The 70,842-nt window shown below is 43.1% G+C and overlaps 5 protein-coding genes across 9 annotated transcripts in view; 3 read left to right on the top strand and 2 right to left on the bottom strand.

Moving 5' to 3' along the window:
* Positions 1-5,190, top strand: part of LOC106564737 (collagen alpha-1(IX) chain) — a 13,609-nt gene extending 8,419 nt beyond the window's left edge. Inside the window, exons 24-32 of the mRNA XM_014131047.2 lie at positions 1,387-1,458; positions 1,546-1,581; positions 1,834-1,878; positions 1,964-1,996; positions 2,394-2,540; positions 3,224-3,278; positions 3,415-3,603; positions 3,833-3,910; positions 4,100-5,190. Coding sequence (XP_013986522.1) covers positions 1,387-1,458; positions 1,546-1,581; positions 1,834-1,878; positions 1,964-1,996; positions 2,394-2,540; positions 3,224-3,278; positions 3,415-3,603; positions 3,833-3,910; positions 4,100-4,305 — 861 coding nt within the window. The 3' untranslated portion in view covers positions 4,306-5,190. The remainder of the gene's footprint in view (positions 1-1,386; positions 1,459-1,545; positions 1,582-1,833; positions 1,879-1,963; positions 1,997-2,393; positions 2,541-3,223; positions 3,279-3,414; positions 3,604-3,832; positions 3,911-4,099) is intronic.
* An 808-nt stretch (positions 5,191-5,998) lies between these two features.
* Positions 5,999-10,049, bottom strand: tp4a1 (tyrosine phosphatase type IVA 1). Its single transcript, NM_001165365.1, is given in 6 exon segments — positions 5,999-7,090; positions 7,377-7,451; positions 7,706-7,836; positions 7,929-8,021; positions 8,234-8,828; positions 9,939-10,049. Coding segments are annotated over 5 exon segments (522 nt in total). The 5' UTR covers positions 8,339-8,828; positions 9,939-10,049; the 3' UTR covers positions 5,999-6,972.
* Positions 10,050-24,091: 14,042 nt separating this feature from the next.
* lgsn (lengsin, lens protein with glutamine synthetase domain) lies at positions 24,092-27,148 on the top strand. Of its 3 annotated transcripts, none has more exons than XM_014131043.2 (4): positions 24,092-24,176; positions 24,692-25,356; positions 25,498-25,664; positions 25,828-27,148. In XM_014131043.2, the coding sequence occupies exons 2-4, from the start codon at positions 25,257-25,259 to the stop codon at positions 27,040-27,042; spliced, it is 1,482 nt and encodes a 493-aa protein (XP_013986518.2). In that variant the 5' UTR covers positions 24,092-24,176; positions 24,692-25,256; the 3' UTR covers positions 27,043-27,148. The 3 variants fall into 3 exon arrangements, with proteins under 3 accessions (XP_013986518.2, XP_013986519.2, XP_013986521.2); XM_014131044.2 differs by having other exon boundaries at positions 24,099-24,333; XM_014131046.2 differs by having other exon boundaries at positions 24,107-24,171.
* A 12,950-nt stretch (positions 27,149-40,098) lies between these two features.
* LOC100194684 (myomesin-2) lies at positions 40,099-63,784 on the bottom strand. 3 transcript variants are annotated; one of them, XM_014131031.1, is made up of 37 exons: positions 63,681-63,784; positions 62,300-62,426; positions 60,941-61,036; positions 60,174-60,309; positions 59,791-59,945; positions 58,553-58,645; positions 57,267-57,355; positions 57,012-57,056; positions 56,346-56,510; positions 55,409-55,570; positions 54,616-54,757; positions 54,022-54,221; positions 53,828-53,881; positions 51,293-51,420; positions 50,858-51,041; positions 49,747-49,921; positions 47,874-47,995; positions 47,110-47,297; positions 46,726-46,852; positions 46,385-46,560; positions 46,029-46,143; positions 45,602-45,761; positions 45,412-45,518; positions 45,268-45,312; positions 45,008-45,144; positions 44,535-44,679; positions 44,141-44,200; positions 43,675-43,742; positions 43,284-43,397; positions 42,963-43,050; positions 42,800-42,838; positions 42,338-42,443; positions 41,919-42,082; positions 41,722-41,758; positions 41,493-41,515; positions 41,355-41,410; positions 40,099-41,145 (listed from the first exon to the last, which is right to left on the bottom strand). In XM_014131031.1, the coding sequence occupies exons 2-37, from the start codon at positions 62,401-62,403 to the stop codon at positions 40,642-40,644; spliced, it is 4,509 nt and encodes a 1,502-aa protein (XP_013986506.1). In that variant the 5' UTR covers positions 62,404-62,426; positions 63,681-63,784; the 3' UTR covers positions 40,099-40,641. The 3 variants fall into 3 exon arrangements, with proteins under 3 accessions (XP_013986506.1, XP_013986508.1, XP_045547178.1); XM_014131033.1 differs by lacking the exons at positions 50,858-51,041; positions 51,293-51,420; XM_045691222.1 differs by lacking the exons at positions 60,174-60,309; positions 63,681-63,784.
* A 3,293-nt stretch (positions 63,785-67,077) lies between these two features.
* LOC106564735 (uncharacterized) lies at positions 67,078-70,402 on the top strand. The gene is made up of 3 exons (XM_014131041.2): positions 67,078-68,415; positions 68,595-68,708; positions 68,853-70,402. The coding sequence occupies exons 1-3, from the start codon at positions 67,820-67,822 to the stop codon at positions 69,706-69,708; spliced, it is 1,566 nt and encodes a 521-aa protein (XP_013986516.2). The 5' UTR covers positions 67,078-67,819; the 3' UTR covers positions 69,709-70,402.
* The last annotated feature ends 440 nt before the right edge of the window (positions 70,403-70,842 follow it).

Raw genomic sequence — 70,842 nt, 5'->3', positions numbered from 1 at the left:
TGACCAATGAACTTGAAACATACACATGAAGTAGGCTAAGATGCTGGTGAAATCTGTAACCTGGGTAGTAAATAGGTGGAAGACTAGAGGGAGTTGAGCATCTTCAAGCACAGAACCCTGTGGTGCTCCAGTCATCAGACTTTGTTGTGAGAAAATGCAAGGATTGGTAAGGTAAGATGCAGACAAGGAAATATCGGAGTGACACCAGTTCAATTCGGAATACAGAACAGGATTTTGTGGTTTGCAATGTGATGGATTATGATGCTACTGTGATGGGGAAAGAAGAGGAAGACAAGAACATGATGAAGATGGTGTGAAAGAGGAGGAAGAAGAAAACAAAGAGTATGAAATAAATGACCTTTTTAGGATCATGTGCTGTGTGGCAAGAACAAAGTCGATGCTGGTCTCTCAACATTTACTAGGGTGGCCATTAAAATGATGTTGATATAATTGTATATGTAATTATTTATGCTTACTTTCCTCATATGTTATTTTCATTACAATGCCTTTCCTGCCCTACCTTTCCTGGAACTACGACACCTCAGAGTGCAAATAACACAAGCCGCCCCCATCCATACCAACAGTCTTTTGCTATTTATATATGACATAACATCAGTATAAACAATGCACTGAGTGTACAAAACATTAGAAACACCTGCTCTTTCCATGACATAGACTGACCAGGTGAATCCAGGTGGAAGCTATGATCCCTTGATGTTCTTTGTTAAATTCACTTAAGGCAAAACAGGGGGTGCAACTCAATAGTAGGAAGGTGTTCTTAATGTTTTGTACACTCAGTGTATATTGCTATTATCTGGTATCATTCCATACATATACAATTTAACATTGGCGTCATTACCATAGTAACCATTCAGCTCAACCAAGCTGAATACCAGTGACTAAGAGCAAACCCACTCCAAGCAAGTGGAGCCGTATGCTCTCTCATATTGAGAGTGGCAGCCCTTTTTAAGCCTCCAGACTGCAGTAATACTGTAATCCGCTGATGAGGGGGCATGAATGGAGTCCTGTTACACTGGTCCATGGGCCCAGGGGTATTTCTTCAGAGAGGAGGATTCAGGCCAGGAAAATAAGCTGAAAAGGCCTGAAAGAACCCTCTGTTTCCCAGGAATTCCTTAAACCAGTCGGCCGAGGGTATGCCACAATCAGTACCCACACCTCCAAAACATCTCATGGAGTGTGTCCCCAATAACCTTTCCAGCTCACCCCCGTTTAGACATGTTTTTTTTCCAGCTAAAAATATTTTTGGGTGCAAATGTAGTCAGCTGAAGGCAAGGGGGGAGGTTGGGTGCGTTGCACAGGCAATCCACTGTGTTTGAGTTTAAGTGTGTGTGTGTGTATGTATATATATTTATTTCCTTTTTACAGGGAGGTAAAGGGGATCTCGGGCTTCCTGGTTTGCCTGGCCCTGCCGGCCTGGTTGGACAGAATGGAGACAGGGTAAGGAATATAAAAGGTACCACTAAAGCAGAAGCAGAAATACATGTGTAAAAGCAAAATATAATGTTCATTTTCCTATCTCTCCAGGGTGGAGTCGGTTTGACCGGTGCTCAAGGAGAACAAGTAAGTTCTATCAATACCATCTCAACTGACCGAATAGTACATTCCTCCATAAGGGAGGTGACCATATTCTATGTAGCCATCAAATTATGGAAGAAGATGAATGGAGTGAATTCAAATGAGTAACATCAAGCACTAGGAGCTACCAGAATAGTACAGAAGGCCCCACCAAGGCCTACTTGGGATGGATACATGTTAATGATCCTGTAAGACATGTGTTTTCTCTAACAAAGACATTTCTACTCGTTGATTTAGGGAGAAGCAGGTTCAGAGGGCACAGCGGGAGACAGAGGGGACTTTGTGAGTAAATACATAAAGAAAAAACGTTGCTGTGCCCAACATTTGTTTTTTAAAGTAAAAGAGTACTGATTCTGTTTTATTATAGGGTGACGAAGGGGAGCCAGGAGAGAAAGGATCGGTGAGTCCAGTTTATAGCACTGCTTACTGCTACAGCTCTCTGTTGACATGGACTAGGCCAATTATGTCCAGTACACATAATGTGATACCTGTTCGTCCCAAAATCATGGAGGACTCATCATGATTAGATCCCACAACTTTATACCGCTGTCTAATGCTAGAGGTCACGTACAAGTGAGCGTCATCATTTCTCATTACTGAATCACTTCACAGTGTTTGTGCCATGTCAAAAGAAAGCCTTGCACACTGTAGGACTACATGCCTGAAACACATGATCCTAGACCTAGACAGACAGCATTGTCTATCCTCCCAATGGTGCAGTCTGTGTAATTCAATTTTACCTTTTGTTTTGAATGAATGCTGAATGCCATTGTGTCGCGCTCTGTCGCTGTTTTCAGACGGGCAGACCAGGAGAGACTGGAAACAAAGGGCCGGAGGGCGGCCGGGGCATACCAGGCCCAGAGGGCAAGCCGGGCCAACCTGGACCACGTGGTATGCAGGGAGACAGAGGGGTGCCAGGACTGCCAGGGACACAGGGGCCAGCGGTAGGCCCTTTAACAATTAACCAGATCTGAGGGCCTGAAACAGAGCAGGAGTCAAAAAGAAATGTTTCTTAGTACTGCACTCATATGGAGTAGACTGGAGGAGACAGCAGAATTCACATGATGACTTTGCCCTGTGTTAAAGACACGCTCCCGAACTTTGACGTCTACTAAGTATTTTTGGGGCTGTATGTGTTTTGGGCTGTATGTGTCAATGTGTAGTTTATACATGCATAATCTATGAGAATGACTGTCTTACCTCAATTAGTCACGAAATCCCTCGTTTGAAAGCGACTGTTTTTCTGGAAGCTGTGCTGCGCCATTTTCCCTACATATTCCCCCATGTGGGCCAGCCCCCTAGCAATTTGAGTTCTAGCCAATGAGCTTCAGCCCCTCTCCATTTGAGTGACAGCTAGTAAGAGGCACACACAGCAGAGCGAGAGAGAGATCATTGACGTGTTGCACATATCTGCACATATGTGACACAATAGGCAATTTTCGTGGACCACTTTTGGCCCATGAGCGCTACATTCAGAACTACTGGCTAAAGAGTTTACCAGTGAATCTCTTTAAGTATGTCCATGGGTTAAGACATTTCATGAAAAAAAAGCCTGTGTAGCTAGCTATGAATAGCATTAGTTACCGGTTAACACCACAATTCTCTCAACAACCACCTGTTTTCCCAGGGGAAAAAACCAAGCGATACACACATCACACAAGTTTGCATGAGGGTAATGCAAGGTAAGTCATGATCATTTTCATATCAAACTCTTATCCATTTGATATTGACCATTACTGAACCCATCACATTTGATAAGGCAGGTCCATAGGTTTCATTGAACTGACCCCCCCATCCTTTTCCCTTCCTGTGCCACAGAGCAGCTAGCCCAGCTAGCAGCCAGCCTGAGGAGGCCTGAGGCAGGAATCTCTGGACTGCCAGGTCCCCCTGGCCCCCCTGGTCCTGCAGGCCCCTCCGGAGAGAACGGCTACCCAGGACTGGACGGGGCCAGAGGACTGCCAGGTCTCAAAGGACCTCCAGGGCTACTGGGTCGCAAAGGGCCCAAAGGTGAGGTCCTGGGTCTCTGAAGATGGTGGAAATATATCCTAAATGTAATATTATGGCCTAGTTTGTTAAGACAATGACAAGTTGGTTGAAGCAGGCTGGTAGCAGTAGTATAAGTGATCTCCATTTGAATAATTAGGATTGTTTGTGCAATCACAAGTGAAGTTCACTACAGCCATCCTGCATCACTAAACGTTACTTTAATTGATGATAATGTATACGTTCTGCGTAGGTGACACGGGCGACAGAGGAGACAGAGGACCCACAGCGAGAGGGGATAAAGGAGCACCTGGAGCACCCGGTCTACCAGGTAAAGATATCAGTCACAAGAGTATTATAAGGCTACATGCCCATACCATAATAATGAAGGCTATAGCCATAAACACTGTGCTAACCCAATATGCGCCAAGTCTCTATATGCTCAGCTATAACATGGTTCGCTAGCTATTTAGTAGTTCCACATTCATGTACAAATCTCAACTGACCACTCTATCCACAGGTGATCACGGTAGAGCCGCCTATGGCACAGACGGCCGCGATGGCGAGAGAGGGCCACGCGGCGTTCCCGGTATTCCCGGCGTTCCAGGGCCTCCTGGTCGTCCTGGCCTCAATGGCTACTGCGAGTCGTCACAGTGCATCCTTCCTATGGTGGCGTCACCGATATCGGCAAAAGATTCCAGCATGAAAGGGCCAAATGAGGAATAAGATGTGAGTCGGAGACCCAACGGGTCCCTGAACTTAGGGGCCACAGGGGCCAAACTATTGAGAGACTAATGGAGGAACTAACTAACGCGCCACGGAAGATCAGGGTTGGGGTCAATTCCATTTCATTTCCGTCAATTCAGGAAGTAAACTGAAATTCTAATTCAAAAATGTTTCCATTGAAAAGCAGGAAATGGAATTGAACTGGAATTTCAGTTAATTTCCTGATTTGAATGAATTCAAATTGAAATTAGATGAAAATGTACCCCCAACCCTGTGGAAGAAACATGACTTTGTTTGATGTGTTTTGACTGTTTGTTTGTATTTTGTTTTATTGTTTCAGTACTCCTTAGCTCTTGGAACACCCCTATCCCTTTTTTTTTTACCTCAGCTCTAGCTTTTGCCATCTTTGCACTGTGATATAAAAAGACCATTACATTTTTTGGGCAAACTAATTGTGATTTTATTGGGTACTGTAGGCTTGGTGTTTTGTTAAATATGAACCAAGTTAAAACCAAAACAGACCAGACTAACTGTGCTTTAAGCGACAATGTACCAACCTTTTTTAATTCACAGAATTCTGTATGTTTATGTATTTGTGTCAATACCGAACTTTCATACAAATTACCGGTATACTGTTGGTTCAATGACTTTCATTTGTTTGCAAGTATCTTTGTTGCATATTCACTCACCATCCCCTATGCTTTCTCTTCCTGATGTAGGATTTTCTTTGTCATGATGACTGTTTTTGTGATGGGAGAACTAGGACGGCAGTGTTGTTTGAAGACATATGTAGAAATTGTATATGCCATTCTTATTTATTATAAAGGTCGGAGGAGGTGACATCAAAGGTTGTACAAAAGAGAAAATAAACACATTTTGATAAAGTCTTGCATGTTTTGTATGAACGACTACAACGAAAATCCAGCAACATGTTTTTCAGCTAATTTCACACATCTCCAGTAGGCCTTAAAGAGACATTTTCTGAGGCATGCTGAGTTCTACAGACTGGATGGCCTGTGGGTACAACTATAGCCACAAGGTGACACTAACAACCTTGACTGTCACCAGATCCAGGGTGTAACCAACAGCCATTTAACAAAATATCTCCACAAATGGATTTGATTCATTTGCTGAAAATGCTGTTTGTCTTTGTGCATTAGACTGTAGTTTCCCTACGCAGAAGAAGATTCTTGTTATTAAGTATGCCTTGAGGGACATGTAACAGGGTAGGGGAGGGTTGAATCAGTAAATTACTCACCTGTAATTGAGCCCACGCTTCTCATTTAAACCAAATGCAGTTATGTATACCTTAATTATAGCATGTGTCACTAAATGTATTAAACTTACATTATCAGTTTCAAGCCGTTTCCTGTGGGAAAACCTCTCCCATGACTCTGCACGGCTTGTTTTTTTGGGATATTCTGGCATAATTATTTCATTAGCTGAATTGGTTTCTCATGATCTTCTATGAAACAGTATGTAAACTTCCTCTTTCTCTGCCACAGTTCCAATCAGCAGTCCCATAGACAGATCTGACTCTTTGTTAGTGCCAATGCTGGTACTACAGGCAGAACAAGCTCACTGGGACAATCCATTAAACCAAACAAGGCCAATGTATTATAGGCATTATAGGCCTTCACTAATGGGAGTTCAATAGGATATCAAAGTGCATTAAATGCCATTCAAAACCAAGTTCAGTGTATCATTTTAATGTACTCTCACAAGTTGGTGAACAGTTACAATTTGTCGCTCACGGTACTAAAACACACATCCATTGATAGTATAAATAGCCAACCTAACAATACACATTTTCAAATACATAAATCATCAAGTATCCAAGTATTAAGTTACGCACATCAAAATAAAAAGGCATACAAAATATCGCAGACATTGAAGTCCAGTTTCAAAGCGAAAAACACAAATCACATTTCAGACATGGCAGTAATTAATCAACAAGGTTTGATAAGAGAAAATAAAAAAATAAAAAGGTCCCAGACTTTCAATAAACAAATATTGCAACAATTAAGCATTTCATATTAAAAATAGTTACTGAAAGGACTTAAGTGTGTAGACGTCCTGCACAAGACAAAGGCAACATTCTTTTGTTCCAAGTAAAAAAATGAGACCTTTTCTAATGTAGTGGATGACAAACCCACTCGATTGCCTTTTTGTTCCATTTTAATTGTAAGGCATTTCAAGTTTTAACCATGTGGAGGAAGGCATACATCTTTCTATTCAGTATTGAACTGAATCATAAAATTTTAAGGGATACCTAACTACTCATGTTAAATCATCGTTACAGTACTTTTTAAAATATATTTTTAAAGTAATAAGCACCCTTGCCAATTAAAACCTTGGGATGTGTTCAACATGTATAAACCAACATCTGGAGGTTCACAAAATTACTTCACTGGCTGTGCTCCTTTCCAATTCTAAGGACACACATAGAGAACACTCACTCACTGTCACTTGTTCACAAACTAACCTCTTTATTGACACTTTTTAATTGAGAAGGGAAAACTTTAATTATTTGAGAATGAATTTCCAATGGAAATACTTCAACACAATGGATTTACTAAGAAAAAAACAAGCCTGCCAGGTAGATAAGATAAAGAAATGAATGTATTTTATAGGGGCATTGTTGGCATGGACTAGGAGTTAGTTTTACTACTGGATGCAGCAGTTGTTGCGGTGGCCGTTGGAGTCTTTGAAGCGCAGGCGCATCTTTGGACGATACTTCTCCAGGTAGAAAAGCTGCTTGCTGTTGAACGCTCCACGACGCTTCCTGTTACGAGAGAAAATACATTGTCATTTCACATTATCTAAATTGCAGGTCAGTGATATTAATTTAAAACAGTGGGTTTTATAGACTAGCCTCCCTTTTTGAATGAAATTACCCACTGTTACAATGTACTTACACTGTACTAAGGGTTAAGGTACATAATGCAATTTCAACTTCTCAATTGCAGCTCAGTCCAATTCTTTCAAAACAATGCGTTTTAGCCTCCATTTTAAAATGCTGCAGCTACAGTATATAGAGATCTACATAAGTGTATTTGCATCAGACTTACTGCCGGATGAACTGGACAGCATCTTCATACTTCATCCCACATTCAATCAAAGCCAGGGCAACCATGACAGGGGCTCTAGGAGTATAACATAACAAAAACTTTGGAAATACTCAGAAGAAAAGTTGACAAAAGGCAGTTAGGGTTAGGGTACTATGGGACTTTTTAATACTGTGTATCATGGCTAATTGTTTTTTGGCATTCTTACCAAAGAACTAGCATCATCAATCTAACACAATTCTGAATATAAATACTTATTACATGTTTAAAAATCCTTGTTACAGGATTATAAGTGTTTCTATACTAAGAGGGAAATAAGAACACTAGTTTACCTCCCCAGGCCAGCTACACAGTGGACAGCAATGCAGCAACCAGGCTCCTCCCTAAACTTCGTCTTCAGGAGGTTCAACCAATCATCAACAATCTGGTTAGAGGGGGGAGCTCCATCATCAAACGCCCAATCCTATTGGTGGAGGAGGGGGAAATTAGTTCATCTGCCCTCTTTCTCAGAAACCAAAACAAAGATGGTAGTAAATAAGTGATGTTGAAGCTTACCAGAACCTGTATTCCCTCTTTCCCCACCAAGGTGGAATCATAGGTGGCCTCACATACTCTCACAACGGTGGTCACTCCATACTTCTTCAGTTCCTGTAGAAGAATGTACTTTTATTTTCATATGATCTGCAACATATTCCATTGTACATTTGACATACTACACAGGGAAAACATGTATATTTTCTAAACAGACCCTTTATACTATGGAAGAGAGGGACTACCTATGAGAATCCAGAACATTCATTACGTTTTATAACAAAATTAATTTCTGATATCGTCACGGTGTTAATGATGTGAGGGCTCACCTCAATGAATTTATTCAAGGTGGCATTGGTTGGATTGTGGGTAATGAGGAACCTCATGTTTTTGTAGGTGATCTCCACAGGGGCAGGTCGGTTCATACGCGCCATGGTGACAGACGAAAAAACGAGATCTCCCACAAAACAATCTAACAAAAACACTTATTTAGAGGGAATATCAACAAAATGTCAAACTATATTCCCGCAATAAAAATACACCGTGACCAGTGGGCTAAAGAAGGCTATGGAGCGAAAGGAGGTCGGATTTGGCAGAAAAAAGGGTGTGGACAACCAAAATCAAACCCCTTCTCCTTTGGGAAACAAGACAGGTTCCCCCTTGATTCTGACCAGGCGGAAGCCAACGAGGGCAGTGTGCAGCAGGTAGAGTTACCCCATCCAGGCTCGTTCTGCTGGTAGGTTAGGAGGTGTCCTGATCCTGCCAACGTTTCAGATCCTCCTCCTGTGGGTCCAATGTGTTCGGAGAGGAGGTGAGTTCTGCTGTTCACTCGTCTGCATAGGCAGCTGCGTGCTGTGCCTGGCAGTAGTCCCCACTGCCCTTCAGAAACTCCATAAATGTGTGACCCAGAACACCACAGAACTGCTGCAAGAGAAAAGAGGGGGAGGGAGTAAGATATAAGGCCTCTAAACTCAAGGGGGAAATGGCTAAAACAATTGAAAAAGAAAAGGTTATGGAAACACATAACTGCTGCTCTCTTTCAGCCCAGATCTAGTCTAACCATAGGTCTAACACGACTGCCAATGTGTGAAGGATGGATGTAGCTTACTAAGGCCTACAGTAGGTCGCTGTTCAACTCTACATATTCTTTAGAAATGCATACAAAAAGCAGTAATATCTACATATTAGGCCTACTATATGCCTCGTTGACAGAAGGAAAGATTTTAGAATTTCAGCAAAGCTATTTTTGACACAAGCCATGTATAACTCCCTTAGCCCTAAGCATTGTATATGTTTTTCTCTGGCTGGTGCTCCAAATACTGTCTAAGAAGCTTGAAATATGGATAGTTAATCCGATTTTTTTCCGTCTGGAAAATAATGTTTTGTTCTGAACATTAAAGCCAAATTGGACCTTGAATTAAGAGACAATACAATGACGTCAAACCTAGACGTCTGTCCAACGACAAAACCCAAACAAACCGAAATTTACATAAGTATGATAAAAGAGGATTTCTATAAAACTGTCCTTTGTGAGGGCAGACTCGGCGCCATCACCGGTATAGAGGCCTCATAGCCGAGCACTTGTAAAATGTCCATTGAGATACAGAAACACATTTTTTAATAGTGAGATATTTAGCGCCTCGTTTAAGTAAACTACAGTTAATTACGGTAAGAATGATTATAGAAACTGTCAATGATATTGCTGACAAGTTCATAAGAAAAATGCGTAAATTTTATACGACGGTAATAGCTACGTCAAATGCTTCTCAAAGGCGCTCCAAAGGCAACCCACCACCTCGTTTTACTCGAATAAAATGTAAATCTAACGGCAAAGCCCATTTAATTTCGCATACACCTTTGACATACCGTTAATCACAGGAAAAACTCACATGTATCAATTTCACAAAGACAACATAGCATTTGTCGAAGAGGCCCGATATTTAACATTTGAAAAATTTAAGACCAGTTGATACAGAATTACAACACGAGTCGCTACAATGTAACAAAAATATAGTTATGAAAATTTACACTTACTGGGATATGCTTACTCATTGAAGATTGTAGCTTAATCATACAGCCGGTCCCTAAAAATAAGTAAATATATTAAATGGTTTTGCACCATGCAGTCTAGGCAATTCCTCCGTGCGGAGTCGGCGTCTACTCGAATAGTACGACGCAAGGCAAACGGGCAATCACTATTCAGAGCTCGAGCTCTCTCGAAACCCCACCCTAGAAAGCCTACAAACTGGGCATGTTCTCTGGGATCAAATTGTAGTCCTGCGCAAAAGAAGCCAACTCTTTATTCAGGTTTATTCACCTCTGTTTGAATACTTAAGGATGGCTGATTATTGATTACCTATATAGTGCTAATCATTTAGGGCTTCCACTAGCGTTCACTGCCACAAAGTCCAAATAAGATTTTTTTTTGTTGCTTTTTGGTCTCAGTTTAAGGATTTGAGGGATAAGGTAAGGTCCCAAACAGTCATTCTGAAAAGTACTTTTTATCTCAAGGCTAACAACTTGACTTGACAGCTGCGTCAGAGTTTTGAACAACCCTTACCCCTTTTGTTCTATGCTGACTGAAGACCTAGCTAGCCAATAACTAGCTAACACCAGACACAGATGAAAGGGGAAACATATACCAAAGAAAAATATAAACGCAACATGTAAAGTGTTGGTCCCATGTTTCATGAGCTGGAATAAAAGATCCCAGAAATGTTCCATATGCACAAAAAGCTTATTTCTCTCCAATTTTCTGCACAAATTTGTTTGCGTTTCTCCTTTGCCAAGATAATCCATCCACCTGACAGTGTGGCATATCAACAAACTGATTAAACAGCATGATCATTGGATTGACTGGGCCTGGCTCCCAAGTGGGTGGGCCTATGCCCTCCAAGGCCCACCAATGGCTGCACCCCTGCCCAGTCATGTGAAATCCATAGATTAAGGCCTTACAAATTTATCTCAATTGACTGATTTCCTCATATGAATTGTAGTTCAGTAAAATTGTTGAAATTGTTGCATGTTGTGTTTATATTTTTGTTCAGTATATAAGTATCGGTGCCATAGATGAATAGGGTAAACTTTTAATTATATTTGCTGAAACCCTACAGTCATACTTTGGCACCAGTAGAGTAGCTAACTAGCTATATAAACCATGCTCCTCTGCAAACACGCCTTCTCCATCGTTGGTTACAAGGCAGTACTTATTTTAATTAGGTAAGAGAATATCATGTTACCATTGGTGTACTAAAATGACAGTTAAGGTGATGTCACCATTTCTTCTTAATAATGAATACAAGTGTTTGACATGGGGGGAGGGGACCAGTAACTTTATGATCAAACTTTATCAGTGTAGCAGCAAAAGTCATTGGTCATCATACTTTAATCTGGTTTCTTTCAAATATCATCCAATTGAATGAAAAACATGATTTTGACTGTTCATGACCTATAAAGCAGAGAAATTGTATAAAATTGTTTATGACTTTGTGGTTATAGAAGCCAATAGTGTGCAACTGTAGCCCACAATTTGGGGCGTTCCTTCATGTGAACATTTTTTTGGGGGGGGCACACGGGTAGTTTGGGAAATAATGTAAAATTAACATGTGTACAGAGACTCATGTGAAGGCCAAATTACAGAGGAGGAACTTCTTGATGCAATTAAAGCCTTTAAGGCTGGGAAAACTCCAGGGCTGGATGGCATACCAGTGGAAGTATACAAAACTTTTTTTGGTATACTCAGAGGACCATTATTAGCATGTTTTAACCACTCCTCTATAAATGGTAGATTATCAGACACAGAACAAGAAGGTCTGATATCATTATTACTGAAACAGGACCCAAGTAGTGTGTGTGTATATATATATATATATATATATATATATATATATATGATCCAGTCCATTTAAAAAAATGGAGACCTCTTACACTTCAGTGTTGTGACGCAAAAATCCTAGCAAAATACTTGGCGCATAGAATTAAAGTATTGTCAGATATTATTCATCCTAATCAGACAGGTTTTTTATACATGGACGATACATTGGAGATAATATAAGACAAGTACTGGAAACAATAGAATACTCTGAAATATCTGTCACGACTTCCACCGAAGTTGGTGCCTCTCGTTGTTCAGCGGTCATTGTCGCCGGCTTTCTAGCTGCCACCGATCCACGTTTCTTTTTTCCATTTGTTATGTCTTGATTGTTCACACCTGGTTCCATTACGTTATTATTTCCCTATTTAACCATCTGGATCTCATTATGTTTTGTGCGTGATTGTTTCCTGGTTTGTTATTCTTTTGTTAGGGTTTGTTATCCCTGCGTGGATTTATTGGCTGATTATTGTTCTGAGTAAAGTACGTTATTTTACTCAGTTCTGTGTCCTGCGCCTGACTCTGTCCTCACCTCTGCACAACTGACACTTGACAGAATCATGCACCATTTTTATGGAGTCAGCAGGTGCACCCAGTCCTCCGGTACCAGTGGAGGAACACGTCCAGCAGCACGCGATGATGCTCCAACATCTTGGCACAGGCATGGATCGCGTGCTGCTCACCATGGAGCAATGGGGGGGAAAGGTTTTTTCCCACAACCCCATCAACTTCACTCCAACCAACACCACAACCCATACCGCTGTCCACCCCTGGGTCACCTGGACCCAGTGGGATTCGGCTCTCGCTGCCGTGCGCTGATTATGGGACGGGTGCCAGGGGTTCCTGCTCCAGTTGGAGCTCTACCTGGCGACCGTCCATCCGGCTCTCTCGGGAGACAAGAGCGTGACCGCCCTCATTTCCTGTCTGTCGGAAGGCGCTTGAGTGGGCCAAAGCGGAATGGGGAAGTATAGACGCAACGTTGGTCCGCTATGAGGATTTCACCCGACACTTCCGGGCGGTCTTCGATCATCCACCTGAGGGGAGAGCGGTGAGGGAACGCTTGTTCCATCTCAGACAGGGGATGAGGAGCGCACAGGAATTCGCACTGGACTTCAGGGCCCTGGCTGCCAGCACGGGATGGAATAAGAGGGCCCTGATCGACCATTACCGCTGTAGTCTACGTGAGGACGTTCATCGAGAGCTGGCCTGCAGGGACACCACCCTTACCCTCGACCAGCTGGTGGATTTATCCATCCGGCTGGATAACCTGTTGGCCACCCGCGGACGTTCGGATCAGGGTCCGTCCATTCCATCCCCCAGCACCTATGGTGCTACTCTAAGGGTAACCGGAGGGGGGGCTGTTCCCTGCACTACCTGTGGCCGCAGAGGACACACTGCTGGTCGGTGCTGGAGAGGTTCCCCAGGAAGTCGAGGCAGCAGGCAGGGCACTGGTGGATCATCCCAGGTGAGTATGCACCCAACTCACCCAGAGCTTCCTGTTGTGCACGTGTGTGTGTGTGTGTGTGTGTGTGTGTGTGTGTATATATCTATAGAATTTCCTGAGTTTTCCCCGCATTCCCAACATAAGGCGCTAGTAGATTCAGGCGCAGCTGGGAACTTTATAGACCGTTCGTTTGCTCGTAGATTAGGGATCCCTATTATTCCTGTTGATGTGCCCTTCACTGTACATGCCTTAGTCATCCTTTAGGGTCAGGTCTGATACTGGAGGTCACAGCTCCACTATGTGTGATAATGCAGGAGGGTCATGAGGAGAGAATTAGTCTCTTCCTGATAGATTTTCCTGTGGTGTTGGGGTTTCCCTGGTTGGCCCATCATGACCCCACTAGTTCGTGGCAACAGAGGGCTCTCAAGGGATGGTCACGTCAGTTTTCAGGGAGGTGTATAGGTGTTTCCATAGGTGCAACTACAGTGGAGAGTCCAAACCAGGTCTCCATGCACATCCCCTCTGAATATGCCGATTTGGCTCAGAAGGCGACTCAACTACCACCCCATTGACGGGGGGATTGTGCGATAAATCTCCTGGTAGACGCAGCACTTCCCAGGAGTCATGTGTATCCTCTGTCACAGGAGGAGATGGCGGCTATGGAAACATATGTCACCGACTCTCTGGGACAGGGATGCATTCAGCCTTCCACTTCACCTGCCTCTGAGTTTCTTTTTTGTGATGGAGGTTCAAATCAGATCACGGTGAAGTAAAGTTACCCTCTGCCTCTCATAGCCAGTGTGACCAAGTCATTGCATGGGGTGCGCTTCTTCACCAAATTGGATCTCAGGAGTGCTTACAACCTGGTGCGTATCCGGGAGGGGGATGAGTGGAAGACGGCATTTAGTACCACCTCTGGGCATTATGAGTACCTCGTCATGACGTACGGGTTGATGAATGCTCCATCCGTCTTCCAATCCTTTGTAAACAAGATTTTCAGGGACCTGCACGGGCAGGGTGTAGTTCTGTGTGTGTGTGTGTGTATATATAGATGACATTATAATATACTCCACTACACGCGCCGAGCATGTCTTTGGTGCACTAGGTGCTTGGTCGACTGTTGGAGCATGACCTGTATATTAAGGCTGAGAAATGTCTGTTCTTCCAACAGTCCGTCTCCTTCCTAGGGTATCGCCTGTCCGCGTCAGGGGTGGAGATGGAGAATGGCCGACTCCAACCACGGTAAAGGAGGTGCAGCGGTTCTTAGGGTTTGCCAACTACTACCGGAGGTTTATCCGGGGCTTTGGTCAGGTAGCGGCTCCCATTACCTCACTGCTGAAGGGGGGACCAGTGCGACTGCAGTGGTCAGCTGGGGCGGACAGGGCTTTTGATCACCTGAAGGCTCTGTTTACCTCGGCTCCTGTGTTGGCTCATCCTGATCCCTCCTTAGCGTTCATAGTAGAGGTGGACGCATCTAAGGCTGGGATAGGAGCTATGCTGTCTCAGTGCTCGGATACGCCACCTAAACTCCGCCCCTGCGCGTTCTTTTCGAAGAAGCTCAGCCCGGCGGTGTGACGCTATGATGTGGGGGACCGGGAGCTGTTGGCTGTTGTCGGGGCTCTGCAAGCGTGGAGGCACTGGCTTGAGGGGGCGAGACACCCTTTTCTCATTTGGACTGACCACCGCAATCTGGAGTACATCCAGGTGGCGAGGAGAATGAATCCTCGCCAGGCAAGGTGGGCCATGTTTTCCACCCGTTTTGTGTTCACTCTATCCTACAGACCAGGTTCCCAGCACGCTAAGGCAGACGCACTGTCTCGGATGTATGACACAGAGGTGCGGTCCATGGATCCCACTCCCATTATTCCGGCTTCTTGCCTGGTGGCACCGGTGGTATGGGAGGTTGACATCGAGCGGGCGTTGCATGCGGAGCCCACTCCCACCCAGTGTCCAGTTGAACGTAAGTACGTTCCGTCTGATGTTCGTGATCTGTTGGGCTCATACATCACCTTCCTCTGGTCATCCTGGCATCGGTCGGACAGTGCGCTGTCTTAGTGGGAAGTACTGGTGGCCCACTTTAGCTAAGGACATGAGGGTGTATGTTTCTTCTTGCTCGGTGTGCGCCCAGTGCAAGGCACCTAGACACCTGCCCAGAGGGAAATTACAACCCCTACCTGTTCCACAACGGCCGTGGTCACACCTATCGGTGGATTTCGTGACGGATCTCCCTCCGTCACAAGGAAACACCACGATTCTTGTTGTTGTGGATCAGTTTTCTAAGTCCTGCCATCTCATTCCTTTTCCCGGTCTCCCTACAGACTGCGGAGGCCCTGTTTACACACGTCTTCCGGCACTACGGGGTGCTTGAGGATATAGTCTCTGATCAGGGTCCCCAGTTCACATCAAGGGTCTGGAGGGCGTTCATGGAACGTCTGGGGGTCTCGGCCAGCCTGACCTCAGGGTTTCACCCCAAAAGTAATGGGCAGGTGGAGAGTTAACTAGGATGTGGATAGGTTTCTGCAGTCTTATTGCCAGGACCGGCCGGGGGAGTGGTCGGCTTTCATCCCCTGGGCAGAGATGGCCCAAAACTCCCTCCGCCACTCCTCCACTAACCTGTCCTTGTTTCAGTGTGTACTAGGTTATCAGCTGTGGCATCAGAGCCAGATCAAGGCACCTGCAGTGGATGAATGGTTTCGGCGCTTGGAGGAAACGTGGGACGCTGCCCATGTACGCCTGCAACGGGCCATCAGGCGACAGAAGGTGAGCATCGACCGCCACCGTAGTGAGGCCCCGGTATATGCACCGGGAGACCAGGTCTGGCTCTCGACCCGAAACCTGCCCTGCCGGAAGCTGGGTCCGTGGTTTGTGGGGCCATTTAAAGACCTGAGGAGACTGAACGAGGTATGTTATAGGTTACAGCTTCCCCCTGATAATCGTATTAACCCCTTGTTCCATGTGTCTCTCCTCAGGCCGGTGGTGGCTGGTCCGCTCCAGCAGTCTGAGGTGCGGGAGGTTCCTCCGCCCCCTCTGGACATCGAGGGGGCCCTGGCGTATACTGTGCAAGCCATCATGGACTCAAGGCGTCGGGCGAGGGGCCTTCAGTACCTCGGAGGGGTACGGTCTGGAGGAGAGGTGCTGGTGGACATACTGGACCCGTCTTTACTGCAGGAATTTCACCACCCAGATCGCCCTGCGCCTCGTCCTCCTGGTCATCCCCGAGGCCGGTGTCGGCACGCTGCTGGAGCCGCGCGTCGGGGGGAGGGGGTACTGTCACACGACTTCCGCCGAAGTTGGTACCTCTCCTTGTTTGGGCGGCGTTCGGTCGTCACCGGCTTTCTAGCTGCCACCGATCCACATTTCTTTTTCCATTTGTTATGTCTCGATTGTTCACACCTGGTTCCCATTCCATTATTTCCATATTTAACCCTCTGGCTCTTATGTTTTGTGCGTGATTGTTTCCTGGTTTTTGTGTTAGGGTTTGTTATCCCTCCGTGGATTTATTGGCTGATTATTGTTCTGAGTAAAGTACATTATTTTACTCAGTTCTGTGTCCTGCGCCTGACTCCGTCCTCACCTCTGCACAACTGACACTTGACAATATCGGGGACACCAGGCCTGGTTTTCATAGCTGATTTTGAAAAGGCTTTTGATAAAGTATGACTGGAGTTTATATATAAATGCCTAGAATATTTCAATTTTGGGGAATCTCTTATAAAAATGGGTTAAAGTTATGTATAGAAACCCTAGGTGTCATATAGTTTAACTTGAGATGTAGCCATTATTTACTATCTAGAGGAGTAAAACAAGGTTGTCCACTATCGGCATATCTATTTATTGCCATTGAAATGTTAGTTGTTAAAATTAGATCAAACAATAATATTAAGGGATTCGAAATCCATGGCTTAAAAACTAAGGTGTCATTGTACGCTGATTCATGTTTTCTTTTAAAATCACAATTAGATCTCTCCACGGCCTCATAGAGGATCTAGATACTTTTGCTATCCTCTCTGGATTAAAACCAAATTATAAGTATACTATTACGTATTGGATCACTAAAAGAATGCACATTTTACATTACCGTGTAGTTTACCAATTAAATGGTCTGACCGAGATGTGGACATACTCGGTATACAAATCCCGACAGAAATGATCTCACGCCAATACATTTTTATTATAGAAAGTTAGCAAAAATAAGATCTTGCTACCATGGAAAGGAAAATACCTGTCTATTTGTGGAAGAATCACCCTGATTAACTCTTTAGTCATATCACAGTTTACCTATTTGCTATGGTTTTGCCTACACCCAGTGACCTGCTTTTTAAATTATATGAACAAAAGATTCAATTTTATTTGGAACGGCAAGCCAGACAAAATTAAAAGGGCCTATTTATATAACGAATATGAATTCGGAGGGCAGAAATTATTAAATATTAAAGCATTAGAGCTCTCATCAGGCATCAGTTATACTTAAATCCAAACTGGTTCTCTAGTAAATTGGTAGGAATGTCTCATCCTATGTTCAAGAATGGCCTTTATTCAGATTACACCTGCTCACTTTCGGGTTGTTTGAAAAGGAAATCTCCAAAATATTGCTATTTTTTTTAAACAAGCCTTAGAAAGTTAGTTGCAATTTCAGTTTAATCCACCTGAAAAGACAGCACAAATATTGTGGTTAAACTCAAATATACTAATTGATAAACAAAAATGAAATTAAAAAGTATACTTTTAGTGAATGATATCATAAATAGGACTGGTGGAGTTGTGTCACACATGCAGCTAACGCAAACATATGGAAATATCTGCTCTACCCAAAATTACAACCAATTAATTGCAGCATTACCCCAAAAATGGAAGAGGCAAGTAGAAGGAGAAAAAAGTAAAGAACTTGTATGTCGGCCCTGTATTAAAGAACATAAATGGTTAAAGAAAAGTGTGATCAATAAAAACATTTACCAATTTCATTTAAGGACCAAAAAACTGACAGCTGTGCCATTGCAAAATAGTTGGAAAGAGATTTTCGATGTACCCATTCCATGGCACATGGTTTATGAATTGATACGCAAAACAACACCGGGATTCAAAACTTCTAATTTTTCAATTGAAATTACTAAACATTCTATTGGTTGCAATAATTTTGTAATCTATATATATATAGGGATACAATCTTCCCAGCTCTGCAGATTTTGCTGTGAGGAGGCAGAGTCATTAGATCATTTATTTTGGTACTGTCCATATGTAGCTTGTTTTTGGTCACAGGTCCAGGAATGGCTGAAGAATTGCAACATTTGCCTAGAACTAACGTTGCAGATCACTGGGTGACTTGAAAAGCAATAGTCAATCAATCAATAATATAATAATTATTTTAGCAAAAATGTTTATTTTTAATTTACAATCTGTAGAAGCTATGAGAATAGAAAGGTTCAATACTTTTGTGAAGCATCACTGCACAGTTGAAAAATATATGGCAAATAGAAATCCAAAATGGATGATGTTGAGGGGTTGAATGGAGCTGAAGGGTGGGACTAATAGGATAACCAATGTAAAACATACGGGGTCTGTAAAATGTATATAGGTTCAGAAATGTTGTGAAATAGCACAGTTACAAATAGAAATCAAACTGGATGGACATCAGAAATGGAGGAAGGACTAAAAACAAACAAAATATAACTATTTTAAAATAGAGTGTGTCTGTAAAAAAATGTAAAATGTGTATAAGATGTATAAACTGAAGGTAGAAGCCTAAGTGTTTATTAGTTTACTACAATTCGGGGAAGGGTGGTAGGGTTTGCGGGGAATAATAATAAAGGTATATTCTTAAAAAAGTATGTCTATATAGGTATGTGTATGTGTATATGTATGCATACGTGTATGTGTATGGATTGTCACGTCCTGACCAGTAAAGGGGTTATTTGTTCTTGTAGTTTGATCAGGACGTGGCAGGGGTATTTGTTTTATGTGGTTTAGGGTGTGTTTGTGTATGTGTTCATGTAGAGGGGTATTTGATTTATGTATTCCGGGGTTTTTGGATTATCGTTCTATGTTAGTTTATTTCTACGTTATGTCTAGGTGTTTGTATTTCTATGTTTTGGTAATGGGGATTGGGGCCTTCAATTGGAGGCAGCTGTCTATTGTTGCCTCTGATTGAAGGTCCTATATTTAGGAGTGTGTTTGTCATGGGATTTTGTGGGAGATTGTTTCTGTGTATAGCTTCATGCCTTACAGGACTGTTAATCGTCGTTGTGTTTTTGTATACGTTTTGGTTTTCCTTTGTCCTAAATAAAAGAAGATGAGTATACATTTTCCCGCTGCGTTTTGGTCTACACCCTACGACACCCGTGACATGGATATATACTGCTCAAAAAAATAAAGGGAACACTTAAACAACACAATGTAACTCCAAGTCAATCACACTTCTGTGAAATCAAACTGTCCACTTAGGAAGCAACACTGATTGACAATAAATTTCACATGCTGTTGTGCAAATGGAATAGACAACAAGTGGAAATTATAGGCAATTAGCAAGACACCCCCAATAAAGGAGTGGTTCTGCAGGTGGTAACCACAGACCACTTCTCAGTTCCTATGCTTCCTGGCTGATGTTTTGGTCACTTTTGAATGCTGGCGGTGCTTTCACTCTAGTGGTAGCATGAGACGGAGTCTACAACCCACACAAGTGGCTCAGGTAGTGCAGCTCATCCAGGATGGCACATCAATGCGAGCTGTGGCAAGAAAGTTTGCTGTGTCTGTCAGCGTAGTGTCCAGAGCATAGAGGCGCTACCAGGAGACAGGCCAGTACATCAGGAGACGTGGAGGAGGCCGTAGGAGGGCAACAACCCAGCAGCAGGACCGCTACCTCCGCCTTTGTGCAAGGAGGAGCAGGAGGAGCACTGCCAGAGCCCTGCAAAATGACCTCCAGCAGGCCACAAATGTGCATGTGTCTGCTTAAACGGTCAGAAACAGACTCCATGAGGGTGGTATGAGGGCCCGACATCCACAGGTGGGGGTTGTGCTTACAGCCCAACACCGTGCAGGACGTTTGGCATTTGCCAGAGAACACCAAGATTGGCAAATTCGCCACTGGCGCCCTGTGCTCTTCACAGATGAAAGCAGGTTCACACTGAGCACATGTGACAGACGTGACAGAGTCTGGTGATGCCGTGGAGAACGTTCTGCTGCCTGCAACATCCTCCAGCATGACCGGTTTGGCGGTGGGTCAGTCATGGTGTGGGATGGCATTTCTTTGGGGGGCCGCACAGCCCTCCATGTGCTCGCCAGAGGTAGCCTGACTGCCATTAAGCACCGAGATGAGATCCTCAGACCCCTTGTGAGACCATATGCTGGTACGGTTGGCCCTGGGTTCCTCCTAATGCAAGACAATGCTAGACCTCATGTGGCTGGAGTGTGTCAGCAGTTCCTGCAAGAGGAAGGCATTGATGCTATGGACTGGCCCGCCCGTTCCCCAGACCTGAATCCAATTGAGCACATCTGGGACATCATGTCTCGCTCCATCCACCAACGCCACGTTGCACCACAGACTGTCCAGGAATTGGCGGATGCTTTAGTCCAGGTCTGGGAGGAGATCCCTCAGGAGACCATCCGCCACCTCATCAGGAGCATGCCCAGGCATTGTAGGAGGTTATACAGGCACGTGGAGGCCACACACACTACTGAGCCTCATTTTGACTTGTTTTAAGGACATTACATCAAAGTTGGATCAGCCTGTAGTGTGGTTTTCCACTTTAATTTTGAGTGTGACTCCAAATCCAGACCTCCATGGGTTGATAAAATGGATTTCCATTGATTACTTTTGTGTGATTTTGTTGTCAGCACATTCAACTATATAAAGAAAAAAGTATTTAATAAGATTATTTCATTCATTCAGATCTAGGATGTGTTATTTTAGTGTTCCCTTTATTTTTTTTGAGCAGTGTATATTTACCCCAAAAATATATGGGGGATTGGAAATGATGCAGACAATTACATTGATGGAAGCAACAATCTTTTCGCAATATTAAGCTGATCCACCCCTTAAAAAAAAAAAAAAAAACAGTGCCCAACAGGCGGGTTAAAGACACTGTCTACCGGTCGCCCCCGCCTCCTGCCTGCTGTGTTCTGGAGAAACCTGTGCCCCACAAGTGGGGGCGAAGGACACTATCTACCGTAGCTACAACCTGGCCTCAGAGCATTTCTTATTACTCTGAACATGAATCCGGGACACTCCCTTTAGTATGAAATGTTACATTTCGTATGGTATGTATTAATTTGTGGATGTCCATCATCCATTTAGTATGATATGTTCCGAATTACAATTCGTATGATATGTTACGAAGACACCCCCCCCCCAAAAAAAACTAGAATCGTCCTAACTAAGCAAAATGACGTTGAAAAGACGTGTAAAATATGTATTTTCCAGACGTTTGTAACGGTCGTCGTAAGGAGTGGACCAAACTGCAGCGGGTATATTGAACATCTTCTTTACTTTTATTGAAGAAAAAAAACACTTGAACAAAACAAATGACGAAAACAGCCCAGTAAGGTGCACAGACTATACTAGGAACAACCACCCAACAAACACAAGTGAAAACAAACACACTTAAATATGGCCTCCAATCAGAGATAACAACAAACAGCTGCCTCTGATTGGAGGTCATTGACAAAACTAACATAGACATAGAAAACCTAGAAAAACCACATAGAAATAGAAAACATAGAACAAAAACCAAAAACCCCGAAACACACTAAACAAACACCCCTGCCACACCCTGACCAAACTACAATAACAAATAACCCCTTTTACTAGTCAGGACGTGACAACGTTAAGGTTTGGTTTAATTTAGGTTCTTAATGAGAGGTGTAAATACATATTTTCTGTACATTTAAAATACATATTTTCCAGGACATTGAAAGTCATCTTTTGCGGACATTGAAAAAAATACTTATTTTCAGTTCTGAATGAAAGTTGACAATACACATTTTCCAGATGTTGAAAATACTTATTTTCCAGACATTGAAAATATGTATTTTCCAGATGTTGAAATCAGCCTCAATTTTGGTTTTGAATGAAAGTTGAAAATATTTAGTTCATATTTTATTTAACCTTTATTTAACTAGGCAAGTCCGTTAAGAAAAATTCTTATTTACAATGACAGCCTACACCGGCCAAACCTGGACAAAGCTGGGCCATTTGTGCGCTGCCCTATGGGACTCCCAATCACGGTCAGTTGTGATACAGCCTGGATTCGAACCAGGGTGTCCGTAGTGACGCCTCAAGCACTGAGATGTAGTGCCTTAGACCGCTGTGCCACTCGGCGCTTGGGCTGGCCTAGACTGGACAAAATCTGAAGCAAACATAGACGTCTATGATTGGTTCAGAATCGGTCCAGACCGGACCAAAAACCAATGTCCGTGGATGTGGAAATCAAGGCCGGTCCGGACTGCACCAAAAAAAACTTCCAAAAGGCATCGGCATCAGTCCGAGCTTACTGAGGTGTAGCCTACAGTGTTGCCAGAAATCCCATTTTATGTACGCTCATCTATGTGGTAAGCCTACCGTTTGTAAAACACCAAAAAAAGAACATCCGGTCCGGACAATTTACGGATACAAACTTGAAACCTCTGATCATGACAATGGGGTGAAACTCCTGGATGATAGTTGTGATTATCCATTCCATATTGTCCATTTTACTTTGACATGTCCTGTTTTTGGGATATGTTGCTTGTTAACATGACAGTGCATTTTTGGGGAGGGATGTTGCCTCTTTTACAATGGGGGTCAATAGGAAATAATGTTGGTTTTCCCCAATTTGTGGGCGTGGTCGAGGGGAATTCCTTATTATTACTTGAATGCCGACTGAGACAAAAGCTTAAAAATTAACGAATTGAAGTATAAAGAGGGTTTCCTGCAGATGCAGGAATGCCTACATGCAGGAACACCCCGATTTGCGGGCTGGAATAGCACCCTTCTCACGGCAGGGTAGCCTAGTGGTTAGAGTGTTGGGCTAATAACCGAAAGGTTGCAAGTTCAAATCCCCGAGCTGACAATGTACAAATCTGTCGTTCTGCCCCTGAACAAGGCAGTTAACCCACTGTTCCTAGGCCGTCATTCAAAATAAGAATTTGTTCTTAACTGACTTTCCTAGTTAAATAAAGGTAAATAAATAGAAGCTAGTGACAAACATCATTTAGGGCCTATGTGGCAACAAATAGGCTATTCTTTCCAAAGTTGAGTGACCGGAATTCTACACATCATGATGCACACATCTTAGCAGGTAAAATGCACAATTTTGTAGGTATTTATAAGTAGGCTATAGCTAGGCTATGCTGTATTGCAGTCTATATTACAAAAATGTTTATCTTATTAGGTATTTCAGTGAAAAGTATTTTATGATATAATATAGTATAGTTGTTCTTAATAATATTGTAATAAAGTTGTTATCTAGTTGTTACAGTGTCCTGGATGAGCACTAAATTCATTCTAGGTCCTATGCCAATGTTGCACAAGTTAATCTAAATATAAACTAATCTCACGATAGAAAAAAAAATATTATTATAGAAAAGAGAGCATATTTGGTCCAGTCTTGATATAAAGGTTTTGTGAAGCCATATCAAATCTAGTTTTATTTCATACAGACAGTAGCCTAGTTCTTTACCATAAAATAGTTTATATCAGCAAAAAGTTAGAGTTACAACATCTATTGTAGATGCCTGATAAATATGTTAATGTTTCTCAGTACTTTTGAACTAAATGCATCTTTCTAGAAACTGCCTGAATGTCATGATTGGAGGCACAAACAAAATAGCTGAGCTGTGTGTTTTTGTCTCCACCTCCCTTTGCATTGACACAAAGGGGGATATTGAATCGTGGATGTTAATAGCCAGTGGGGTGAAAGCAGAAGTGTTTCAGTCTCTACCAGTTGTCAGTGGATACCAGTGTACAACCGGAGTGCCCATGGGTGCGGTGAGAGAATTTTCCAATCCATCACCATTGTGCCAATTGTCCATAAAATAAATGTGCGAGCATAGCTCTGGTTTCAAATGAAGGCACTCAAATCTCAGGTCAAAACTCACAAATGAGTATGAAAGGAATGCATGACTCAGAGGATCTCGTTCTCGAGGTAACATCTCTAGCTCTTTTATATTTTTTAGACCTGTAAATCCCAGTATGGAGTTTTGGATTTGGACACAATGTTGTTTCTTTTTACCCATGAATGGTAACTGAATTGAAGAAATGTAAAAGACATCACTAATCTGAAAAAGAAAATGGTAAAAAACAAAAGATGTTCCTTTTCCATTCCTTTTGTTTTAATATGGTGTAACAATTGCATTGTTAATTTAACTGTAATCTATTTGTTGTAGGTATTAAAATGTATATATATATTAATAAATATATATGTTTATTAATAACTATATAATAAATATATGAAAAGTACATACAAATACTGTATATTTTTGGTGGTTGGGTGGTGTTTCCAGGAGGGCTCAAGTAGGCTCAGAGACCAGGTAGATGGCAGTGGAATGAGCCAGGGCAAGAAGAAGGGGGTGAAGGTGAGTGGGAAACACGTGGCCCCAGTGGACTGGGACAGAGGGGGGCCGTCCATAGTCCACCACTCCGACTACGTGAGCAGCCCCAGACCCTCAGAAAGCAACCCCACCATCATCTCTATCGGCCCCTCTCCCCACTCCCACAAGCCCTCTGTGTCTCCAGAGAGGGATCGGCCCAGGCAGGATGAGGGCCCCCCCTCCAGGGTGGAGTGGTCCAGAGAGGGTTGCACCTACAGCCCAAAGGGCGAGGTGGGGGTCTCCAGACAGACCATGGATGAGTTGAAGAGTATCCTGAAGGATAGTTCCATGCTTGGTGCCCGGGGGAAGGAGGAGGGGGGGTGTCCCAGCGCCTTACACCTACCTGCATGGGACCAACAGGGGAGATGGACGGCCGGAGTCCCAGTCCTCCTTCACCACTTTCAAGCCCCACTCTGATGCTCCCAGGAGGGTGTCCACCAGGTCCAGGGACAGCAGCTCCCTCCAGCTTGGCTCCGGTATGGACTCGTCAACCTCATACAGGTCAGATGTGACTGGAGCAAACAGGCAATCCGAAGTACGGTCGTCCACGTTTGAGAGCAGCAGTGCCAACTGTGGAGGTTAGTCTGGTTTTGGATTAGATTTATCAAAAAGTTTATATTCTTATTTTGTAGAAACTTGTAGCTAATAAAGTAGTTCCATCACAAGCGACTATCTTTTTTTACAGACATGATAGTTGCTTTTGGCTCTTTTTCTCATAGATAACAGTAAAGACAACATGGATAAGTCTGGGACTCAGAGCTTTGTCTCAGCCATGGAGCACATCAAGCAGCAGATTGCCCGGGAGAATATCAACTTTGTCCGCTTCGAGGCCACAGATCTCCATGGGGTGTCCAGGTCTAAGACAGTGCCAGTCCGCTTCTTTCATGTAATCATCTCACACACAGTACACAAACATCCTGAAATGTACTAGCTATAGTGTATCGAGAAAACCCACAATGTTTTAATGCTATTTGTTTAAATGGTTGCTCAGTGGTTATGCTTGCCTATAGGAAAAGTCCCATGATGTAAACCTTTTTTTATCTTTACAGGAGAAAGCAGTATATGGGGTGCCGATGCCAAGAAGCTACCTAGAGCTGACCCTGAGCCCTAAGAGCTGTGAGGTGGACCACGCCAACAACCCTGCCAACTTCAGTAGCGATGTGCTGCTTATCCCAGACCTGTCGACCTTCAGGGTGCTGCCGTGGGCAGAGCAGACGGCCCGGGTCATCTGTGACCCCTGCATGATAACCGGTAGCCCCCTGCGTACCGCACCCCGTCTCATCGCCAAGCAGCTGATGGGGCAGCTCCAGAGCATGGGTTTCTCCCTGTACTCCTCCTTCACCTACGAGTGCTGTGTCCTGGGCTCGCCCGACAGGGTGGGCCCCAAGACCATGCTGTTCCCTGCCACCACCCTGGCCAGCAACCACGACCTGCCCTTCTTCCAGCAGCTGGTGAATGGGATGTACTGCATGGGGGCCGACGTGGACAGTTTGGCCTCAGCCATGGTGCCCGGTCAGATGGAGATCAACTTGAGGCCGGAGTTTGGCATCGCGGCCGCCGACACCGCCTTCACGTTTCGTACCGGCATCAAAGAGATGGCGAGGAAATACAGCTACATCGCCAGCTTCTTCACCGACGACAGCCTGTACAACGCCGGGGTGCTTTCCCACTCTCTCTGGGACACCAACGGACAACGTAGTCTCTTCCACACCGGGGACCACGGCGCAGGGGAGCTGTCGGAGATTGGCAGGAAGTGGCTTGCGGGGCTCTTGAGCCACTCGGCCGCCCTGAGCTGCCTGCTCTCCCCTGGGCTGGGCTGCCGCAGCCACATTGCCAAGAAGGTTAAAGACCCCAAGCACAACGTGCTTTACGCCACCTATGGCTACAACGACAACAGCAGCGCCTTCAATGTAAAATGCCATGGCGGGCGGGAGACGCATATCGACAACAAGCTGGGCTCGGCCATGGCTAACCCATACGTGGTGCTGGCGGCCACCATAGCGGCAGGACTGGATGGTATCAAACGGAACCTGGCGGCTGAGACAGGTCTGACCAGGGCCTCCACCCACACCCAGCTGGGGAAACAGCAGTTTGCCATCCCTGTGAAGCTGGAGGACGCTCTGGTGGCTTTGAGCGAAGACCATGTGATTCGCGGAGCGCTGGGAGAACCATTTGTGCAGTATTTTATTGCTCTGAAGCAATTTGAGATTGAGACTGAAGAATTGGACGCAGAGAGAAACAAATGTCTGGAATATTTCATATAGAAGTACTCAATATTGTACAGTCAGATTCCTGTTAAACAAATGGATTGATTGAATTCACACAATGCTTTCTTTCAATATATATATATTTTTTATTCCATATTTGACAGAAAACAATAAAAACATGATTGAAATATCAACATCTGTGTGCAGGGCCCAAACGAATTGAAAATGAATTATCACATTTAAAAGAGAGTAGGAATATCAGGGGTTTGGGTCTTGAATTATGATGCCTTTCAGTTGATAGCTGTCAGCATGGTACACAAACATAAATAACATTCTCAACCTATTACAGTGCTATGGGAAAATGTATGAAAGGAAACTGGCCACTTTACACTAAATACTGACATTGAAACTTATTTTACATGTATAGCTGAACACAGAACACAGGGTACCTTATATTGAAGCAAATGTTGTCCTATGCATGTATGCACTTTTTAAAACAAAATCTCTACAATGAACTCAAAACAAAGGACAGTAATATACTCACGTTTGGGGTATTCGATTGACAACTAAGGGACAATCTAAATTACTATTTCACAAATAACGAATAACAATTATATTGCTTTATTAGAATCCGCACACTTGCCATATTAGAACATTCCAATATATACATTTTTTTCCCCAATAAAATATATCCCATAACCAGTGCAAAAAATACAAGCAAATTCCCTAAAGACTTACAGTCTAATTTACAATACAAACCCTGTCATAGAACAGTGCTGTTATTGCCTTGATCATAGACAACATTTACACATTCACTTCTTGCTGATGAGATTCCCCACCTGTTGTATGAATCGGCCAAGCTTATTTTCATTAGGCGTAGTTCCAGTCTGATAGCTGTGTATGAAACTAACAGAGGGATGTATCACAAACAAACTCCTGTGTTTGTCTGAGTTATATCCGTTTGCAGTGGTTGTTGTCGGTTTATCAGAAGGCTTGTTGTCAAATGAAACAAAACTCTCAAACCGGCTATATGCTCGTTTCCACCTGGTGTCTGAATGAATTGATGCTTGACTCTCCACAGTGTTTGTGGAGCTCAGGGGGTTCTTGTCCACTTCACATTTCTTTCTAACCCAGCTAGTAGTTAACCCAGGAGATGATGATTTACCTGCTGGGCTGGGAGAATTATGTTGTTGTTCCTTTTCGGTTTCAGTGCCAGCCGCATTGTGTGATGACCTGGAAGGGCTTGGAGAATGACCCTTGGGTGATGTAGTAAGTCCCACAGCTGACGGTTTTCCAGGAGGATCTGAGATGGTTCTCTGCTCTGCTGAAATGTCAGCCTGCACTAAATGCTTTGATCTCACTGAACCTATCCTTTGAAGTGTGTATCTGAATGAATTCTGCCTTTGGAGTTCTGCTCCTTCTACCTTGTGTGGCGTTTTCTCCACCATTTTCTCCACTGAAACATCGGCATGCACTATATTCTTTATTGATGTCACAGAATTTCTGGGTTTCAATGGATTCACACTTTGGCGTGTTTTCTCTTTGTCTGCGGAGAGCACCAAGTCGGAGCGGTTGGCCAGCTGGTCAGTGGATTCCTGACTCTTTCTGGTGGGGCCCTCCTTCTCCTCTGGTATTCAAATCAAAGATGTTAGCCCTTTAGAGCTCTCCACATTAAGTCCAGTTGGTCTGAAGTTGGAGGGCTTGAGCAAAGGTTCCTTTAGTTGTATTCCCAGTTGGGCTGCCGACATCGTCCTGGAGAGAGGCTCTTGCCAGTCATCAAGAGGATTCCTCTGTCTTGGTCATGATATCGTATTGTGAGACAGACCTTTGTGCATCACTGAAGTTGGTTAGTTTATATTTTTGTTCTTCAACTCTGTTTCCCTCTTCCTGTTGACCTCCTGGGGTGAGTTCCTCTCTGTGGCTGGATGGTCCCTGATTAGAACTGTGTTAGGAGCTGCCTGCTAGCTCTGTGCCTTTTATGCAGGCCTCTCTCTGATGACCTTCCTTTAGCTCTTTCGAGAGTAGAGAAAATAGACAGCCTGAGAGAATCCTGGCTCTGCCCTGGCCTTAAGTTGCTGACAGGTTCCTCATACTCATGTAAACTGAGCCTTTTCCGTCTGATCTCTTCCAATCTCGTCTGACTCTCCCTCAATCTAGCAAGGGTTAGTTGGGGTCAGATGTTGCTTAGGCCACCTAGACTGCCCTGTGGAGATGTCCCTCCTAGACTGCCCTGTGGAGATAGCATCCATAGACTGCCTTGTTGAGATGTCACAGTTAGGAGTTTCAGACTGCTCTGCCAGACGGCTGCTGAAGAGGACTGATGTTCTCATACGGGATGATGTGGTTGGGTTCTGCGTACTGTCAGGCAGATGCAGATTCTCAGCTGGCTCCCCTAGGGTCGCATCACTGTTATTGAGGTACGAGTCGATCTTCCACCTGCTAAGAGAGTTCTCACTGCTGAAGGGAGTAGATGCTGTTGGTCAATGCCATACTTCTTCTTCTGCCTTCTGCATGTAATGATTAATCCTGCCTGGTAACAGTGTGTCCTCGATGCGTCTGCCTCTCTCAGGGGCACCGTGAGCACCGCCAGCGTCATCTCTTACATTCGTCAAGGGAGTTGTGGAATTCCCTCTCTGCGGCAGCTCTCCGGCGTAGCTGTGTCCCCTCACAAGTTTCCCCATATCGGTGCAGTGAGATTGATTCAGTCTGTCCTGAAAACTCAGTCTTCTTGTGACCATCTGTCTGTTGTTATATCGATCATCCTTCTGTCGACCAGTAGAACTCATCAAGCCAAGCTGTCTCCCACGGGATCTCATGTGAATCTGGTCGAGAGACAGTCTGCTCTCTAAGAGAAGACCGGAATAAGGGTTGTACGTGGCTGTTGCCGGCTCTTTCCGGAAGTCTCTCTCCTGAGAGCGAGTGACAGGCAGAGTGGATCGGGCAAACAGACGTCTGAACTCCTCGTCGTAGGAGCCCACCAGCTGCCCTGTGACCACCAGGACCATGCTGAGGTTGATCTTCTCAAAGGACCACATGAAGCTGGAGAAAAGGGAGACCAAAAGAAAGGTGTTATAATAAATACATGCAGTCATCCGGTTACTTATATATGAAACTCCATGAAGACTTTAGAAAATGTTAGTATGCTATATAATGTATAATATTATATTTAATATACTGTATTTAAGAAGTATAAGGAAGATTTTGGGAACATATTTATGTTTTAAATGCAATAGAGGGGACATTGTTGGTTAGACATACCTGTATGCACCGTACAACACTGTTTTGCAGTCCACCAATAGAAACCTCTGCTCCAAAGATCCAGGGAACTTTGCTCCAGATCGACACATGTACTGCTGTCCTTTCACTGTCCGAACTCACAAGTTCTGAACAAGACAGAAGAACTGAGCTAAAATCTCTCACCATTTATTTTTTGCACACACACACACACACACACACACACACACACACACACACACACACACACACACACACACACACACACACACACACACACACACACACACACACACACACACACACACACACACACACACACACTCTAACCTTATCAAACTTGACAACCATCCCCAAAACCATTGACAGGAGGCCAACCAGAAAATTGGTTTGGAATGATTAAGAATTACAGCAAGACAACAAAAACATTTCACCTTTCATTGGCAAACTTTGTTTTTGCTCAAAAACAAGTTATTGATCTATCCAATTGAGACAAAGGGTAAAGACACTTTGTAACAGGAACAAGCCTGGCACTGTGCTATAAACCTCATGAAATAAACCCGCTGATGACATCCAGCATGTTACAGTTTTTCTCAATTGTTTACACACAAATACTGGTACTTGAGACACAATGACCACAACGTGTAACTCATGCACCAACCCCCTGAACTAATTCTGCTAAACTACAAGCACAATTCCTGCTTTACACTCAAATTGCAGTTCTAAAACATACTTTTTTCAAAACACTACACACAATTCTTTGCATTTGGCACAATTTTCATGCATAAAATCTCTTGTTTTCACAATGAACACACTGCCATTCAAATATGCACACTGACTCATCACATGGGCAAACACCCGTCACACAGTTTTACAATTAGAAATCAGAGCTTTAGCATAAAAGGGCAACAGGTGAGCTCTTCTGTTTTGGAGCAATGGATGCCAACATTGGAAACAGAGGCAGAGCCAGAGGAGTGAGAGTAAGAGGAGGACGAGGACGAGGACGAGGACCGTAATCTCTGATGAGATCCGAGCCACTTTGGTTGATCATGTGGTCAACCACGGTCTAACAATGAGGGAGGCTGGGCAAAGAGTACAGCCAAATTTGAGCAGGTACACTGTAGCATCCATCATCCGGACATTCCGAAATGAGAATAGGTAAGAAATCTACTCTCACTAGAAAATTGCAGTACTGCATATCAATACAGTACTCAATGAGTACAGTAGTACAGTATTTCCTGTGGACTGTTCTGTAGGACTGTAAAAATAAAGTATGTTTCAAGTATTTGGGAAATGTATTCCTACTTTGTATTTACAGTATTTTCCTATTTGTTTGGCAGAACTGAAAGATTACCAACACAAGGTGGTCGGGAACGTGTTCTGTCTCCTGAACAGGAAACTGAAATCATGAACATGGTCCTAGAAAATAACGCCATAACATTACAGCAAATACAAAGAAAAATAATAGAAAACAATGAGATATTTCAAAATATTGATAGGGTAAGCTTATCAACACTGGACCGTGTCTTGCGCAGAAATAATCTCAGGATGAAGCAGGTCTACAGGGTGCCATTTGAACGCAATTCAGAAAGAGTCAAAGAATTGCGATATAACTATGTGCAAGTGAGTCCTATACAATCCACAATTGATGCATACTCTCAACACTGTATAAATTATACATATTTCAGTATTGTAATCATAATGATTGTGCTTCACAATAGTGACCACTCCATGTCTATTTCTGATATTGTCATGTGTGTTTCAGAGAGTCCTTGAGATAGAGGTGGCTGCAGTGGAGCACCAGTTAATCTTCATTGATGAGGTTGGATTCAACCTCACAAAAAGACGAAAGAGGGGAAGGAATATCATCGGCCAGCGTGCCATTGTTCAAGTCCCTGGCCAGCGCGGAGGGAACATCACAATGTGTGCAGCGATTACCCACCACGGCGTCATCCATCACCATGCTACCCTTGGCCCCTACAACACCGCCCATCTGATCATATTACTGGACAACCTACACAACACACTCATTCCACCAGATCAGGTAGATGGCCCAGAGCAGCTCAGGCACGTTGTCATTTGGGACAATGTAAGTTTCCACAGGGCTGCTCTGGTTCGGAACTGGTTCACTGCCCACCCACGCTTTTTAGTTGTGTATCTCCCTCCATATTCTCCATTCCTCAATCCTATTGAGGATTTTTTTTCTGCCTGGAGATGGAAAGTGTATGACCGAAATCCACAAACGCGTATACCTCTTCTCCAAGCTATGGAAGACGCATGTGGAGACATAGCAGCTGATGCTTTTCATGGCTGGAATCGCCATGCTAGGCGATATTTCCCCCGCTGCTTGGCCAGGGAAAACATTGCTTGTGATGTGGATGAGGTGCTGTGGCCAGACCGCAACAGAAGAGAGGATGCAGCATATTTTATAATTTTTTTAATTTTTTTTTACTGTAACTGTATACATTAAATTATTCTGTTTTGTATGTAGACCACTGTATGTGCAATTTTGTGTTGGTTGGGAATGGGATGTACACTGTGTACATTGTTTTTGTGGGAAAAATAAAATATATTTGTTACCGTGTATTTGTGTGTTCTGAGTATAAAAACAATATTGTCAAATATTTTACAACACACTTATGTATGTACTCTCTGTAGTAATGGCAACACTGAACCAAAAAAATGCCTAAGTCATTATGATGAATGGAGAAGAAGTGTTTTCCATTCATCACAGTGTTTTACATTGAGCACATCAGTGTTCAACTGGTTCTTATAAATGTCTATTCATATGATGCTTTGTGTGTGTCATTTGAAAACAAAATACCATTTTGATAAGAAATAACATTGTTTTGAATGTAAAGTTTCATTTTGCTGGAGAATTGAGGGGTTTTTCCCATTGTGTGTGTGTTTTTTGATTTGTGTGTAGAGTTCTGAGAATATGAGGCATGCTTTCAGAAAATGTATGTAAACAATAGAGAAAAACTGTAATACACTGATGATGCTTCAGGGGAAATAGACACACCGGTAAATGACTACTGCATTTCCATCAAGGGTGTGGAGCAAATGTCATTGCTAATCCGCGAAGACTCCTGCCAATAGTTAAAAGGTCATGCCTGACAAACTCCTGCTATGCATTTAAAAGAGACCTTGGTCTCAGTATGACGCCCTGATAAAATAAAGGTTAAATAAATAAAATAAATACAATTTAATAAGGACTTTAAGCTCATACAGTTCATTTGTGAATATACACTGAGTGTACAAAACATTAGGAACACCTTCCCTTTCCATGACATAGACTGACAAGGTGAATCTAAGTTAAAGCTATGATCTCTTATTGATGCCGCTTGTTAAATCCACTTCAATCAGTGTAGATGAAGGGGAGGAGACGGGTTAAAGGATTTTTAAGCTTTGGGACAATTGAGACATTGATTGTGTATGTGTGACATTCAGAGGATGAATGGGTAAGACAAACAATTTAAGTGCCTTTGAAATGGTATGGTTGTAGTTGCCAGGCGCACCAGTTTAAGTGTGTCAAGAACTGCAACGCTGCTGGATTTTTTAAAGCTCAACCGCTTCCCATGCGTATCAAGAATGGTCCACCACCCAAAGGACATCCAGCCAACTTGACTTTAACTGTGGGAAGCATTGGAGTCAACATGGGCCAGCATCCCTGTGGTACGCTTTCGACACCTTGTAGAGGCCATGCCCTGACTAATTGAGGCTGTTCTGAGGGCAAAAGGGTGTGCAACTGTCACGTCCTGACCATAGAAAACTTTTATTTTCTATAGTAGAGTAGGTCAGGGCGTGACTGGGGGGCTAGTCTAGTTTATTAATTCTATGTGTGGTTCTAGGTTTGTTTTTCTATGTTGGTGATTGTGTATGATTCCCAATTAGAGGCAGCTGGTAATCGTTGTCTCTAATTGGGGATCATACTTAAGTAGCTTGTTTTCCACTTGTGGGTTATGGGATATTATTTATATTTAGTTGTCTGTTAGCACTGCATTGTTGTCATGGTTCTTTTATTCTTTATTTGTTTTGTCTTTGCTTAAGTTTCACTATTAATAAATGATGTGGAACGCTACTTACGCTGCGCTTTGGTCCGATCATTCCAACGAACGTGACAGCAACTCAATATTAGAAAGGTCTTATTTTTTTATACACACATTATGTGTAGAAAATTGTGGTATTTCATTGGACAAAGCAGAAGTTTTTGTTATTTTGTATTAATTTTTAAGTCAGTTAAGAACAAATTCTCGTTTACAATGATGGCCTAGGAACAGTTGGTTAACTGCCTTGTTCAGGGGCAGAATGACAGATTTTTACCTTGCCAGCTCGGGGATTCGATCTAGCAACCTTTCGGTTACTGGCCTAACTCTCTAACCACTAGGCATTTTGCAAGGTATTTCAAATATAATTCCTTACCTTTAGATCTTGGATTTGGACACCTGCGCTCTTAGCCATATTCAGAAAGCTTTTGAATTGGAAGTCATCAAGAAGTATGTAGACCATCACTCCCCTAGTAGTCGCATTGACAATCTCCTTAAAAACATCAACGTCAGTGAAGACATCCATCGCTATAGCAATAACCTATAATGGAAAGGGATTAAGAACACGCTTAATGATCAGTTTTGTGAACAGCAGAGGTTTATTGAAAGTAGAAGTCTCAGAACTTGGTCACAAAATCTGAAAAGGTGCCTCATGTATTTTTCTGTGTAGTAATTACTGTGTTGGGGAGTAGTGAACTACATGTAGTTCAACTAGTAATTTAATTACATTTTTCAGTAGCTTGGTGGTAGTTGAACTAAATTCAAATATTTTCAGTAGTTAATTACTTGTTTTGCAATGTAGTGGTATAGCTACCTACTGTCACGCCCTGACCTTAGAGATCCTTTTATGTCTCTATTTTGGTTGGTCAGGGCATGAGTTGGGGTGGGAATTCTATGTCCTTTTTTCTATGTTTGGTATTTCTTTGTTTCGGCCGGGTATGGCTCTCAATCAGGGACAGCTGTATATCGTTGTTGCTGATTGGGAGCCATCCTTAGGCAGCCTGTTTTCCTTTGGGTTTTGTGGGTGGTTAATTTCTGTTTAGTGTTTTATTTTACCTGACAGAACTGTTTGGCTGTCATTCTCTTGTTTTGTTCAAAGTGTCTCGATTAAAATTAAATATGAGCACTCAACATTCTGCGCCTTGGTCTACTTCTTCAGACAGCCGTTACAGAACCACCCACCACAAGTGGACCAAGCAGCGTGGAGAGGAGGACTGGACATGGGAGGACATCCTGGACGGCAAGGGATCCTACACTTGGGAAGAGATCCTGGTCGGAAGGGATTGCCTCCCATGGGAACAGGTAGAGGCAGCAGGAAAAAAGGACCAACGGCAACGGTATGAGGGAACACGGCTGGCAAGGAAGTCCGAGAGGCAGCCCCAAAAAATGGTTGGGGGAGGGCACACGGGGAGTGTGGCAAAGTCAGGTTGGAGACCTGAGCCAGCTCCCCGTGCTTACCGGAAGCAGCGTGGTACTGGTCAGGCACCGTGTTACGCTGTGAAGCGCACGGTGTCTCCAGTGCGCGCTCATAGCCCGGTGCGCTATAGGCCAGCCCCCCGCAAGTGCCATGCTAGAGTGGGCATCGAGCCAGGACGGGTTGTGCAGGCTGTGCGCTCCAGACCTCCAGTGCGTCTCCAGGACCCGGTCTATCCTGTGCCTGCTCCCAGAGCCAGGCCTCCTGCATGTCTCACGAGCCTGGTGAGTCCTGTGCCTGCGCCCAGAGCCAGGCCTCCTGCAAGTCTCCCCAGCCTGGTGCGTCCTGTGCCTGCTCCCAGAGCCAGGCCTCCTGCATGTCTCCCCAGCCTGGTGAGTCCTGTGCCTGCTCCCAGAACCAGGCCTCCTGCATGTCTCCCCAGCCTGGTGAGTCCTGTGCCTGCTCCCAGAGCCAGGCCTACGGAAAGTCCCTGTCCAGAGCTTCCGACGACAGTTCCCCGTCCAGAGCTTCCGGCGACAGTTCCCCGTCCAGAGCTTCCGGCGACAGTTCCCCATCCAGAGCTTCCGGCGACAGTTCCCCGTCCAGAGATTCCAGCGGCAGTGTCCCGTCCAGAGCTTCCGGCGACAGTGCCCCGTCTAGAGATGTCCCACAGTTCGGAGCCTGCAGAGACAGCCCACAGTCCGGAGCCTGCAGAGACGGCCCACAGTCCGGAGCCTGCAGAGACGGCCCACAGTCCGGAGCCAGCCGAGACGGCCCACAGTCCGGAGCCTGCCAAGACGGCCCACAGTCCGGAGCCTGCCGAGTCGCCCGCCAGCCGGGCGCAGCCAGAGTCGCCCGCCAGCCGGGCGCAGCCAGAGTCGCCCGCCAGCCGGGCGCAGCCAGAGTCGCCCGCCAGTCCGGGGCCCGCTGCGAGGGTCCCCAGTCCGTGGTCGGCGGCAAGAGACCACGCTCTAGGGGAGCCATTAAAGTAGGGTGAGCCAGTGGTGGAGCGGGGTCTGCGTCCTGCTCCTGAGCTGCCACCACGGGTAGATGCCCACCCGGACCCTCCCCTATAGGTTTAGGTTTTGCGGCCGAAGTCCACACCTTTGGGGGGGGTACTGTCACGCCCTGACCTTAGAGATCCTTTTATGTCTCTATTTTGGTTGGTCAGGGCGTGAGTTGGGGTGGGCATTCTATGTCCTTTTTTCTATGTTTGGTATTTCTTTGTTTCGGCTGGGTATGGCTCTCAATCAGGGACAGCTGTATATCGTTGTTGCTGATTGGGAGCCATACTTAGGCAGCCTGTTTTCCTTTGGGTTTTGTGGGTGGTTCATTTCTGTTTAGTGTTTTATTTTACCTGACAGAACTGTTTGGCTGTCATTTTCTTGTTTTGTTCAAAGTGTCTCGATTAAAATTAAATATGAGCACTCAACATGCTGCGCCTTGGTCTACTTCTTCAGACAGCCGTTACACCTACTGGAATTTCACACTACTTTTTTTCTAAAATAAAACATGGGTGAAGTAGGCAAGAATTTTATTTATTTTTCTGCATCAGCACTGCCTAATTCTCACAACAGTTTTCATGTGCCTTATTCTCACTTTTTGTGTTTAATAGGCTTAATTACACATCTGACTCCAGAGTAATCTGTTCTTGCAATTTGGGGTCAACAACATTTCAGATGTATATATGATCATAGTGAAGGTAGTGAACTACTTTTTCAAAGTAACTTTAGGTAAGTAAAATATGTTTTTCTTAAGGATTGCTTCAGTGTAGCTTAACTTCTTCCAGTGTGAAGTAATTGGTAGCTTGGTAAACTATATTTTCAGAGTAGCTTCCCCAACATTGAGTAATTGTGGTATTCAAAAGTGCACTGTCTGTACAGCACAGTATGTGCGTTTTGAGAAGTAACAATTACTTTTGTTATCCGCACACACTCTTTCATAACCTTCTGGAATTACATATCCAATTGTAAGGATGATGAGTGGAAACATGTGATGCTACCATTTCAGTAGGCCTACGTTGAAACCGGTTCAAGTTGAGACAGGCTTAGATGGTTGATATGCCACAGACATTTAACTGAACATACATTTTTTTCTCAACATGTGCACCTGTGGGAAATGCTACTCTGTGAGAAAGGCAATTCAAACCGGGAATGTGTATTTGTACAAACCATAACAGTAAATACCAGACATTGCAAATGATTGATTATATCATATGATTATATATATGAAATTATATTATTGTGCCTCGTTACCTGTCTTGCATCTTGGATTTGTTTACGTATCATCTCTTTGATGGTCGGTGAGTTGTGTCTGGGAGGGTGGAAAAGCAGGCTGATGTTTGTCTCCACGTTCTCATTGGTGACCTCTGGCCAGCCGAGGTCAAGTTCAGGAACCTCCTCATCTGACTCAGTGGGGAAGTAAGTCGAGGGAGCTCTGACATTTTCTTCACTTTCACGTTTCCTTGCTTCATAATCCTCATCCTCTGGGACTGGCAACTCTGCATTGTCCAAAATGAAGATGACCTCCTCTTCAGAGAGGTTACTGAGTTGTTCAGCTTTGAGGTACTCCTGGTCGGCATCTCTACCCCCACTGACCAGAGCGTAGATGGCAAGCCGGTATGACTCCTTGTAGTGTGGCTGGATGTATTCCGCTGGAATCAAGTCTTCTTTGAATGACAACAGACAGGAGAGCTTGGATTCCATTTGTATGATTTCCCCGAGAGGATCTCTGATTTATGTAGAATGGGGATATTACCTTAAAAAATATATACAATATATTATGTGTTATGACAGAACTGATTCAATTGTGACTTGTACTATTTTCATCTTCACTATGTATATTGCCACAACCTAATGCCAAACCCATTTAAGCGAAACAGTTGACTCACAAACTACCACAGGTGAAACTTCCAATAACTGTTTGATTTTACCATATTTTTGTAGACATTCTTCATTCAGTATATTTGTGGAAAATACACTCCACCTGTGTGTAAATTCAAGTACAGACAGTACACCACAAAGGATCTTTTCAAATCTTTCTGCAAATTTCAGGGGAGAAAGACAGAAAAGAGGCCTTGCACTCAATTGAATGTCATAATGTCAACAAACTAGACTTACTTCATGGTCAGCAATAATAGCCAGCTCTTTCCGCTTTTAAAATCCCATTGAATGTGTTAAATTGTCCAATAAGTTGAACATTGAGAATCACAGCCAGCAAGTCAACCCTGACTGGCACCACTGTATGACTGAAGTAAAAAAGTGAGCAGTCAACGATGGCTGTGGATTTTAGTTTTTTTATGCTAATAGATCAAACCTGCTGCAATCTTCACCCCATTCACAGTTTTGACAAAACACATCACATGACAGTCCCTGCCTCTCCATTCAGAGGTTTGGAAGAAGTCAGGCTAGTAGTATCTTGTTTGGGTGAAAGGGAACACATTAGTAGTATTCATACTGCAGTAGTTTATGTATCAGGGGGCTAGGGGTCAGTCTGTTATATCTGGAGTATTTCTCCTGTCTTATCCGGTGTCCTGTGTGAATTTAAGTATGCTCTCTCTAATTTTCTCTTTCTTTCATTCTCTCTCTCGGAGGACCTGAGCCCTAGGACCATGCCTCAGGACTACCTGGCATGATGACTCCTTGCTGTCCCCAGTCCACCTGGCCGTGCTGCTGCTCTAGTTTCAACTGTTCTGCCTGCGGCTATGGAACCCTGACCTGTTCACCGGACGTGCTACCTGTCCCAGACCTGCTGTTTTCAACTCTCTAGAGACAGCAGGAGCGGTAGAGATACTCTCAATGATCGGCTATGAAAAGCCAACTGACATTTACTCTTGAGGTGCTGACTTGTTGCACCCTCGACAACTACTGTGATTATTATTATTTGACCATGCTGGTCATTTATGAACATTTCAACATCTTGGCCATGTTCTGTTATAATCTCCACCCGGCACAGCCAGAAGAGGACTGGCCACCCCTCATAGCCTGGTTCCTCTCTAGGTTTCTTCCTAAGTTTTGGCCTTTCTAGGGAGTTTTTCCTAGCCACTGTGCTTCTACACCTGCATTACTTGCTGTTTGGGGTTTTTGGCAGGGTTTCTGTAAAGCACTTTGAGATATCAGCTGATGTAAGAAGGGCTATATAAATAAATTTGATTTGATTAGTATTCTTTATAGGTAGAGTTGTTACCCCAAATGTGACCTCTTCTGTGGAGTGTACATTTGTATTAATGTATAATATTTAACATGTCCTTAATACATCTTTGAGGAGAATACCAAAAGGATATTGTGCCATACAGAAGTCCGTATCGTCTAAAGTTATTGGTAAATGACTAAAAGGTCCCTCCTTAAAAGAAAGACAATTAGGAGATGAGAGGAGACAAGTGAGGGAAATAAAAATAAAGAATGACAGAAAAAGACAACAGAGGTGATAAATGAGGTTTTATTTCTAACACAAAGCAAAGGGGGAAATGCAACACGGTGCAGACAAACATAACTTCTCTGGCATAGTGACTGCTGTGCGGACGGCACTGGTTGTGTGTCTTCCGTCTGCACTCTGACATCTATTCACCATCCACAGAGAAATGGACACAGACATTCAGACCTGGGCTCAAATACTATTTGAATTCACTTCAAATACTTTAGCTGTGGTTGATTGAGCTTGCCTGTTGCAACGGAAAATTCCGCCCACCTGGCACTTTAGACAGGCTGATCCCAGGTCTTCAGACATTCCATTATATAGTACAGTATAGTGGAAGGTGCAGCTTTTTCTATGATTAACACTTATGATTAACATCTACACTGTTCATTTATTTTTTCAACATTTCTTGCCTGTTAAAGCTCAGTGACCAAGACATATGACATCTAAAATGGACACCTCATGTAACAGCTTCTGGTTTCACTCAACTCATGCTATAAAACAGTAGCAGGAAACGCCTCAAGCCTTCTCAGGCATCAACACCCCTGGTTACTTTCTAGGGGGGGTTGGTGACTTGAGAGATCTGGCAGGGCTGGGTGACTTAACACGCCTAGGGGGGGTTGGGGACTTAGGGGTCGGGGTTGGGGATTTCGCGGGGGACCTTAGGGATGGGGTGGGGGACTTAAGAGACGGGGTGGGGGACTTAAGAGACGGGGTGGGGGTTTGGGCAGGGGTAGGGGTTTTGGCAGGGGTCTTGGAGGCCAGGGGTGCAGGTGTTGCTCCTCTCCCTCCCATTTTGGGCTCGGGGGGGCTCTCGCCTTGCTTGTAGACGCTCACGGTGATCTCCACGAACTCCCCGCCATATTTGTTCCGTACGTTGATGCTGTACTTGCCGGAATCCTCGGACGTGACGGCGGTGATGGTGAGGCTGGCGAACTTATTGGCCTCAAGCGTTATCTTGGCGTGCTCAGTGGAGACTACCTCATTTTCATTCTTGAACCAGGTGACCTCTGGACTAGGGTCACCCCAGACTGTGCAGGTCAGGCTCAGGGTCTGAAGGGGGACAGAGGACGGTGGAGAGGAGAGGAGAGGTCCAGGAGTGAGAGGTCAGACGTCAGAGAGACAGAGGTCAGAGAGAAAGATCTCTTAAATATGCACGCAATTCTCAATGAGAGACCATGTATTTTCAATACAGTCACAATCTTATACAAGCATATGACATCATGATATAAAGTTTGTTCAGAGTGCATAGTATATCCCACCTTCTGCTCCATAATGGTGACCACATCTGGCAGACCACCAACCACTCTACCACGGTCTGAGGATTAGAACAGTCAATTACTACTTGTTGTCACGTAATCACTAGGATAATATGAATTGTGTAAATATAGTCTACTCACTCTTCTCAGCGAAGGCTGCTGCCCTGAAAGATAACAAAATAATGATATTGTTATAAATCAAGGACTTGGTGTATTACCAAAACATTTGGCAGTGTGTATACGATGAGGACAAATTCTTGGCTTATAAACCCGGTTGAACTTTTAATACTTTGATTGTTAAATGTGTTGCATTTTGCAAAAAAAACAACGAAAAACCATAAGAAGAAAAGCACAGCAATAAGTATCTTACTTGAGTCTCAGGTACTCCTCATAGGCATCAGTATATGCTACAAAAAGACAAATTGACATGATAAGAAATAATCTACAAAGACAAGCTAAGTGCAATTTAAAACAATCCTAGTGGTCAAAACTTCTGATTGTAATGACATCATTTCAACATTGTGACATTGTTTTGCCCGCTGGGATTTTTTCTCTCACAATGCTAACCTTGTCCGGAGAGGTCGAATGTGCGAGTGTGGGACTTGGTGGCATCCATAATCTGGATAGAGTAGTGTCCCTTCTCCTTCTCTGATGGCTCCCTGATCTGCATCCAGGCCATCTCAGCTGTGCCGGCGATCCTCATCTTCTCAGACGACGAGATCTTGCTATCCCTAAACAGATATGGTCAGGTTTATTTGTCTAAATGTCTTTCCACAGTTATATTTAAAGGATGGATACTTTAAGTTGAGGTAAGACCAACAGACAAATCTACCCTACAGTCTAAACTGAAATAAATAAAAATAGTATCTAGAAACATCCATTGATTGACATATGTTAAAGTATGCCTTCAAATCTCATCTCCAAAATGGCTGCATACTGTGTAACCGGCCTTGCTGAGTGTGATGTAGATGATGAGATGTGCGTACTTGTGCAACCAGGCAGTCCTGATCTCCTCTGTGTAGTACTTCATGTAGCACTGGAGCCTGATGCCTTCTGGGGTACACTGAAGCACCAGCTCAGAGGCAGAAGACCCTGAGAGGAAAAGGAGAGGCAGAGACTTCACAACCACACCAACACTAAGTACTTTCACAACCACACCAACACTAAGTACCTTCACAAGCACACCAACACTAAGTACCTTCACAACCACACCAACACTAAGTACCTTCACAAGCACACCAACACTAAGTACCTTCACAACCACACCAACACTAAGTACCTTCACAACCACACCAACACTAACTATCTTCACAAGTACATCAACACTAAGTGCCTTCACAACAATACTAAGTACCTTCACAACAATACTAAGTACCTTCACAACCACAACAATGCAAAGGAGAACATCAATATTTTTCCTAGCAGGTGTTTTGATACAAAGTACATACCAGCAATGTGGGCAATGGCGTTGATAATATCGTCAAACACTGCAAATCAAAAACAGAATATTTGTAGAAAGAGGAATTCATTTTCAATACCTCCTGATAAAGGAAATGATATTGTATCAATAATCAGATTATAGATCATGGAGATCCTGGAGCAGGAGTGTACCTTGGCCAGAAATGTCAAAGACAGAAGTGTCTTTCCCTCTGTCATCACTGAGTTTAGCTTTGTAATGGCCCTGGTCTTTTCTGGAGAACTGAAGAAAAAAGGTACTATTTACTGAGATTATATTATCAATTCAGAAAAATCTTGCAATATTTTAGATATTATCGTGATCTTGGAACAAAAAACGATACTGTGGGAAATTGAAAAATAGGGTCGATATTAATATAAGAAAATGTCAGCAAAAAAAATTAAAAATAAAGAGTTCTCTTGAGCAGATGTATTCCTTGTGCAGTCATTGCTTTCAAGGTTCACAGCAGTAGTTACCAAGGAGATGGGGAGAGCAACGGATCCAGACATCACATTAGGAGGGGTCTCCGGAACAATCTCCTCCTCATCCTTGAACCAGTGGAACACAGTCTCTTTCTTCACATTGGCAACCTGAGACACGAGCACATACAGAATACAATCTGTCCTGCCACTTTTAAATCACTGCAAAGCCTAGTAAAATGCATGAGCTGAAGCCCACCCAAACATGTCTGTAGAGGTGCTGACTAACAGAGAGTAAACTGTAGAAAAATGAAGTCCCACAAACTATATATGCTCCCAACAATTTAATGGGTAAACAGCAAAGTCCCAATGATTACAAATGTGTACACAGTTTCAACCTGAAGTAAATAGATATCTGTAACCTAGTCCTAGAAAACGTGTTTGTTACCTTGCAGACGAGCAGAACAGTACAATCGTCATCCACATGGTAGGAAAGGTACTCAGCAAAGTGGGGACCTAAACATGATAAAAAATATTTACATTTTTTCAACTATTATCACAATATACAGTACATTTCTACATTTACGTAATTTAGCGTAACTGTAAGTCGCTCTTATCCAGAGCGACTTACAGTATTGAGTGCATACATTTTTCATACTGGTCCCCCGTGGGAATTGAACCAACAACCCTGGCGTTGCAAGCACCATGCTCTACCAACTGAACCACATGGGACCAGTACAAATGTAATCTACAGCGCAATCTGAAATGTTGAAAATCAAACTAACAGACCAGCTGATTACTAATGTTTGATATCAAGACAACAAAGTCTTCACTTTCTGTTGAAAAATTACACAAACTTTCATACTATCGATTAAATATGTGCCATCAATCATCTGTGTACTAGGATAGAATACCTTGTTTCCTGATGTGCTCTGACCTCTGGAACTCAGCCTCCTTCAAGGCAGCCTTGAACACTGAGAACAGAACACAACAATGTCAGTACTTAACCTAATACCCAACCTCTTACACTCTAGCACCATAGCCTTATAGTAAAGAAGAAAATGCTTACTATTATCATATGTGTATATCAGACTTTGGTTCAAACACTATTTGAAATCTATCAAATCATTTTAGTGTTTGCTTTAGTCTACCTGGATTGCCAGATGGGCTGAGTTTGTGTTTTTATTGACTATTCTATTGGTCCTATTGCGCCAGGAAACTGAATCAAGCCCAGATAAAGTATTTCAAATAATTTCAAATAGTATTTGAACCCAGGTCTGACGTACTGTATATTAAATCCCCTCTCACCATCTCCCACCAGGACCAGAGAGCTCTGGTTCTTGGCTCTGCCGTCGTGGATCTGGACGGTGTAGGTGGCCTCGCTGGCCTTGGAGAAGTGATCCACAGTCATCTGGATCACCCCGGTGTTCACGTCATGGCTGATCTTGTGGCTCTGTGGAACACACAAAACACATATCATCATTATGTCAGGCATGTTTCTTAATAACTATTACCTTTACGTTTCACTGTTTATATGTTTCATATGATTATGTCTCATGTTATTTGTTATTTATATTCACACTGCACAATTGCCCCTTGTGGGATGAATAAAATATTATTGAATTCAAATCATCAGTGAAATTCAGAGTACAGAAAAAGGCATCATGTTTACATGCATTTAAAAAAAATATATTCTGTTGCTTTGTTAACTGTACTATACAGTACACCTTTCTTTTCCTTGATTAAAAAGCAATGTTTAAGGTTGTCGGTTTGGCACCTACATCACTGCTGGTGACCTCCTTGTCGTTGACAATGAACCTATAGTTGACGGCGGGTGACATCTTGAGGCACTGCAGCCAGAAACGCACATGGCCCTTCTCTAGAACCTCATAGTTCAGTTGGTGCTTCAGTGGGACAACTGGACGAAGAAACCAACAAAGAAATGATCAATTCTCAAGGGATATTTGTTGTGGTATTGTGAGAAGATTCCTATGTGACACTTCACCCCTGACAAAGATGCATATTGAAGCATAATACTCACTTGGATGTCTGATGTTGTAGCTGAGTTCCAGCATGGTGTTCAGGGCTGCAAGATAAATTCAAGAATGAAGAATATCGGTATAAACTTTGACAAGAAACATATCTATATTTTTAAATCTGAGTCTAGGGGCGTAGCCAAACCTACCATCCTCTGTCACGGTGTGGCTAGCAGAAACTCCATCGGTGTCAGTCACATGCACAGAGAAGGCACCCAAATCACTTACGTCTGGGTTGACGAAAGTCAGCTTAGAGCTGGAAAAGAAATGAATGTTGAAACAGATTATGTTGACAAAAATCTTTAGTGTGGTCGTTAAAGACATAAAAAACCCACTTACTGTTTGCCCTTCGTTTCTATGGAGACTCTTGTACAGTCACTGATTTCTTTGTAGTTCTTAGACCAAGCAAAGTTGGAGGTCTCAGAAATCTCACAGGCCTCGAATGACAGGAAAATATCACCAGTGTCCTCATCCACTCCACACTGGATCTCCTGGGTGCCTTAACACATGAAAACAGACAAAATAATAACCTTTATTACTGAGTGGTGGAGAGGAAATGTTACATATTATGCATCAGCAAAACTGTTCAAACCAAAAGCGAATGAAAACCCTGCTCAAAACCAATGGAGGTGTGTGTGTGTCATATGTTCCTACACCAAAACCTTTCAAACACAAATCACTCACACAAATCCAACAGGCTATATCAGACTGAAGTTGTCAAACAGTAAATACAGTTGTCATATAGCTGTCCTTTAACTGATATTACCTGGCAGAGCCTTGGCAAACACTGGCTCAGATGTCTGGGAGGCCTTTCCTACTCCCTCAGCGTTGACAGCCTTCACTTTGAACGTATACTCTGCTCCTGCCTCCAGACCAGTCACCTATACAGCGCCAACAAATCATTACATCCATGAAACATTTCATTGTTCATTGTGGACCGAATCCTAACTTGAGTTACATGAGCACAACATGAAGTTTAATGAACCTTTCTATATCAATACATGATTCAAACTACATTTTTGAGTTTGACGCACACATATTACAAGATTCAATATTCAAACTCTGCAGAGATGATGTGAATCATCATGTCTGCAGGTCTACATGCTGTAGCTGCTTGTTTACCTGCAGGTAACAGTGGCCAATAGCCTCTTCATTCAGGGGGTGGTAGTGATGGCCCTTCTTGGCCATCTCCACGATGTATCCAGTGACGGCACTGGCGCCAGTGTAGACAGGGGCCTTCCACAGGATGACGAGGGAGTCACCTCTGACCTCTCTGAAGGCCAAGTCATAGGCTGGACCTAAAGGTCAAAGGTCAAACAGTAACCTTGCACAATCTCACTGCCCATAGCTGGAACATTATTCAAATTAAATAACTTAATTTAAAATTAAATAAGTAACAGGGACATTATACAGTACCGCAATACTAATGATAAAAAATACTCATGTTAAGATGGTTACTTTACCAGGTACTGCAGAAGTCCAGGCCTCACACTTCAGAGGTGTGCTGGGAGCAGAGGGCACGCCAACACCTGCCAGGTTCCCAGCCTGGACCTTAAACTCATAGAAGGTTCCCTCCGTCAGACCATCAACCTGAAGAGAAGGGGACAATAATGAGACAGGGACACAAATATATCCAATATTTTCAACAGTGCTGCTACAAGTAGCTACGTATTTGCTATTGATTTTGAATGGCAAAGTTGTATTATAGATCTAATCTATTATTTAGATGCAGAGGGAAGAGTACATACTGTTCACACTATCAACACTGCAGTTATTAAACCATTATGTATGAAGAACCAAACCTATTTATCCTAACCAGATGCCACTTCTGACACCACGTGACGTACCGTGTAAGTCCTGGTATTGGTAGGGGCAGAGTTGACCTCCTTCCAGGCCAGGCTGTCTGCATCACGCTTGTCGACGTAGTAGGCGTTGATCTTGGAGCCACCGCGGTGCTTGGGACTGTTCCAGGCAATGATCATAGAGGCTCCGTCACAGCTCAGCATGGTGATGCCATGAGGTGCACTGGGCGTCGCTGTGGCACAGAGTCACACAGGTAAACTCAGAATACCTTTCCATCATGTAAAATTGACCAGTTTTTCATTTCAAACTGACATTTGTTTATATGGGATTTGTCATACAGTTGCATGAGTTTGTTATACAGTGATATAGTGGTTAAACTGTATGTACAATATGGTGGGTGATTTGAAAGGAAACACACGATAATACTGTGATACTCTGACAAGAGGTCAGAGCACAGATACAGCAAAAGTTGGGGGAAGGGACAGTGAATAAGTCTGGTGGTGAACCTGTTCAGGAGCAAAACTGTGCATTAAAACACCCCTAGATAACAGAACAACTTAATACATACCATACTCCACTCCCCTCTCTAGATTAAACAATAAAATCATTCATATTTAGCATTGGACAGAGGAAAATAGTCAAAGTTAAGTATTGATAGTAAGGCAATACTGCTTGCTCTTTGGGGGTCTACTTAAGGTTACTGTAAAGCACTTTACACTGTTGGTGTAAAAAGGGTTTTATAAATAAAATTGTATTAATTGATTGCAATCCTGCATTTCTTATATGGCAATATTCTATTGATACTTACTGAGGGCGGGCTCCACAGCAATAGGAGTGGACTCCTGGGACTCATCACTGAGGCCATAGACGTTGACAGCCTGGACACGGAACACATAGGTCTCCCCCGGGGTCAGTCCATGGACCACAAACCTAAAACAGTGAAATTAAACATGATCATCTATACGTCTTGAATTGAAGGTGGTATTGCTGACTCTAAGACCTGGACAATATATCCAGTGCCTTCGGAAAGTATGCCGACCCCTTGACCTTTTACAGGTTTTAAACAGGTTTTTAGAATTTTTGCAAATGTATAAAAAGTACAAAACTGAAATATCCATTTGCATAAGTATTCAGACCCTTTACTCAGTACCTTGTTGAAGCACCTTTGGCAGTGATTACAGTCTTGAGTCTTCTTGGGTATGACGCTACAAGCTTCGCACACCTGTACTTGGGGAGTTTATCACATTGTTCTCTGCAGATCCCTCAAAGCTGTCAGGTTGGATGGGGAGAGTCGCTGCACAGTTATTTTCAGGTCTCTCCAGAAATGTTTGATTGGGTTCAGGTTGGGGCTCTGGCTGGGACACTCAAGGACATTCAGAGACTTGTCCCGAAGCCACTCCTGCATTGTCTTGGCTGTGTGCTTAGGGTCGTTGTCCTGTTGGAAGGTGAACCTTCGCCCCAGTCTGAGGTCCTGAGCACTCTGGAGCAGGTTTTCATCTAGGATCTCTCTGTACTTTGCTCCGTTCATCTTTCCCTCGATCCTGACTAGTCTCCCAGTCCCTGCCGCTGAAAAACATTCCCACAGCATGATGCTGCCACCACCATGCTTCACCATAGGGTTGGTGCCAGGTTTCCTCCAGACGTGACGCTTGGCATTCAGGCTAAAGTGTTCAATCTTGGTTTCATCCAACCAGAGAATGGTCTGAGAGTATTTAGGTGCCTTTTGGCAAACTCCAAGCGGGCTGTCATGTGCCTTTTACTGAGGAGTGGCTTCTGTTTGGCCACTCTACCATAAAGGCCTGATTGGTGGAGTGCTGCAGAGATGGTTGTCCTTCTGGAACATTCTCCCATATCCACAGAGGAACTCTAGAGGTCTGTCAGAGTAACCATCTGGTTCTTGGTCACCTCCCTGACCAAGGCCCTTCTCCACCGATTGCTCAGTTTGGCCGGGCGGCCAGCTTTAGGAAGAGTCTTGGTGGTTCCAAACTTCTTCCATTTAAGAATGATGGAGGCCACTGTATTCTTGGGGACCTTCAATGCTGCATATATTTTTTTGGTACCGTTCCCCAGATCTGTGCCTCGACACAATCCTGTCTCGGAGCTCTACGGACAATTCCTTCAACCTCATGGCTTGGTTTTTGCGGTGACATGCACTCTCAACTGTGGGACCTTTTATAGACAGTTGCCCCAATTGAATTTACCACAGGTGAACGACAATCAAGTTGTAGAAAAATCTCAAGGATGATCAATGGAAACAGGATGCACCTGAGCTCAATTTCCAGTCTCATAGCAAAAGGTCTGAGTACTTATGTAAATAAGATGTGTTTTTTATTTTTATGCATTTGCAAAAATTTCTAAAAAACAGTTTTTGCTTTGTCATTATGGGGTATTGTGTGTAGATTGCTGAGGATTTGTTTTTATTTAATACATTTTAGAATAAGGCTGTAATGTAACAAAATGTGGAAAAAGTCAAGGGGTCTGAATACTTTCCAAAGGCACTGTAGGTGACAGGATTTTTCCAAATCAGTGTCTCGTTTGCAAAGATTTTGTTTCTGGATTATTCTCAAGCCAGAGGGCTGTCACACTACATTCACTGTCCTTTAATAACATATCTAATATTAAATCACTGCAGTAGCTTGAATAGATAACTAGTAGACAAACGTATATGTTTAAATGGCTACCTGGTGTTCTTGTAGGGCTTATGGTTGCATGGGGCCCAGGTCTTTGATCCCACCAAAGAGGCGTCTATGTAGTACCCCATGAGGTGGTTGGGGTGTTTGGGGGGGTCCCACTGCACAAACACGGAGGACTTGGTGTTCCTGGTGGCAACCACCTGACCAGGAGCGGAGGGAACACCTACACAAGCAAAACACATGCATGTTGGGGACTGGAGATACTGAATTGATGTATCATTACTACACAGTAACAGAGTATACGAGCTTAGGAGTTAGAAATACACACATCTTCAAATTAATCTTCAAATAAATGATCGTCATCATTTATAAACACCTTCATTCAAGATGGGATACATTTAGCATTTCTCATAATGCAAAACGCCAAACGTACCCGATGTGACGCGATATCTTGGTACAACGTTATGAGGAGATACAGAAATATAAAGAACAATGAACACAATAACCATTCTGTAAACCAGTAGACTATATTCCACAAAACATACCTTCAGCAAGGGATGACAGAGGCATTCTTTTCAGTTGTGATGATACATGATGTCATGCATCTTTCATTTAGGGAGTTTGTGTCAGACAAGAGTGTACTATTATCAATCATGAATATTGTGGGGACGAAACGTATTTTGGGATTGTGATGTTAGGGTGAGGATACTGTAGGATTTGATGTGACTTAATCATGCCCATCATTGGTAGTTAGTTTCTCCAAAATACTAACAGGGGTGAAAGACCGATTTGTGATTGTGACATTACAGGAATGTGATAGTCACATGACATAAATCTCAGTGCATTTAAAATAAGAGATAAATGTTGGGCTTTATATTGTACATACCAACAGGCCGCTCACTACCTGAAACATATGTTAAACAGAGTCTCATTTATCAAAGTAGAATTGGAAAGACTCCTTGACTGTCGCTGTTTGTAAATGCATGTATCATACATTTTGTGTGTGTATGTGTGTACCTGTCTGTGTGTGTGTACACGTCTCTGTGTGTGTGTGTGTGTGTGTGTGTGTGTGTGTGTGTGTGTGTGTGTGTGTGTGTGCCTGCCTGCCTGCGTTTGTGTGTGTGTGTATGTGTATGTGTGTGCTAAACCCCACTCTTACCATGCTCATCCACCTTTTCGATGGGATCTGTAGGCTTAGAGGCCTCGCTGGCGCCGTACAAGTTCTCAGAATACACACGGAACTGGTACTTTTTCCCGGCTTCCAAATCAAAAACGGGGTAGCGAGGGGACTGCAGTTTCACTGCTGTGTTGATCCTCTGCCAAGCCCCAGTGCCTGACACGGACTAGTGGATATTTGGGACGGGAGGGCAAATGAAAGGTAAAGCCTTCTACAACGACATTGAATCACTAATCTCATTAGTAAAATGCATTTAGCTACATACCTGCCAGCTGTTATTTCTGCCATTTTGCTAAAATATTACTGCACTTTAGACAGACTGAAAGTTGTGAAAAGATAAATGGACTGTCTAATCTATTACAGTTCCTGTACTGAGAGATCTACATAGATGGGAAGGGGAAAGGAGCAGCCACACACCTTCTCAATGATGTACCACAGTGGTGCACGTCCACGAGGGCTGGGGGGTTTCCAGCTCAGCACGATATATGATTTGAATATCTCTGAGGCATGCATATCTGTAGGCTCCCCCGGCAATGTAACGTAACCTATATTGGGATTGAATGGCATTGAACAATACTTCATAACACTTATTATTTGATCAAAAATAATTACATCAACATTAAAGTACATTTGGGGTACATTTATTATTTATTATTATGGAATTACATTAGGGGTTAGTTAAGATCGCTTTAGTTACAATATTAGCGTCAAGAGTTAGATAATGGGTTAAAAGTTATACAACGCAAAGGATGACATTTGGATATGAAAAATTAAGGATATAATTTATAAGGAAAATACAGTTGAAGTTGGAAGTTTACATACACTTAGGTTGGAGTCATTAAAACTCATTTTTCAACCACTCCACAAATTTCCTGTTAACAAACTATAGTTTTGGCAAGTCGGTTAGGACATCTACTTTGTGCATGACACAAGTCATTTTTCCGACAATTGTTTACAGAAAGATTATTTCACTTAATCACAATTCCAGTGGGTCAGAAGTTTACATACACTAAGTTGACTGTGCCTTTAAACAGCTTGGAAAATTCCAGAAAATTATGTCATGGCTTTAGAAGCTTCTGATAGGCGAATTGTCATCATTTGAGTCAATTGGAAGTGTACCTGTGGATTTATTTCAAGGCCTACCTTCCAACTCACTGCCTCTTTGCTTGACATCATGGGAAAATCAAAAGAAATCAGCCAAGACCTCAAAAAAACATTGTAGACCTCCACAAGTCTGGTTAATCTTTGGGAGCAATTTCCAAATGCCTGAAGGTACCACGTTCATCTGTACAAACAATAGTACGCAAGTATAAACACCATGGGACCATGCAGCCGTCATACCGCTCAGGAAGGAGACGCGTTCTGTCTTAGAGATGAACGTACTTTGGTGCGGAAAGTGCAAATCAATCCCAGAACAACAGCAAAGGACCTTGTGAAGATGCTGGAGGAAACAGGTACAAAAGTATCTATATCTACATAACCTGAAAGGCTGCTCAGCAAGGAAGAAGCCACTGTTCCAAAACCGCAATAAAAAAGCTAGACTACAGTTTGCAACTGCACATGGGGACAAAGATCGTACTTTTTGGAGAAATGTCCTCTGGTCTGATGAAACAAAAACAGAACTGTTTGGCCATAATGACCATCGTTATGTTAGGAGGAAAAAGGGGGAGGCTTGCAAGCCAAAGAACACCATCCCAACCGTTAAGCACGGGGGTGGCAACATCATGTTGTGGGGGTGCTTTGCTGCAGGAGAGACTGGTGCACTTCACAAAATAGATGGCATCATGAGGGAGGAAAATTATGTGGATATATTGAAGCAACATTTCAAGACATCAGTCAGGAAGTTAAAGCTTGGTCGCAAATGGGTCTTCCAAATGGACAATGACCCCAAGCATTCTTCTGAAGTTGTCGCAAAATGGCTTAAGGACAACAAAGTCAAGGTATTGGCGTGGCCATCACAAAGCCCTGACCTCAATCCTATAGAAAATGTGTGGGCAGAACTGAAAAAGTGTGTGCGAGCAAGGAGGCCTACAAACCTGACTCAGTTACACCATCTCTGTCAGGAGGAATGGGCTAAAATTCACCCAACTTATTGTGGGAAGCTTGTGGAAGGCTAACTGAAACGTTTGACCCAAGTTAAACAATTTAAAGGCAATGCTACCAAATACTAATTGAGTGTAAGTAAACTTCTGACCCACTCGCAATGTGATGAAAGAAATAAAAGCTGAAATAAATAATTCTCTCTACTATTATTCTGACATTTCACATTCTTAAAATAAAGTGGTTATCCTAACTAATTGACAGGGAATTTTTACTAGGATTAAATGTCAGGAATTGTGAAAAACTGAGTTTAAATGTATTTGGCTAAGGTGTATGTAAACTTCCGACTTCAACTGTAAATGTAATCTACCCATGTTAAATCTAAGTTTAAAGAGCTGGCTTGTTAGTTTCTTATTTATTATGGTGTTCGTCTTACTGTTAGTCCAGTGTTGTCAATGAAGTTTCTTAGAAAAGTTTTTATTCATTCTTATTATGAAGTTTTGATATTAATATGACTACTATCATTAGAGTTGTTACTATGGCAATACCAAAGTCCAATCTAAAAGCAGGAGGTGAGCAGGAAGCGCGAGGGTTTATTGATTAATAATGATGAAACAATAAGGGCAGAAATCCTTCAACTTCTCCTTTAAGGTACTGAGAACACAAGCATTTATGTGTACATATATTCATGTGTATAGTATTGTATATTGTAAGGGCTTTTGCCGATACAATATATTCAACAGGTATTTGCTTTTATGGATATTGGTCAGTTCTGGAAATGTTGTGGATATGTTGATTTTAATGCTTTGTGGAAGGTTAATTTGTTATCCAGTGTTTTTGTTTAATAGATGACAGGAATAGAATAGACGCAACACAGTCTTTTGGACCGTTACTATTGTTGGCATACTCTACCTTCCAGGTCATCATCTTTAATCACTACTTCATGTTTCCCATCCAGTTTAATCACTGTTACAAAAGAGGGAAAAACAGAAAAGTCATGTACGACACAATCTGCTGGCTGATATTTCACCCAAAAATATAAATTAAAAAATGTCCTTTGAGTATGCACTCAAGTCGACATCATGAGTGTGTGTGTGGTTATGTACCTTGCAGTCTCTCTCGCTCAGCTGGGTCCAGGGCAGTCACCTTGTCAGACTCGCGGGATGGTCTGCTGATCCCGGCACTGTTAACAGCCCTGACCCGGAAGTGGTAGGCGTGACCCACGTTCAGGCCGTGCACGGGGTACTTACAGATCTGCACTGGGGCGTCGTTACACTGGGACCAGGTAGCACTACCAGACTCACGTCTGTACAGGAGGAGAAGGAATTACATCATGAACCATTGAATGCATTGATATGTGAAAGTGCTGGTCTGAATGGACATCAACAATGATACTGCAGATGTTTGTAATTCCATCAGTCATTTATTTACTAATCTAATTCGCATGCCTTCGTCACAAGTCTGTTTGGCTCTGTAAGATCCGGTAGCTTCACAAAATCAATTGCTCTACCAGATTAGATCTGAAACATCATGTGACCGTGAAGTTTCTCACAATCATTCCACTGTCTTACACTCTCAATGGCCTTCCTTTATGTCTTCTACATCTTCTAACAACTACAATCAAATCTGCTTTTATTGACTATTGTTGGAGATTCTGGATGGGAGAGTCTAACGTAAGGTCCTAAATGACTAAAACTGACTTGTCCACAAAGTATCCGGTGATGGCAGCCTCGTTGGTGGTGTTGGGGGGTTTCCAGGCAACCAGGACGTAGTCCGAGTTGATGTCAAATGCCTTGACGCTGATTGGTGCACCGGGTGCTCCGGCTACAGAGGGAGCAGCATCTGGGGAATAAGGAAGAGAATAAGGAGGTGGGAATGTAGAGAATAAGGAGACAAAGTAGCAATACTGTATAAGTCACTTGGGTTAACACATGCAAATATGTATGGGATTACAAACTGAATACAGTATGTAAAATGCCTAGAGCATATCTTGTGTTGAGTCAGGCCTGAAGTTTAAAGGGCCCGTGGGAACTGTCATTTATCACTAAATGTTTCTTAACAATAAACCTCAAATCTGGTATTGTTTCTAATGTATATCATTCTAGTAAACATCCTTTCCTTTCTAATGTATAACATTAAATAATATTTCTCAAATATAAATATGTTGTTTCAACACTGTTAGAAAAAAGTGTTCCAAAAGGGTTCTTCCCCATACGAGAACCGTTTTTTTGTTCCAGGTAGAACCGTTTTCGTTTTGGGTTTCATGTAGAACCTTCTGTACAAAGGGCTCTACATGGAACCCAAAAGGGTTCTACCTGGACCCAAAGTGGTTCTACCTGCAACCAAAAAGGACTCTTCAAAGGGTTCTCCTATGGAGACAGCCGAAGAACCCTTTAAGGCTCTAGATAGCATATTTTTTTGTAAGAGTGTATGCTGCTTTATTGTCAAATTATAATATTATCACTTAATTATTATAAGACCATATGACTTTACCTTTCACAAAGAGGTAGGCGCTATGCTCGGTGGTGCCGTCCTTCGTCCACATGCGGAGGGTGTACAGACCCTCATCATCCTTGGCCAGGTGGGGCAAAGTCAAAGTGGCAGCGCCCCCACCAACCTTAATCTCAGCCAACTTCCCTGCCTTCAGCAGTTTATCTGATCAACAAGAGAGACGGAATAACAACACTTTATCTAGTACTTCGTGGTTGTTGAGAGGTGACCGTAAGAACATGGATAGCATCTGTAGAATGTTTTCAAAAACTGTTCCTTCATTCTATGTCATACTGTAATATGCTGGGCTGTGCTGTACGGACATGTGCTGTGAATTAAGATGTGCTTTTTAAGATGTGCTCCTCCGCTCTTCCGCTCCTCCGCTCTCTCCACTGGCTTCCAGTCGAAGCTCGCATCCGCTACAAGACCATGGTGCTTGCCTACGGAGCTGTGAGGGGAACGGCACCTCCGTACCTTCAGGCTCTGATCAGGCCCTACACCCAAACAAGGGCACTCCGTTCATCCACCTCTGGCCTGCTCGCCTCCCTACCTCTGAGGAAGCACAGTTCCCGCTCAGCCCAGTCAAAACTGTTCGCTGCTCTGGCACCCCAATGGTGGAACAAGCTCCCTCACGACGCCAGGACAGCGGAGTCAATCACCACCTTCCGGAGACACCTGAAACCCCACCTCTTCAAGGTATACCTGGGATAGGATAAAGTAATCCTTCTAACCCCCCCCTTAAAGATTTAGATGCACTATTGTAAAGTGGTTGTTCCACTGGATATTATAAGGTGAATGCACCAATTTGTAAGTCGCTCTGGATAAGAGCGTCTGCTAAATGACTTAAATGTAAATGTAAATGTACACAATGTACTGTATGGCTCTCCTGTGTTGTGCTGTATTGTGATGATGTATCATTGAGTAATGTTCACTCGCTCACCGTCTCTGTACCACTGGGCCAGTGGTGGTACGTTGGGCAGGTCAGGGACCACCACCATGGTACACACCAGACTAATGGAACCTCCCTCTGTTCCGAACGACACTCCAAACCTATCCAGCATGGTGATCTCCAGCTTACTGTGGTGGATCACAGTCAGGTGGGGCACTGAGGAGAAGACAAGGACAACACATGCTAATATACTACTAAATCTCAAGTATACCAATAATGCCCTATAGTACTTACTATGATCTGTGTTAACCAAACACTTAAACAACATATACCTATATCAGTATGTAATACATACAGATATTGTGTATCTGTGGATGAAGAAATGTCTGTGTGATATGTAAACAAACCATATTAGCACAATCCAATATTATCATGGTTGATGTGTTAGTAAATGTTTGTTGTATTGTGACATTGTAAGGTCCTTCAGTGTGTGTTGAATGTAAGTCACCCCTTGTTTTCATTCGCTGACTGTCTCAGGGCCAGAACAACACAAAGTCACGCTCACAATAGTTTCCAGTGCTTATCAGGCCACTTAGATAGACACTGTTATTTGTGGCCTCTGATCTCAAGCAAAGCCTGCCATGTCTGGGCCCCACTCCAGCAGCACTGAGCTGGTTCTCAACCCACCCTCCTCCTCAAACCACACTTTCCTCTCACCTTGACCAAAAAGCTGGCAGGACCCATAGGCTCCTCCTGCTGGTCCTAAGAGGAATACAAATTATTTTTAGAAATGGAAGAAGGAACATTATATTAAAAAATGAAAAACTTCATTCAGATTCATATGTTATGGGTGTTTGTTGTGTTGGAGAGTGACACTTGATTGAACTTTTAATAGCAGTTCAAATCCTTCAGTGCAAATACTTCAAAAAGAGAGAGAGAGAGAGAGAGAGAGAGAGAGAGAGAGAGACTCACTCTTGACAATGACAGAGGCCTTGCTGGTAGTTGAGCCATGGGAGTTCGTTGCCACGGCGCTGTACTCAGCAGTATCACTCACCATACACCTAAAGTGAAGGAAATGAGATATTAGTATATTATGATTTCATTGGCTCAAATAAATGGTACATGTGTATTGTGTTGTTCATTATCACTGTTTATACAACAGGTGGGTCTAATCCTGAATGCTGATTGGTTAAAAACTGTTAATGTCATAGGGTGTTATTGGCATTGTGTTAAATGACTTCATGACTATGTAACATCCAAGAAATGTATTTAGTTCATAACATCCTCTCCTTCACCTTCATGCCTTTTAAAGGACGACTTTTAATCCCAGTCAAATGTTTGAGAAGGAGGAGACATTGCGTTTTGGAAAGTGATCTCATGGCTTGAGAGCGCCGTCGAACAGAAGGCGACGTTCTGAAGCAGCAGAAGGCGTTAAGAAGGCGGCACATCGTGAGGACAGACATTCCCAAGGAGAAACCGAGGGTGAGAATAGAAGAGGAGAAATGTGACCTTCCCCTCTGGAAGTACTATTTTAAAGACGATCCATTTTCCATTTTCCCAGCTGGGGTGATCTGGATCTCCGGCCATTTTATTCCCACTGTTACTCTCTTTCTCTTCAAATATTATCAAAGACAACTAACTGATTAAGAGAGGAAAAGAAAGGGGTATGAAACAGAGCATGTTGGGGCGGAGGAGGGGGGAAGGGCTAACTTAAACTGCGGTTTCCTTTTTGACCCAGTAACGTAATGACGACGTAGGAGAGCTTCAGTGCAGAGAGCGAGAGAGAGGGGGGAGGAGGAATGAACGGATCGAATGACACGGAGGTCAGCACTTCGGTGTGAACAGCTGAGGCGTCTTGAAGAAGAGGGCCGGGCGGGCCAGCGACATGCAGGCTGTCTTTAGACGAAATAGGAAATGCAACAACCCCCTCCACCCTTCAGGTTCACTGGGTTGCCATTCACTTCCACTGGCAACAGGGAACAACCAAAGGGGGACAATGGGTACTGCCTGACAACAAGTGGAAAAACAACACCTTTTCATAGAGTAGAACAAGGCAAGTGACAATTTCATTTGACGTCAGTAAGTTCAAGAAATTAAACACAATTTAATGTGTGTAATAATGATTTCAAATACTACAGTATGTGAATTGAATTTCGGTTAATGTCCTTAATCAAGTTGAAATGAACCCGAACTTGACCTTGGTCAAATTAAACCAATTAACATGAAAAGAGACAGTGAATTAGAGTGAGGTACACTACCTGCTAATAATCAGACTGTGTACTCCATACTTGCTCTCAATCTTGTACTTTCCTGGGGCACTCAGTGGGTCAACAGGTTTTCCTCCCTTATACCTGAAAATACAAGGCATCAAGTCAGTAAGTGGGTTCTTTTACACCTCAGTATTGATGGAATTCTCTGTACTGACGTGTTTGTAATATGTCTGCTATGTGACATATAACTAATATGGCATAATATTGACATAACTAATATGTTCGCATATTTGACTTTACTTCAATGGTTAAACATCACTATTTTGAACATTTCTAATGAGACCGTGCTGACAGGAAACATTTTTATTTATTTTTCTCCCCGATTTCGTGGTATCCAATTGGTAATTACAGTCTTGTCTCATCGCAGCAACTCCCGAAGGACTCGGGAGAGGCGAAGGTTGAGAGCCGTGCGTCCTCCAAAACACAACCCAACTAAGCCTCACTGCTTCTTGACACAATGCCCACTTAATTCGGAAGCCAGCCGCACCAATGTGTCGGAGGAAACACCGTACACCTGGTGACCGTGCACGATGGGACAAGGACATCCCTGGTGGCCAAACCCTCCCCTAACCCGGACGGCGCTGGGCAAATTGTGCGCCGGCCCATGGGTATCCCGGTCGCGGCCAGGGCTGCAACAGAGCCTGGACTCGAACACAGAATCTCTAGTGGCACAGCTAGCAGTGCGATGCAGTGCCTTAGACCACTGTGCCACTCGGGAGGCCATTGACAGGAAACATAAACAAAATATAGCCTAAATATCTGTGAAGTCCCTCCAATAAACAGTGAAATGTGCAGAGACATTTATAGCATTAGACAAGACGAAGGTGCTGGCTGTTGGACAGTGTAATTGGTGCTAATGTGATCATTAACATGGTGCTAATGAGACCCATAAAGTGAGGAAACCTCACTAAAAAGCTCCAATAGACACCATAATGAAGGCCAGCCAAGTACTGTCCCAGAGGAAAATCTGGTTGAAATGTAATTATAACCAGTTTACAACCACAACTGCAGGTAAATGCTCATTAAAAGTGCATTCTAATCCATCGTAGGTAAATGTCGCTAAACTGTCTGTCTATAAATTAAGCAGTTGCTAAGTTGTTGGTAAAACATGTCACATCTCAAAGACTACATGGCTAATCATAGTAGTTACTAGATGCATACACAATATGGAAACCGATACACAATGAAGTACAACAGTGGTTCAATAAGAGGCGAGCACTTCTAACCATTTGACAATAGGCCTGGGGTGACCGTCTACGGTGCAGAACAGCTTGACAGGAGTCTTCTCCCAGACGGTGTGGGGCCTCAGAGCCACCATGAAGTCAGGGGCCTTGTCCGTCTCCGTACTCAACGTCATCTTCTTGTGCATCATCTCCTGCACCTGAGGAGAGGCAGTATAGGTTGCATTAGCAAATGAGGGGGAACCTTTCCTCCAGCAGTGATAAGGTTAGTACAGTTAGAAATAGGATAATAGAAACTATAGGCAAAAAGCTATCAAATATTACATATCTGTTAACTGTGGTATTTGCAAACCACAGGGTATCTGATATATGATCCTTTGTCAGCAGCACTGTATATAACATGATCCTTCCACAATCCAGTGTATTACCTCTCTCTTAATCGCAATATTCTCCACTTGGGTCTTTGTGACCACTCTCATCCTGTGGAGCTCCTTCTGAATTGAAGCAAGTCCTTTCCCAACATGACTAGACACTCGCTGGTACTCCTCTATCTCATCGGCGCTCCTACATACATATTCCACAGCAGGAAATATAAGAATTGATATACCGGTACAATATACATTGTTTAATAAAAAACAACAACAGATGAACACTTCAACATATTGTCCAGTGTTAGGTCAGATAGGTCCGTTATTAACATCTAACCAACTCATCCTGTATAACAGGGTTCCACAATTGGGGGCTTGTTTTATTTCATTGTTTTTTTCTTCATTGTATAAAAATCGGCCCGCAGCTGAATCTAGTTGATGATCCCTGCTGTATAATGAAACACAACGCATGCACCAGGACACAATTTGGTATATTTGCTGTGTTTTTCAGTCACCATGGTAGCTCCTGGTAGTTTTTGACTGCAGTCAGCTCTGACTGTGGTTCATATTCCCTTACACCTAAAACAGCATGACATATCGGCCCTGTCCAGAAACAACCCCTAGCTCCTCCCCCTATGCACTTTATGTAAACCTGAAAGAATTTAATAGGTATGGTAGTAGTTCCATCTTAGTTGGGTGAAGATTTTGCCAAATTGCTTACACCTATCTAATCCTTTCAGATCTACACAAGTGTCTAGGGGTAAGGGCTAAGGGTTGTTTCTGTACTGTGCCAATGTAGCTGGGAGACACTGTCCTATTGGACCCACCTCTGCCTGAACGCCGGCACTGTATAGGCTGGTTCAGCCATAGCCTCTGTGGCGTGGGTGTGCTGCACCTGGTTAACTGACTTAGAGCTTGATTTCCTGTGGAGAGAGAGCAGTTGTTAGAGTCATTAGAACAGGTAGACAGGAAGATAAACAAACACTTAGTGCCAGCACTGTTGTGGTGGTACTGTAGTTTTAAAATGTAAAAACAATTGCAGAATATATTTCATATCAAAAACCAAAAGGGACATAAAAGCTAATAAAGCAATTAATTTAGTGGTTTTCACCTAGATAGTGAGATCATTGGTATTGGACAAAAGTTCACTTTTCAACCTCATTTTCAATATCTCCAGCACAATACCACTTTTACCATATGTGAAAATGGCGCATTTCTACGTTCTGTAGAAAAAAATATAAAGTAAAAAATGTCTATCCGATGATATCATCAAAGTTAAACATTTTAAAAACAGGGATTTTCCAACACTATGATACTCATGGTGACGTGAGGAACAAGAAAATACCCTCCCTTGGGCTAGAAACTCGTTGGCGGTTTAGAAAATCACAGTTTTTTACTTTGAATCCTACCATGTGATGTCACAGAGAACCATTGTTATTTGTACCTTTCTTCTTGTCTTTTTAACCACAGATCATAAAAACGTGCTGTTTTCACATATATGGACACTGTTTTGGTGCTGGATATGATGAATAGGAGGTTGAAAAGTTACAGAATTGCCCTTTAATTTCTTATCAAATATAACTAGTAAAGAGTCCAGAAACTGGATAGTTTTTTCTTGATGGGTTGGGGTCTAGAATAGGGTTCAGCATATGTTTCAGGCACAGTGAAGCAGTGGCATGCACACTACTCTATGACATAAGACATGGGTTGCATAACAACATCAACATCACGACCTGCTATGACCTGGTCAATAGGTCCCAACACTTAGGCTTTTGCTTGCAGTTTGAGGCTTCATTGGGTACAGTTCTATTTGCCCGCCCCCACTTCAGCACAAGACAGACTCCTATATCCTTGGAATTGCAGTTTGAAGCACAGCGGATGGCGCAACCACCAACGGGTTGTGGTGGTCTAAGGTTTAGGATGCAGTGCTACTAAGGAGCGCTAAAGCAACATCTAGTGGCCTGCTATGACCCTACGACCCTAAAACAAGGAAAAATCCATTGTCACAAGCCGCAAAGCATCAGCATGGGGTGGTGGACATTTGATGTTGGAGACCATCTCTTGTCCACTCCAATTCCCTCTACACCAGCACTATGTACATCCACACTACTGTGCTCCAGCTACTGTATTGCCAAAAAAACTGCTTTCTATAGTGCTGCATGTGAGCAATAACACTAATCCCCTACCTTGACGACTGCTCCTTGACAACATGCTTAGTAGTGTGAGAGCTGTGATGGCTGACGTGGCTCACATGCTTCTTCTGATTAAAATGCATGACCTTGGTAGCCATGGCTGGAACACTTCAAAAGAAACCTGGTCACAAAACCAGGTAGGAGGGGGAGGAGGGAAACGGATTTGTTTACCTTTACTTCACATGCAACTGCACATTGGATATTGTTTGCTGTGTTAATGAGGTTTTCAACATTAACATCAATGTTTTAGCATTATCAGACACAATAATGACTTCCCATTGAGCGCTTTCACGCTGCTATTGTCAACTATAGTTGTCAACTGTTGATGAGAATCTGCAAAGCCTTGGTCCTATCCATGTAGAAGGCAATTCAGGACATGAATATTCCCTTTAATTATCAACTTTTCACATAATTAATGACAACATAGCCTAATCGCAGTGGGCGTACTTATAGGCACACAGGCTTTCTTTGAAGGCTAAAGACTCTGTCTTTGAAGGCCTCACAAAATGGCTGTCAAAGGACTGATATGCGATGGTTATTATTTCTCCAATAAACTCCAAATACTTTGCTAGAGAATATATCTTTCACATTTTCTGCCTTGCATACTAGTTCTATAATATGTATCCCACAAATGACATGTTCAGGCATAACTTTATGGTTTAAGAGGGGCCATGAATGTTGCCTCCACATACCACCATATCAGCAGGGGTCAGCCCCTCAAATGTTTCACCTTACAGGGAGCACAGCTCATCTATGAATAGCTGAAAGAAGTCTGAAGGCTAATGCACTGGAGAAATATAGTCAAAAGCTACAGAAGAAAATTAGTAGTCTGCACCTTTGGCTGAATGTATGACAATACTAATTGGAAAATAAATTGGCCTAACATAAGCATCCTGATCAATCAATAAATTAATTATTCAACTGCACCTAAATAGATTCAATACTCAACTTTTTATGTACCCTCCGTATACAGTACACTATCCAGATTTCCAGGATGTGTCTTAGGTATGAACAATCATTAGTTAGGTAGCCTACATCATCTACTATGAACCAAAATTACGCACCCAAGAAAATAGGTTCAGCGACCTCTTCATTCAAAGGCATGCAATTAGTGCACAGTGAAAGTATAACAGCCTACAGATAAATTCCAACACAACCCTTTATCCCTCACTGGAGACAAATTATCAATCCCCAAAACAACTCCAGACATGTACATCTGTCACTTTCACTTAGCTTACATGTATGACCCCATATATGACCATTATCATTGTTAATGTACCGGAAAATACAAGGTTCCCCTGAAATAAAAATGTCGGATTTATATCGACCCGCTCAATGTAATTATGAAAAAATAACCGAAAGAAACGCGACTCACCCCTTGAGATTAAAACAGCGCAAAGCGGTAGCAGACGAGCCTGATGCCGCTTGGGAAGCACTTGCTGATGGTAACAAAAATATTACACTCTCACTCAAGGAATGGCTTTCCACGACCACCCCATGTATGGATGCACTTATGACTATATATAGCGTTTACCAACATTTTCTGACCCATTCAACACATTTAGTCAAAGTTGACGTGGGCAGGTGGCTGATGAAATTGTCAAATATTCAACACAAATATTTGCTTCAGTTTCGTCGATATTATTGTAGGATTTTTCAACAGGTTATTTGTTGGATAGACTGTTTTTCCTAGCAAAAGATTCGTGATTTTTTTATTTTGTCAATAATGTAATAGGCATATAAAAATGTGTTTTAGCCTATTTTTTGTTTTCGAGAAAATGACTAACGAATTTATAAATCGAATGGAGAGCTCTCTTGAAGGTGATTTGCTCACTCCCACTAAGATTTGCTCACTCCCACTTCAATTAGTTTGACCAATTTCCTAATAATGATTTTCTTTCTACAAACTGACACCCGTAACTGTCATTATCTGCAACAATAGTTGAATTTGACGTGATTTATTTCCTGTGTGATACTAACACTGTTAAGCTTATGAGACCTTTTTAGGGTTCTCAAGATTGCCTCCCACCCAGGACCAAACACTTGCCAGCAGCTATTTTTAACCAGAGATTAAGTTCAGAAACAGTGATGCCCTCACCGTTTACAGTAAGTGGACTACTATAGCCCTACAACTATTTTGATCGACATCTTTCTATTTTGAAAATGCTAAAATAAAATAGCTGGAATTACACCTGATATGACTTAGCAGATAAACTTTCTTGCGTCCATGTGCAAACTCTACAGTCATTTTAAATATGGTGCGATTTTCAGAAGTTGCCAGGAGTTGCCAACTTTTTGATGGATTTTAGAGTTAAAGTTATAGTGCAGGTGCAGTGAATTATGGGACAAGCCTACTCCTGGACTAAAAAAGCATTGTCAAGGCAGATCTCATTTGAAAGTGCTTTATTAGTAAATTAATATATACTGCTCAAAAAAATAAAGGGAACACTTAAACAACACAATGTAACTCCAAGTCAATCACACTTCTGTGAAATCAAACTGTCCACTTAGGAAGCAACACTGATTGACAATAAATTTCACATGCTGTTGTGCAAATAGAATAGACAACAGGTGGAAATTATAGGCAATAAGCAAGACACCCCCAATAAAGGAGTGGTTCTGCAGGTGGAGACCACAGACCACTTCTCAGTTCCTATGCTTCCTGGCTGATGTTTTGGTCACTTTTGAATGCTGGCGGTGCTTTCACTCTAGTGGTAGCATGAGACGGAGTCTACAACCCACACAAGTGGCTCAGGTAGTGCAGCTCATCCAGGATGGCACATCAATGCAAGCTGTGGCAAGAAGGTTTGCTGTGTCTGTCAGCGTAGTGTCCAGAGAATGGAGGCGCTACCAGGAGACAGGCCAGTACATCAGGGGACGTGGAGGAGGCCGTAGGAGGGCAACAACCCAGCAGCAGGACTGCTACCTCCGCCTTTGTGCAAGGAGGAGCAGGAGGAGCACTGCCAGAGCCCTGCAAAATGACCTCCAGCAGGCCACAAATGTGCATGTGTCTGCTCAAACGGTCAGAAACAGACTCCATGAGGGTGGTATGAGGGCCCGACGTCCACAGGTGGGGGTTGTGCTTACAGCCCAACACCGTGCAGGACGTTTGGCTTTTGCCAGAGAACACCAAGATTGGCAAATTCGCCACTGGCGCCCTGTGCTCTTCACAGATGAAAGCAGGTTCACACTGAGCATGTGACAGACATGACAGAGTCTGGAGACGCCGTGGAGAACGTTCTGCTGCCTGCAACATCCTCCAGCATGACCGGTTTGGCGGTGGGTCAGTCATGGTGTGGGGTGGCATTTCTTTGGGGGGCCGCACAGCCCTCCATGTGCTCGCCAGAGGTAGCCTGACTACCATTAGGTACTGAGATGAGATCCTCAGACCCCTTGTGAGACCATATGCTGGTGCGGTTGGCCCTGGGTTCCTCCTAATGCAAGACAATGCTAGACCTCATGTGGCTGGAGTGTGTCAGCAGTTCCTGCAAGAGGAAGGCATTGATGCTATGGACTGGCCCGCCCGTTCCCCAGACCTGAATCCAATTGAGCACATCTGGGACATCATGTCTCGCTCCATTCACCAACGCCACGTTGCACCACAGACTGTCCAGGAGTTGGCGGATGCTTTAGTCCAGGTCTGGGAGGAGATCCCTCAGGAGACCATCCACCACCTCATCATGAGCATGCCCAGGCGTTGTAGGGAGGTCATACAGGCACGTGGAGGCCACACACACTACTGAGCCTCATTTTGACTTGTTTTAAGGACATTACATCAAAGTTGGATCAGCCTGTAGTGTGGTTTTCCACTTTAATTTTGAGTGTGACTCCAAATCCAGACCTCCATGGGTTGATAAATTGGATTTCCATTGATTATTTTTGTGTGATTTTGTTGTCAGCACATTCAACTATGTAAAGAAAAAAGTATTTAATAAGATTATTTATTTCATTCAGATCTAGGATGTGTTGTTTAAGTGTTCCCTTTATTTTTTTGAGCAGTGTACTTAATCTGGGTCTGCAGCACATTGAACAATTTCCCAGATCATGATGTAAATCAACCTCCATACAATAAATTGTTGATCAGAATGTTCCTTAAAATGCTACATTTTATAATATACAATGTCATGATTTGACACCTGAGCTGAGACCTGCATAGGAGACTTTGAATTTATCTGAACAATGTTGGCTGTCATGATTTGAAGCTAGAATCCTTAATTGTAACAATAACAAAGCGGTTGCCCGCCTATGTTTTGGCAAAAGCTGAGGGTTGGGCCTGGAGAAATGTAACCACTCAAATTCATAGACAGAGCTATGGATGCAAGGACTGACCATCCATGATATCAAAATAATAGTTATAACCATGTTTTGAGGCTGTACAGTGTTTGTTTACATTTATGTTGTTTACAAACATTGGCATAAAACAAGATAATATTTGGGGTTCTGGTGGGGTACAACAGTTAATCAAAGCTCATCAGGCATATACACTGAGTATACCAAACATTAGGAACACCTTCCTGGTACTGAGTTGACTCCAATGCTTCCCACAGTTGTGTCAAGTTGGCTGGATGTCCTTTCGGTGGTGGACCATTCTTGATATACATGGGAAGCTGTTGAGCGTGAAAAAGCGATCAGCGTTGCAGTTCTTGACACAAAACGGTGCGCCTAGCACCTATTACCATACCCAGTTCAAATGCACTTACATTTTTTTTGTCTTGCCCTTTCACTCTCTGAATGGCACACATACACAATACATATCTCAATTGTCTCAAGGCTTAAAAATCCTTCTTTAACCTGCCTCCTCAACTTTATCTACACTAATCGAAGTGGATTTAACAAGTGACATCAATAAGGGATCATAGCTTTCACCTTGATTCACCTGTTCAGGCGATGTCATGGAAAGAGCAGGTGTTCTTAATGTTTAGTATAATCAGTGTATAAGTTGTATTCTTGAAGAATCAATGGGTATATATATCATTAATTTATAAGTCCAAAAATGTATGTAGCAACTAAGGATTCTAGCTTTAACTTACACTGCTAGAAATATTTGTATTAACATAATAACAATGATAACACAATTACTATTGCTTGTGGTAGCTATGAGCATCTGAGCACCTCGCCCCCTGCTCTCAACAGCATCCCTATTGGCTGAGATTTGACCCGAGCCACAGTGCCTTAGCCCTTAGCAGGGAGTAAAATCCAAATGGCTGAAGATCACAAAGTCTTGGTAGTAAGAAACATTGGTTTGAGGGATATAAAAAGGAATGAAGGTGGAACACATCTCAGACTCATTTATATTGTTTCATTTTAAATAGGTAGCCTAAGTAGACTGAAATTCATCTGCAAGATCCAGCGTATATAGGTATATATTAGTTGATCATTGATATTCTGGGACCAGATCTGTGTAGTAGGTGATTATTAAAGTAGTTTTACTGTACTTATCTTCAATAGAGACCCTGTAAAGTACTTTGAGACAGAAAGCCTTCCTAAACTGCATCTTCTTATTTCTCAGAGGAAATGAGAGAGTTATTGGGCCAATACATCTCAGACACCCTCAGCTATGTCTACACAGTGAAGGAATTCTGTGACAGGCATCCAAGGTGGATCCTGCAGAGAAAGGAGGAACAATCCAAGATGAAGAACATCAAGGAAATGTCAGACAGAAATTATCTTAAATTCAGCCGAGTCTTGAATGCAGAAGTCAAGACCAAGGCATTAGGAGAGTTCACGAAAGACTATCTGACCCAGGTGACTGCAAACCGTAGGGTTAAGGAGCTGGAGAAGGAGCTGGAAGCTGTACTGAAGGACACTCACAATGGGCTGGAGGAGCTGGACTGCTTCATGGATGCTGTGGAGAGGCTGGTGGTCACCTCTCTGTTTGTATTTACTGATGAAAACCGGTTGTGTCCTCTGCCTCAGGGGAGGGAACAAGCAAGTGTCCGAGCTGTCATCACCTCCGCTAGAATGGCCTGTCCTCTCCTCATCCACTTTAAGAGGGACGCTTCAGCCTTCTTTTCCCCATGCCTCCTCAATGTGGAGGTGCTGTACGTGTACTTGGAAAATTACATACACATCTCCGAGAAGCTGTGTGAGAGAATGGGATTGGGAAAAACGTAAGTGGAAATCAGTTAAAATTATTTAACACAATATTCAAATCAAATTATCTATCCTTTTTTTCTCTCTGTATGGTTTCAGACATACCAGTAAGATACTTTATATTATTATGTAACATTATAACAACTTTTGCTGTAGCTGAAAAGTTCTTTATATTGTTTTTTATTATCCTTATTAGAAAAACATTTTGCAGAGAGAAGAATGACAACTTGATGATTGACACCAGCACTGAAGTGAATGAAAAGTCCATGCAGACCATGTTTAACCATTTGTGCCATTTGAGTGATATCAGGTAAACCTTTCCAGTTTTGTTTTATGTTACATTTGCAAATACTAGCTTACTAACACTGAGGGCACACATTTCTGATCATTCATCGATTCCAGCTACATATTTCAATGTCTCTGATGAAAAAGTGGAATATGTTCCTCCTGCTAGGATGAACCAGCACCTCAGACTGACGTTCCTGTTCCAGGAGTCTGCCCTGCGCTTCATTGGTCTGTTCAGTCAGTGCCACTCCAGAATGCTGGACTTTATAAAAGAACTGGAAAGGAGAGCTGGCAAACTAGATATAATGAAGAAATGGGGTTATATCTCCAGTGTGGTAGGCAGTGCAGTGGGGGCAACAGGAGGGGCTCCGACCATCGCAGGCCTTTGTCTTGCCCCTGTTACTGCTGGGCTGTCACTGGGGCTCACCATCGCAGGGAGTGGAATGGGTGAGAGCAGTGGTGTCAACAGTCTAACCACCGGTGTTACAAAGGTGGCGTTTAAAAGCTACCAAAACAAGAAAGCCAATACAATCTTTCAATGTTTCATGGAGGACATGCAAAGACTCCATGGTAGTCTGGAGAAGGTGGCCAGCAACATTTGCCCTTTGGAGCCGAAGGTGGTGGCATTAGTTGTTGGGAAGAATATAGGCAAATGTGCTGCGAGTTTAGGAAAAAAGATCAATGGCATAGTAAAAAATACTTCTGCAATAGAGGCCTTAATGGGAAAAGGCGTGGTTATAGGTGCAGGCAAGGTGGGACTGCAAGAGGGCAAAACATTTGCTGCAGATTTACCTGACATTGGGATGTTGGCCCAAGGCACTCCACTCGCCCTCTCTAGGACATTAAGGCGATGCGCCGTGGCCTCAAATGCCCTATTCATTGGCCTGGACATCATCACTATCTGTAAAGACAGTGTCAGCCTTGCCAAAGGCAGCAAGAGCAAGAGATCCCAGGTCATCCGAGCCAGAGCAGCACTGTGGCGCACAGAGATCGACTCATGTCAGAGGATCCATGACTCACTGTGACGAGGCATCTGGAGGTTAAGAAAGAGTCAGCGAATCCTGGAGAAACCCTTTTACCTTGTGAAGGAGTTTGAAAGTCTAGAGCCGCTTGTGCAGATGGGACTCATGGAGCAGCCTGAGGATGATATAGAAACACTGGTGCAGCCTATGGAGGAGACGAGACTCCTGGGGCAGCCTATGGAGGAGACGAGACTCTTGGGGCAGCCTATGAAGGAGATAGAAAAAGGTCCAAAAGTCGTTAAATTGATTTGCCCTTAAACATGTCACATACTGTACACAGCAGATGTTGAATGATATTATGTGCATGTATTAGCAAAAATACTCAAGCTACTAAGTCTTTGAATTTCACCAAGCGGGCATTGCCATTGGTTAATTGCTTTTCCATAAAAAAATTCCTGTCTCTAGGTTTTTGCGACTGGATGTGGCATTCCGGTATGGTGTTGTTGCTGTTGCTGTTAGCATATGTATGGGCTGAGAACATTTATAAGTAGAAATTGAGAAAATTACGAAGCCAAGACACCTGCCGTTTGGACTGCATTGTTTCCTGTGCATCACTTCCTGTACACCTTAATCGCTTAACATGTAGATTTGAAATGATTACTGTGCATGGTTTTAAAGTTACTTGGACTTGAGAATAGAAGAGAACATATTTTTTTATTAAATGTATTTAAGATTATTAAATTTTTTATTCAAACCACCCCTTTATCTGGGCGGTGTTCATGTTGTCGAATAGTCAGATCTAAATATTCTAAATGTATTATATAGAAGAAACATGCCTCTCTGACATGTCAAATAAAGACTCACTATCTTTCAGAAATAGAATATGACGTAGCTGTTCTACGTCATATTCTAGAACTTGTCACATTGTACATTGATGTAGTGTAACAATTTTAAAATAGTTTCAAAAGAGTTACATCCACATTACATTGTTGTGAAAATCTAATAGGCCTACATAGTTATTTCAACATGGTTATTCTATTTCTGAATTGTATAGGCATGTACTGCCCTCTAGTGTCTTTCAGTGTCTTTTACTCATGTGACATGTCTTGCTGTTATTGTTACTCACTTCAGTTAAGATATGTGCAGATAAAAGTGCATTATTTTCTACTTTAGCAATGTTTAAATATCCATACAGAG

Source organism: Salmo salar, chromosome ssa12, assembly GCF_905237065.1.
Source record: "Salmo salar chromosome ssa12, Ssal_v3.1, whole genome shotgun sequence".
NCBI lineage: Eukaryota > Metazoa > Chordata > Actinopteri > Salmoniformes > Salmonidae > Salmo > Salmo salar.
Note: the sequence above shows the minus strand (reverse complement) of the source record. Positions and strands in the feature narration are given on the sequence as shown.

Bases quoted from the DNA above. Each gene is read 5' to 3' on its own strand.
- lgsn (XM_014131043.2), top strand. From the start codon at position 25,257: ATGGACTCGTCAACCTCATACAGGTCAGATGTGACTGGAGCAAACAGG. The intron at 25,357-25,497 runs GTTAGTCTGGTT...TTTTTCTCATAG, and splicing joins CAGCAGTGCCAACTGTGGAG to ATAACAGTAAAGACAACATG. The intron at 25,665-25,827 runs GTAATCATCTCA...TTATCTTTACAG, and splicing joins TGCCAGTCCGCTTCTTTCAT to GAGAAAGCAGTATATGGGGT.
- LOC100194684 (XM_014131031.1), bottom strand. From the start codon at position 62,403: ATGGCTACCAAGGTCATGCATTTTAATCAGAAGAAGCATGTGAGCCAC. The intron at 56,511-57,011 runs GTGAGAGGAAAG...TCTTCTCCTCAG, and splicing joins CTGCCAGCTTTTTGGTCAAG to TGCCCCACCTGACTGTGATC. The intron at 54,758-55,408 runs GTAAAGTCATAT...CTTATTCCCCAG, and splicing joins CGCCTACCTCTTTGTGAAAG to ATGCTGCTCCCTCTGTAGCC.
- LOC106564735 (XM_014131041.2), top strand. From the start codon at position 67,820: ATGAGAGAGTTATTGGGCCAATACATCTCAGACACCCTCAGCTATGTC. The intron at 68,416-68,594 runs GTAAGTGGAAAT...TATCCTTATTAG, and splicing joins AGAATGGGATTGGGAAAAAC to AAAAACATTTTGCAGAGAGA. The intron at 68,709-68,852 runs GTAAACCTTTCC...TCCTCCTGCTAG, and splicing joins TGCCATTTGAGTGATATCAG to GATGAACCAGCACCTCAGAC.